Source organism: Fundulus heteroclitus, chromosome 1 (genome assembly GCF_011125445.2).
Source record: "Fundulus heteroclitus isolate FHET01 chromosome 1, MU-UCD_Fhet_4.1, whole genome shotgun sequence".
Taxonomy (NCBI): Eukaryota; Metazoa; Chordata; class Actinopteri; order Cyprinodontiformes; family Fundulidae; genus Fundulus; species Fundulus heteroclitus.
Window position 1 is genome coordinate 35,802,130 of NC_046361.1, and position 72,089 is coordinate 35,874,218.

A 72,089-nucleotide genomic window follows, 5' to 3' on the forward strand; every position below is an offset into this window, starting at 1 on the left:
CGACTAGCGACGCTGAGTGAAAAACTCTCACCAAATTAGCTAAAGTGTACTCTCAGGGGCAGGGTAATAACTCCCAAGTGAACCCACCAAGACTGAAGATTGGAAAGACATGTGGGAGATGAAAGCATCACATAACAACTATGCACCGTGGCTTATAGAGCTAACAGACCTGAACAAAACACTGTGAACTTCACGGTGATTGAATGGCTGGCTCAGAACCGAACAGTCCTGATAATAAAAGATCCCCAGTGAACTGAACTCTTAAAACTAGTGATTTACTCAATTTTGAGTATTCAGCGTTTTGTATATAAAACATAAAGATAATAACAGTTTATCGTTTAATCTTTACACTGAGGGTGGTTTATAGAGCTACAATTAAAAGTTGAGTTTTCCATACTCTATCAGTCGAGCTTAAAGAAAGCCTTTTTTTCAGACTTGAATTGGTGAGTCAATACAACTTGTTTAGAGGACATCTTTTTGTATAAAGCCTGACTAAAGGCTTGTGCCAGCAGGTGCAACAGATCTTTAAAAGCACACATTCTTGGAAGAAAAAAAAATGTTCATCAGTCTATTACAAATAGATTCTGAAGGTTAGTCTGAAAGAGACGTTTTTGAAGTCGTGCTAAATGATTCACGGGGTGAACGCTGAATGGAGTTTGAGGGATTTAATACATTCCTCCAACGTCTTCCCTAATTCCAGATGACGTCTCCTTGCGGAGGGGTTGCATTGCACTGGCATCCGTGTGTGTCTGCTCCTTTTAAACGTCACCCGTGTGTGGCCACAGCCCCCCTTGACAATGACGCAGAGCGATGCTACCTCAAAAGCAGAAAGAGGGAGAGGGTGGGCTGGGGGGTGGGGGGGTGAGAAATTTGAGACGAATCCCGTCCTGTGGAGGGAAAATGTGTTAAATAGTACTCGGACACTGCAGCATGATAATTTTCTATCACAGCAGCCTATAAGTATCTGACAAGCCCTATGCTGACTCGGCAGTCTGTTACAAAATGGCAGGCGTGCCCTTTTATCTCGGTACATGTTTCACGGCAATTGGACAATCAGCCACTGCAGTGAAAATCCATAGTATCGATCGGCCTGTATCTTCTCTATAATTCTCCTGCAGGAAATCCCTGATGACAAATTATATCTGCACCAGTTTTTGATTGGTGCTTTGATGTAAGCGATCTCCAAGGGCAGACCGAGGAACTGGTTGAGGGTTTATTAACAGAGTCTAACCTGACTCTTCCTCATCTCACACCTGCCCAAAGTCCGACCTCCTGTCAGACGGACCGCGTGAAGCCAGTCAAAACTGCTTCAGTGACTCTGATTTTGCAGCTGCACACGCAGGCCACCCGGCACCGTCATCCCCGTGGAGAAGCATGGGCCGACTGTTCAGCAGGACAGCGGGCTGTGAAGGTGACTGTCTGCCTGCTTTGTCTGGACCTGCAGAGTTCACGCACGCAGATGTGTTAAAAATAACAGCAGTGCATTGAAAAAAAACTGAGAAAAAAGGTCGTTTGAGAGCTTTTTATTCACAAACAGGCATGTGCATAGGGAACGCTGCACATGCGATTGCGAAGCAAAACACGCAGAACTGTGTTTTAGAATGGTTTTAAATCCTCTGAAATTTAGGATATAGGAATAAGAGAGGACGAGAAATTCCTTCATTGTTCCCCAATGGGGGAAATTCAGGTGTGATAGTGGCAAGGACACAGACAGAGTTAAACACAACAATTAACAATGGAAAAAAAAGAACAATCTAGTCTAATCTAAAGTTAGTTCTAAAGAAACGCCAAGAGTAACAAGTAAATACCAGAGAAAATTTTGCACAAATGTTATATTATATTCAATCTATTAGGTTGTTCAAATTAGGTTGTTGAAAAAATAGTCCCCAATTATCCTTATAAACTCAAATAGTCTCCATTTTTCCTTATAAACTCAAATAGTCTCCATTTTTCCTTATAAACTCAAACATGTACTGTATAAAGTGGGGAAATGCTTGTTGTATTGGCTTCCTGTTGTATACCAATGTTTCTGCGAACTTCTTCACATCTGTGCTTCATGCAGGGGTCTAGCTGCTGCCAGCTGTGAACAGATCTTCCAGCCCAGGAACAGCGGACGACATTTCATAGTTCCCCTGCATTTCTTGGTTTGGCTTCAGAAACAGCAGTGTAAGGTCATCCCACAGATTTTCCATTGGATGAGAATCTGGGGACAGAGCTGCCTTCTCCCCAATATCGCTGTTTTTTACCAAGCTGACGCTTGGTTGCTGTGGAAAAACACACTTTAAGGGCATTTCCTCTTTGACCTAAAGTAACACGTCGTCTGATCAAGAATTGTTGCTATGCGATAAGCAAGGCCTACTTCATAGTATGAGGAACGTCCCCACAGCATGATAGCTGGGCCGCCATGCTTCACAGTGTAAAAAGGACAACATTGCTTTCATCAGTCCACATGATGAAGCACTCTTTAAGCAAGGCAATGTATTCTTTATTTTTAGCACACTTTATTTTTATTTTCTATTGAACTTTGCTGGGGTTTTTGCTGGCAGTTGTCTTCCAATAGGCATCTAATGGTTACAATACTCACCGCTAACTGTAGTTGGATCACATTGGAGCTGGTTATTAGCTTAGCCTTTGCCATTTTGGCTTTTCTTGGATCCATTGTGATGGTAGTTTTCAGTTTTCTTCTATGTCGTTTTGGTTTTGGTTTCCATTTCATGCATCCAATATCATTTTAGCTGAGCAGCTCCTTTATTTTTGACACTTTTTTTCATATGTTCCTCCCACCTACAATCAGATTTTAATCAAAATGCTCCGGTTCTTTTGAACAATGTCTGGAACGTCCCATTGTACTCAGGTTTTCAGAGTTGAATGCATCACAACCAGCACATACAACATTTGCTGCATTCGTCATTAAATGTGTCCCACCTGTTTTAACAACACAATGAATGACCTCACGACTGAACACCATTCTGTTGTTGTTGTTTTTTTTTTTTATAAATGCATCCCTGTCAATAATTACCATCAATAAATTACACAGAATCAGCACCATATACCCCACAACTGTCTAATCTGTTGGTTTTCTACCATACCTGCTGGTATTTTTGAACAAAAAGCAGCGATTGATCTGTTTGGCAATGCGGGACTGCTTTTATTTTGGACACAACTGGACATGCCAATGGAGGCTTTACTCAAAAATAAATGAACTTACCATAGAGCATGGTTGACTGCTGGTGAGTTTAAACTCTTATCACTTCACAACTTTGCAATTTTGTGTCATAATATAACAAGTATTCAATTCAATTCAATTCAATTTTATTTATCAAGCGCCAATTCATGAAACATGTCATGTCAAAGTACTTTACAAAGTAAAATTTTTAGTGAGACTGGGTATTAGTGAGACTGAGAGACAAAGCTTAATTAAGCAAAAACAACCAATTGTTTTAAAGATACTTGCATGGCTACATGAAGAGTTAATTTTGTCTAGATTTAAAAAAAAAAAAAATCCTGCTGGCCAGCTGAAGTGGGCATAAGAATTTCCAGGCTCGTCTCTATATTTCGTCGAGAATTACAGCACGCAGCCCTGACTTTTTACCGGTCTGTCTTGGTAAGTTTGCTGCCTCTCGTTGTGTCTTTGTAAATCGTGCCGCAGTGGTAAGATTCAATTTACAGTTAATGTGAGCAGTCATCTCGTTCAGGCTCGGCTCCCTTTGCAGCTGCCATGATAGCGCTGCCACGGTGGAGCTAGCCATCTCCTCCAATCTGCTGCCGGCCAACGTGGAGCCGAGAGGTGGAAAAAAAGGCGGCGCAACTCAAATTAAACGTGATGGTGTTTTCGATTGATTCTAAACAAACACGCACGCTCGTCCTCGCTCCCCGCTTTCGGCGCCGGATGCCTCATAAACGAGCCTTATCGCCGTGCGTTGGGTACTGCCGCACAGCTGATAACTCTGACCACAATGCACTGCTGTGTGCACACGCTGGAGTTTACACATCAAGAGTCCTCCTCCTCTAATCCTGCTGGGGTACTTAGCGAGCATCAGAACTGGCGAAGAACTTTTCCCCCAAATCCACTGTCATAAATCCGACGTTTTTTTTTGAAAAGGGGGGGGAAGAGGAGAGAGAAAGCCCTTTTATTGGAGAGTGGAGTGCGTGAGAGGGTAGGAGGGAGGGTGGGTGGATAATGTTGGACATAATCCAGTCACTGACAGAGGAGGAGGGGGAGCCAGCATCGTTTACAGTGAGGCATATGCTCCCCTCCCCTCACACAGACATGAACTACAGCAAAGCAACCTTTTACGAGCCAGTCAGAGAGGGATAATCTTTCCCCTCGTAGCACAATGCAGGAGATTACATGGAGAACATGTCAGTCTGCACTGGATTTGCTAGACACTAGACCTCTTGTCCTTATTGATTTGCAGGCTGCTCATTCATGTTTTCACACGGGTCTCACAGCCGTAGGGGCCAAAAGCGAATGGTTGTGGAAGCAGACGTTCTCTTCTTTCTGCTCTCCTGGCCTCCTTTTACCCCCCCCCCCCCCCCCCTCTCTCTGTATCACCGGGCCCTCGCTTTGTGTGTGTCTGCGTGCTTGCAGCATTTGTACATACATGATCACGTCGGTGTCAGGGTAACACCTGCTCCCTGGAAAATGCGTTTTGTAATCACAGGACAAGTTAACCTGACTGCAGATGTTGTAGTCCCTGGTGCTGTTCTGTCGCTGTTGATTTGCTCTGGCACGACCACAATCGCCGCCCTCATTTTTAGGGGTTACGGTTTTCCCTAAAGCTTTGCATTATTAATTTGTTATTACATTGCACGCCCTGATACAAATAACAGGAGCCGCCGCAGTTTGCACGCTGCTGGACCCAGGTGGGGAGGACGTTCGGTGAAAGCAATGCTTTCGCGTGTGTCATTCAAAATGCTTCACATTTTAATTAATAAAAAAACTTTTTGGCTTGTTTTGTTAAGCGTGTTTAAAGGAGATTGTATTGATGTTTGGGATTGCAAATTAAATCATACCAGTATTTAGCAGTGGACACGATGATAATGAAACGGAAAGTATTGAAATTTTAAAAGATGAAAGCTCATGCAGGGCTTTGTGAAAGTGATTATTTCCATGTTTTGTCATGTTTCAACCACAAACCTCGATGTGTTTTAAGGGTGTTTTATGTTATTAGTAGAAGAAAATAGAAGTTATCTTAGACAAGAAATACTTTTACAAATAAAAATCCAAAAAGTGTGTTATCCATTTGCCTTCAGTCCCCCTTATTTCCGGTGCTGCTCAGTAAGATCCAGCGCCATTGAAGTCACCTAATTAGAGAATAGAGTCACTGGTAGGTTAGGTATAAAGTGATTAAAGCAGGATAAAAACATATACCAACCATTCTCACCTCTATCTGTTTGGACTGTTCAATCCATAACACAAATTGTACGGTACAAATACAAAATGACCAACCCTTGGACATTCATCTAAAATGGCAGGTCGAGCAAACTGAACATGCCCTACCATGAAATACGGTCGTGGCAGCATCATGCTGTGGGGATGCGTTTGTTCAGCACGGACAGGTAAGTAGGTCAGCGCTGATCTATGTATGCAGGGCAATCTAAAAGGCAACCCTAGAAAACATGTTAGAGAATGAAAACCTTACATAAGGACAAATGTTCACCTTCCTTCAGAAAAACTACCCCACGCGTTCAGCCAGAGCGTCATAAAATGGGTTAGATCAAAGCGTATCCAGTGTTAGAATGTCCATTCTTATTATTCATTCGATTTTGATAATGAATAAATTCTACAATTTATATTTGCAAAATATTTGTCTGCCGTGTATCTTTTTCCTTCCACTTAGCTTCTACGTTGAGTTTTTTGTCTTGGTCTGGCATATGAAATCCCAACAAAACACATTAAAGTTTGTGACTGTAAGGTGAGAAAAAGAATTATGATGATATGAAGTCCACTGTGTAGGAATATGTTTGCACCAAGAACGTTTTGGTGTTGCAAAAGAAAATTAAATTTTCCTGGTTCATCACAATGAAGTGGGTTGTTACAAGGTCAACGAAGAAAGTTGCCACGTAAACCAATTAGACACCCCATGAAAACGGCTGAGCGGTGAAGGGAAAACCTGCGGTTATCTTGTTATAGTGGGAAATGTAAAAGTGAGAGGATATATCCGGAAGCTAGAACACAGTCAACTGCTGGAATTTCAGGAGCAGAAATAAAATGGTAAAGTCGGGGATTTGAGTGACTTTGACAAGGACCAAATGGTGATGGTTTGACAAGTGCCTTGGAGCATTTCCAAAGATGCGGGACATGTTGGGTGTTCCTTCTGTGCAAGAGGTTAGTAGCTACCCAAAAGGGATGAAAAAGCAACACGAGGCGAGACCCCAGGGTCACGGCCATGATAGCGCTTCAGATGTGCATTGGGGAGAACTACAAACATGCGGGCCCCCACAGGGAGATGGCGCTGCATATGCATCGTACAGCAACATGCTGAAAGTGAAGCTATTTGATGCCGAAGTCTGAACTGAGAACTGAGTGAGCATCAGAGTTGAGGCAGTTTTTACTTAAAGAGGTGATCTATTGAATGCTTTTTTTGTTCGTTAAATATGTGGGTTTAGCGTATTTCCTTGTTTCTCTGTAGGTTGATTTAACACAGGGGTGTCAAACTCATTTTTATATTGGGCCTCTTAGGCACCATGAAGTCATTAAAAGGGCTAGTTTGATTTCATAATTGCATTCCAGTTTACATAGAAAAATAAAAAGTCACAGTAAGAAAAGCAGCACCCTTAGGCCTTGTTTAAACAGTTTATCTGCAAAGAAAGTCGATATTGGTGTGAGTTACACTTTAAACTCATCACTTTTTCTTTCTTTTTGGGCATTTCTGGTATGTTTTAATGTGTCGTGGGAAAAACTGACATCTAGTGGCAGGATGCTGTTGCTACGCAGTTAAAAAATAAACATTTGCTACAGGTGGAACAGTTTTAGCCATTTTAAACACTTTAAAAGGATATCTACCTCCACTTTATGACATTATATGCCTTTTTTGGCTCTTGAGGGCCGCATAAATTGCCTTGACAGGCCAGATTCGGCCTGCGGGCCTTGAGTTTGACACGTGTGATTTAACAGGATCCACAACAGGAAGGCAACGCTTGGCAGACTGAATGTTTCTTCCTCTATTTTATGGGATTTCGATTGATTTTAGTAGAGTTTTAACTGAATCAGACATTTCTGTTAGGTGTGAATTGGATGTGAAATAATATGTGAATATGAATATGAATCGGGACCATCTAAAAAAACAAACACTTGAATTAAATTAAAATGTAATGCAGTTACAATGGTTTCTAATGGAGGATTTTGTTGGTTAAACAGTTTTTTATAAATGCAGTTTTGAGAAAACATGGCCACATTTTGGAGGTGTGGCTTTTCCTGTCATTTTCAGAAAGCTATTAGACCCACATGTGTCCATCAGCAAGGACGCAGAGTAAAGTAGAGAGATCGTTATAGGAAGCACAGTTTTTAGTAATGGGCACGGTTGGTTTCTGGGTTTACGGCTCTGCGAACTGCACTGACCTGTTGTGGTGAAGAGAGAGCTGAGCCGAAAGAATCTTGATGGATTTACCAGTCAGTCTATGTTCCTACCCTTACCCATGGTCATGAAACCTGTGTCGTGACCGAAAGAACAAGATCTTGGATACAAGCGACTGAAAGGATCTTCCTAATTGGGTGAGGAACTCCACCATTCGGTAGTGGCTCGGCGTAGAGCCGCTGCTCCTCCACATCGAGAGGAGTCCGCTGAGGGGACTCGGGCATTTGATCCGAATGCCCCCTGGACGCCTCCCTCGGGAGCTGCTGGAATACATCCAGACCACTTAATCCTCACTCTGATGAATTCTCCTACTACTCTCCATGTTTGCAATATTTCTTGTTACGCCAACATTTAACTATAACTTGTCTGTGTTCTTTCTCTTCATAGTAGCTGCATCTGGCCTGCTGTTCTGTTTAGCTGTGACAACATCCTGGTAGGCAGCAACTGAGCTACCGCTGTCAAACACTTCACGTCACACATGTTACAGTTGCCGTTGTCTTTCGGTGCTTAGTCCAGTTTCTCTACTAGACATTTTATTGGCTGAGCTTCTATTACAAATATATGTATGTGCTTATCTGCTTAATTGTGTTTCTTTCCTAGACAAAGCCACCTATAGAGCTAGTCTGCCATTACCCTCTCTAACATAGAAAGTTCTCCTAGATCAGTGCTTCTGTGTTCTTTTTGTGTCTCCGCTCTGTCTTGTCAAACCCCCAGTCGGTCTGTGGCAAATGGCTGTTCAAACTGAACCTGGTTCTCCTGGAGGTTTCTTCCCATTAAAGGGGGGTTTTCCTCTCCACTGTAACTACATGCGTGGTCGGTATGAGTTTTTTTTTTTGTAGAGTCTTCTAAAAGCTACTCAATGCAAGTGACTGTCCGACCGTGGCTACGCTCTCTTTCAGCAAGGGAGAATACTCCAAGTCAATGACTCGATCCCATCTTCTGGGTTTCCTTTGATAGAAAACCTTTTTACCAATCTGTCTGCATGATTCGATAGAATTGACTTTGCAAAGTGCCTTGAGATGATATGCGTTGTGAATCGGCTGCTATACAAACAAACTGAACTGAATTGAAATAAATTGAACAAATTAAAAGAAAGAGTTTGTTGTGCTGCTTGGCTCCGAATGACAAAAGTCCTCCATATTCCATGCAACTTTTAAGAGGGCAAATTAAGGACCACTGCGATGGACTTTGACAGGAGAGTCCAGTGGACTCACAAAGCCCATTTTAAGGAGCAAAAAACAAGTCCTCACTCAAGCGTTCCTCTGTGATCAATATGCTAACTCTGGGAATGCTAAAATCGAGGCGGATGCTTGACAAAGATGGATAGATTTGCACCGTCCGTGAAATGTCACTGATTCAGTGGAGGATGTCACCTCAGGATCGCTCGGCTGTGTGATAAGCCTGACACATCAGCTCAGGGTGGAAAGTGGCGTTGTGCCCCCCCTCTCTCTCTCTCTCTCTCTGTCGCTGTCAGAGCAGACGGATGACAACGACCACCGCTGCTGCCGGTCCAGTGGGACCCAGGTAAAAATGAACACAATTAAAAAAATGGATGAGTTGCAATCTGTGGAGAAAAGTCAATGTGTGAGGTTTCGGGTGGTTAGCGGCGGAGTGGTCCCAGAAAAACAAAATCATTAATTTCAAGAGAGGCTTGTCAGTCTACATTTGATAGAAACACTCTGAGCTAAAAAAAAAAAAAAAAAAAAACTTTTCTCAGTATTTTCTGATTAGCTTTGTCTGAGCAATTGTTTATTTGCAAAGAGGGTTTAAATTTCAGCTTGTTAAATTTGTGCAGGCAGACACCCTAACACAGTAGGATAGACTCAGACTGACATACATCACTTTCATCTTCAGCACATCAGACACTCCCTGTCAGAGATTTTACTGATAATGGGAACAAAGCTCTGTCATTTGCCATAGATAATGTAATCGCCATCAGGGATGAAGCCATAAAAATGGCAATAAAGCTTTTAATTTTACTGCCTTTCTCCAGAACTTGACCCTGTGTGATGCCCATATTTCTTCATGCCCCAAGGCAGGTGCTCTGAGACTCGGCTCTCTATTTGTTCGAGATCAAAGGTCTTTCCAACAACAAGCAGCATTGACAGCGTGTTTTGGCATATGTTGGGCCCATCTATTGTACCATTGGGAAGGTGAGAGTGAGAGCTTTCTAGCTTACTGTTTTCTCATCGCGCTGTCAGTGAGGCTCCTCCCCTGAGACTCCTGCCGGGTTTGTGTGGTCAAAACAAGAGAGAGCGAAAACAGCAAACAACACTATGGTACTTGTGATTGACCCATAGTTTGCCCTTATGTCAAATCCACCGCTTTTTCTTTTATTTTTTTCGTTTGAGGTTTGGGTTTTTCCCTTTTGGCTGATTTTGAGCGATTTATTTCGTTTTGTGTTGTTTATTGTCTACCATTCACTCCCAGACAGCAGGGATTAAATCTCGTGTTGTCTGCCCAACACTTTTGATTGTAATCCTGTTGCTTTTTGAAAGGAAAAAAAAACACCTGAAGCTGACAGAAGACAAAGCACCATTTACACCCTGGATCTTGGATAACAAATAGCCCAGGTCAAAGTCTGTCCTTTTATTTATAATCCTCAGCAGCATGAAATATGAAGGGCTGGATTGAGATGCATAACTTCAGCCCCTATTTTTGAAACAGGAAGCCCTCAGACACCAAAGATGATGAAAAGCTTTGGCTGAGAGTTACACTATTAATAGACTCTTCTACCTGAAACTGTCATCGTGATCCCTGCTCCAAAAGCCCGGTCTCCACACCAGCAGCACCTTCCAGGGTCCTGGGAAGGACTCTCAATTCTGAAATATTCAGGGGATTAGGTTGCTAAGCCTAAAGTTTCCACAGTTAAAAACAAAACCATAGAAGAAGTCTCAGTAATAAAAAAAAATATTTAAAAAAATTTATAAATGTTCAGATTTTTAACAAGCTGTTTTGTTTTCACTTGACGGGAAAATTTTGAGGGTACTTATATGTCTAATATGTCCACAATATATGTTAAGAAAAAAAGTTCTGCTAACAAGATGTATGGAATAGGCTGTATGCTAAGTTTTGGGCTTAAAGAAGCAATAAGCTAAATTTCATTATTCTAGTTAGAAAGCGCTACAAAAATAGCTTTGTGAAGAAATAAAGGTATATTTTTGTCAGGATCCCCAGGGATGTGATTATTTAGCTCCCTGGGCTATTGGGAATCCTGCAGTCTGTCTGTTATTTTTTTTCCTCATTTGTGTTTAGTTATCTGTTCAGGGTTTAGGTTAATTAGATTCTGATATCAGTTAGATCCGGTTTCTGTTAGTTTTTGCTCCTATTACCTTAGTTGTTCTGTTAGATCCAAAGTTTATGCTTGCCTTCCTTCAGTTCAGTTCAAGTTCAGCATTTATGTGTATTATAGATTCTGGTAGTTATTAGATTCAATTTCTGTCTGGTTAGCTATGTTCATTATTGTTTTAGTAGTCATGTTTCACTCTCATTTTATGCTGGCTTTTCTTTAGTTTAGTTTCTGTTTTATTATTTATATTATTAGTGTATTGTTGTTATGATAGATTTAGTCAGCTTCTAGCCCTTATTATGTCTGTAGTTCTGTTATCTGTTCGTTCTTAGATTCTTTCCCCATGCGAGACCTATTACCTCTATCGCCTGTTAGGTTCTGTTAATTCCCTGCACCTGCCAGTTATTGTCCCTCCTTCCCTTCAGCCTAATTGTATCCCTCAGTACACCTGTGCGTAGTTATCCACTCATTGTTTCCCTCTGTCTCTTCCCCTTTAGGTTCAGCTCTCTCTATCAGACACATTGACAGGTCCTCCGTCTTCGTCCGTCATGCTACTCTGTTCAGATCTTATCTTAAGTTCTGGTTCCTGTAATTCTGTAAGTCTGCATTCTTTAATAAATTGTCAACTTCCGAGCGCTTGTCTGAGTTCCAGTTCAACCACACCCCTGACACTTTCTATAGTGTTGCCCCCCCCCCCCCCCCCCCCCCATTTAATCATGAATAAATTGAGATTAATCCCACCGAGGCCTGATTACTGTCAGACATGTAGAATGTATTTAAACAACACCTGTCTGATAACATGAAGTAGGATAGGCATTGGAAGGCTGTCATCTATGCGCTGTCTTGACTCATTCTTCATTCATTCTTTTAAGAAGCAGTTGAAGACCCATTTTGTTCCGATTGGCTCAGGGTAATGGACCGCTACGCTGAAAGTTGTCAAAGTTACGCTTAAATTCAGTAAGAGACGGAACAGTCTGACACGGATGCTTGAGAGCAACATAGAAAAGCCAGTAAAGTTCAGAGCGGCTTTAAACCTCCTAAACTACATAACCTAGTGCTAGCTGTTATTAGCTTGACACAATGCTCCATTGTGGGAATGCACCCAGGACGAAGGAGCAAAACAACACACACACACCCACACACACACCACTGTGGCCAGACGTCCACCCTTACGCTGAGAAATCATCCTGGTGAGGACCCTGTGGCTTTTAACTAGTTACTGACTAGTTTTATGCTATGATGTTGCATTTATGCTGTTTTATCTTTTTTATATTTTGATATTTTTATTTTGATATTTTATGGAGGCTTTTATTCTGAAGCAATTTGTGTTTTTTTTATATTGTGAAAAGTGCTTTAGCAACAAAGTTTACTTTCTTACATACTTTCTAAAAAGTCTCAGAAAGCAACACAGTATCACACCATGACCCCGTCCAAAGAAACAGATGGGAAGCAATGTCTGTACGTTTGGATAGGGTTCCCAAGCCATTTGTAAGGCTATGGGCTGTAAATGACACATTTTAATTTTAATAATAATAATAATAATTTATGATTTGTTTCAGTTAGGAGGAATATTAGCAAAGAATTAATGTAGATTCCCACCTATAGAAGGACGTCAACATCTGAACCAGCCAGAGCAGGAATCCTAAATTAGGACCAGAAATATTTTAAGAATGTTAGTCTTTTTAAATGAGAGATGTTGCATACCTTTACTACAACTGTAATAAAAATGTTTACAAATTTGTGCAGAAGACTGAGTCAATATTAATTTAACGACCGGATCATGGTAAACAGTCTGGGAAGAAAATTCCCGTTGTGTAAGCTAAAAAAAAAACCAATATGTCTGGACTTTATAGAGTGGAATCAAATCAAAAATAATTTACAGAAACCACGATAAAGTATAAGTATGAAGTAAAAAGTACAAGTTAATATTAACAAAACATAGGTTATCAATTTATTGGTTCAAGTAATAATAAAAAAAAAAAATCTAGTTATTTCTATCTAAAATAGAAAATAAAAATTATTAATTAAATAGCAGCCAATTTGGAAAAGTCAATGAATCTTTTAAGAAGTGTATTGTTCTTTAGCGTGTATGCCGAGGTGCATCCAGCACCCCCCGTACAGAAGGCGCTCTCATCCCGACGCCAGACTGGTTCATAATTGATAGCAGCACCTCAGCGTCGTGAAAGCAAAGCGTGGGCATGCAGAAATTTCACTTTGTGCTGATTCTGGACGCATAACTGCAAATCTGTAACAAAAGCCTTGAAGTGCTGTTCAGTCAAACAGAGGATGATAATAAAACATAAGCAGGCTGCATTTTTCATGGCCAACTAATTAGCCATTTCCCCCCTCTAAGAAGCACAATGAGAGCTCTTGCGTGTGTCACCGCCGTCTGCCGCATTCGTTTGAAATATTTTCGGGGACAACTTTTTGGCATGTAAATCAGCCGGCAGTAAAGTTGTGTCAGAGGAAAAGTCACTGCCCAGCAGCGACCACATTCTACAAATGATCATTCATTACCAAAGACTATTTTTAAAGGGGGAATGGCAGCCTCTCTTTGTCAAATCTAACAAGGGAATAGCTTTCAGGTGCTTATACCGCTATAACTCATCTCAGTGACCTTTTGAGCAGGAATTAGGGCACTTTTATCCTTGCTCAGGTGCTTGTTGAAGTCCATTAGCATTTTTAAAAAGTGCTGCAGAGTGTAAAGAAAAACAGGGATTCTTCCATTAACGGTCCTTCTGAACTTTGAGTAAATTATGAATAATTGCACAATAAAGCATGGGTGCAGACTTCACCTTTAAAGCACCATCTACCAATCGCAAGTTTAATCATTTGTTTTGCTTCTGTTTTTTTTTTTCTCTCTCTCTCTCGCACTGCCTCAGTGTTTTGCACGCTGTTTTGTGCTAAAACCTAAGATCCATGACATCTCCGAGCATAAGCAGCAATCATGAGTTCATATTTCCGTGGCTCCGACTGTTCAGTGCCACTTTTATGATTATTCCTGCGTTCAGCATGCTCCTCCTTCAGGGAAATTACAAACCCGACCACCTGATCCCAGTCGTGGTGAGTTCTCTTCTGTGCTAGCAGGCCAAATTAAACATCTGACTGAGATTGCTGAGAGAGACAGAACACAGGCAGTCTACTGAGCTGTTATCTGTGTTGTTGTTGTTGTTGTTTTTTTGAAGCTTCTAAATAATTCATAGATAAAACGACACCAAAAAAAAAAAAACAAATACCTTGAGACATGCGCTACCCTGCGAGTTAATCCCTCAAAATGAAATAGAACTTTATCTCAGAGCTTAAATTGAAGCAATACTCCGATATTAAAGTGTGAAAGAGAACACAAACACTGCAACAAATTACAAAATACCAGGGGGACCAACAACAGTATTACAGAAGACAACCAAATACCTTTTCATTTCAGAGTCTGAGGCTGGCAGTTCAATATTATCATTATTGTCGATAAATTGTAACATGCAAGCTAGTTTGAGGTGAGCGTCAAAGCATGCCGGGTACGCATCATCAATTTAGATTTTCTACGTTTGCAAAAAAATAGAAAAACCCCAGAAATATCATGCAAGACTAGCAACATTACTGACTGCTTTAAAGACTAAAGTTTAGTTTGAGACGGCTACGTAGGGCGCTCTATAATTCTTATACCTGCTGCTGTCTGCCCCTCGTGTTGTATTACAGCATCCTCTTGATCAAAAGCATTAATCTAAAAAAAGGCGATATCTGAGTGCTAATATCATCTTTATGTGGCCATTACTTATTAATCTTTATGTTCATTCCGAGGCCACTAAGTCATGTCACCTCGATGTCCTCTGAAGGCAAATGGCCCCGACACGCTGTATTGAATTACATGTTCCCCTGTTTACTGGAAAAGAAGGTCTTGGAGATAACAAGAAAGGTGATATCTACAGTACCCTGCAGCTGTGTGTTTTGTCCTGCCAAATCACAGCTCAGGTAGGTAAAGTGGCTCATCCGTGTTGGTGGGGGGGAGTTGATCCTGCACACACACACACACACACACAGAGGAGATGCAACAATGAGTCTTAAATCTGTTTTTTCATGCCAGCTTCATCTGTACTGTGCATTTCATGCTAAAGTTAACATGAACTGGGTAAAAGGTATGACTGTAGGAACAAAACATGAACAGTGGCTGAGCTGCATCTAACTACCTCATTTCAGGGTCGAGTGAGAAAGCGAATTTATTTGCAGTGCTTTAAAAAAAAAATTAAATAAATAAATATTTGCCACCTTACAAAATTCCTCCGTGTTTGCTTTTTTTTTTTTTTTGTCACACTTGAATATATAAGAAGATCAAACGCAGACAGAGGGAGGGACAGGCAAATGAAATATTTATTTGGTGTGACAAAGAAAAGCTGACCAGAGAAAACCTGAGTGAATGCAAAATTTGGTTTTCAAAGGTTGATTTGTTTTCAAAAACAAATTGGCATTTGTTTAAAAGTAATTGTTCATTAAAACCTAACCTGGCCATGTTTAAAGGTGCATAGTGCAAGTTTTAAATGTTAAATATTATAGTTTTTCTTTCCCGTTCATGCTCTTACAATTGCAGGACCTGAAAAAAAAAGTTATCCTCTATTTACAGGAGTCACCTTTTAAGCTGGATTAGTAAATTTATGAGAGAGTGATTCGGGCCGATTGCTTTGGGTACGCGCGCGGGTTTGACGCGCTGCGCCCTCTTGTTCTCCTGGCTATTTTATTAAGCCACCACTGTAATCAATGCTTTAGCGGGAGAACACGGACTAACTTTATTCAGAAATTCAAAATGCATATAGACTACCTGTGTATGCATATACAGGTGTTGTGCAGGGCTGTGCACTGGGCGACTCCTCTTTTACCCTTTCCCATTTTTAAATGCACTTCAGAACAACACATAACAACACAACATTTGAGCAGGCAGAGGCAGGCTTGGAGTCTTTTCACATCGTAATTATCTGATTGCCATCCATAGCTTGAGGCCAGGAGGAGGAGATGTCCACCTAACCAGGGTCTGGGCTGGGGTCGGGCATTAGGCCCAGGGTACCGGCTGGGACTTACACTTCTGCTCTCCCTGGGAAGAGGGTATGATGTTCTGGAAAGGAGGGTTGGGTCGAGGAGCAAGTGGTCTTGGTTGGGAGGCCAGTCGTGCCGTGTGGGGGACGCATGACAATCCAGTCAAGTCACCTCTGGGCTCATGGGGTGGGCTCTGGTTAGTTGGCTCGTTCAAACTCTGTTGGTCCCATCTTAATATGAATGGTCGTTTTTGGAGTACCTCTTAAAAGACGCGCATCAGCGTTTTGAATCAGCTGCCAATCAGAAAGCAAAGACTGATTCATTCCAATTTAGAGTCCATTATAGTAATCTAGGCGGAATGATATAAAAGCATGGATTACTGGTTTTAGGAGTCTTGACAGAAATAATTTCATTTTGCCAGCCGCCTTAAGTGATAAAAACATGATCTAACAACTGCTCTGATCTGACCATCTAATTTAAAATCACTGTGTAACTTAAAAACCAAATCAGTGACACTTGGTTTAAAATATGCTGTCAGGGGTCCCAAATCAACAGTACTAGGGTCACAGGAGCGATTATTACCTCAGTTTTCCTATTATTAAAATTTAAAAAGTTCAAACAAAATGGTTCATTTATGCATATAAACAGTTTAATCAGCTTTGGCTATCACTGAATAAATCTCATAAATAACATACGTATTTTTTAGTGGTGATGTTGGTTGTTTGTACCTGTAATTCTTTTTTGGTGGGTTTTGCTGTTTTTTTTTATATCTCTTTCTGCAGGTGTAGAAGCGGACTCTGAGGATGTCATCTTGTACTCTTCTTTTTTTCCTCTGCTCTATTGTTGTCACATTTTCTCCCCTTTAACGTCTTGCCAAATCTTTTTTGCTTACTTTCTTTCTCTTTTACCCATCCGTTTCTGTGTCCATTGAACTTGAAATAATCCCAAAATAATATCCAGTAAAGTTTGTTCCATATATGTCAAGCGGAGCACTATATCGACAGCAGTAATGCTCCACTTGAGAAGTAGCATTTAGTTCCTATGCTCCACTGTTCTGGAACAAACTTCCAGAAAACTTTTAAAGTGCGGAAAGCCTGAGTTCCTTTAAATCAACACATTTGTTTAGGATTCCCTTCGACAGTTCAAATTGAACTGTTTTACTGTTTTACCGAAACATCATTAGCTCAACTTTGTAGTTCAACTGTTTTTAATGTTTGCTTTTAGTTTCTATTCTTCCATGTACTATTTTGTTTCGACATTTTATTCCTAATTGCTTTTATTCTGTTTTATTTTCCTATATTTTAATCATGTAATGCACTTTGCATTGTCTCTGTACTGAAATGTCCTATACAAATAAATTTCCCTTGCCTTGCCTTGTGAAAGTAGATCTGTGGGGTTCTCTTTGGCATTAAGACACCAATTCTTAGTGCAGACAGGACACGTAAAAAAAAAAAAAAAGAACACGGGGTAACTTCAGTATTTATAACTTTCTTACCTCAGAAGACATCACGCCTCTAAACAAAAGACCTATGCAGTTGCATGGTCTCTTCTCCCATGCTCGTGCACAACACTGGTGTCATTTCAACTTGTCGCCATGAGGGGGCAGACGTCTGCAGAAATCCTAGAACTTATGCTATGCTCCTTTAAGGTCACGCTTCAGCATCTAAACTGCTTTTAATTCCAGACTTTGATTAGCCCTAGACTTTTGGTTGTCCCACATGCCACTCATTGTGACGTGATCACGTAACACCGGTGTGCGTGCCCATTCCTCTTGCTGCAGAAGCACGCTTCTAATGTTCATGTGTCCAGTTAGCGTCAGCGTTAGCCGTTCATCGTAGCTCTGCTGAGCTCACTGTATACTTTGAAAATGGCTGAGAGTTGCCGGAAGCAAACTGTCTTACAAGTTTATGAGAAGAAGAGGAAGGCCTCAGAAGAAAGAAATAAGACCAGATTGTGTTTAGGAGATTTATTTTTATTTTTCACAGGATCCCCTGAGGAGCAGAAGAGCAGGAAAGATGGTCTTGTGCATGTGCTGTTATTAAAAAAAGGGACCTGGGTGTTTCTTAGCCACATTTCTGGAAAAATGGTCCTCTCTATCTTTAGGTGAGCTTGATCTTAAGGTCACAAAGTGATGGGCGCCCATTTTCTTTTAGAGAGCACAATTTACGGCTATTCATCCAGATCCTGACGAAGCAAAGCAGCCCCACATTATCGCACTGCCATCTCCATGTTTGACATTTGGTATGATCATTTTGTTTTATATACTTTTGTGTACTCTTGTGCCTCGTCAGTCCAGCGAATATTTCCACAAAGTTCTTGGGTTTGTTTGGCAAATAGGAGACGTGTCTTTGTGTTCTTTTTTCCATCAGCACTGGTTTTCGCCTTGGAGCTCTCCCATGTTCGCCCAGTGTTTTTCAGATTGCCTTAATTGCTTTATTTAATGGTTTTCATGCATTTATCTCAGAGCATTGAACAATTTCTTTTTTCTTCCTCTACACCTTGGTGGTAGTTTCTGGGATTAACCGTGAAACCAAAATACTAATTTAATTCCATAAGTGAATAAATATTCAAAGGTATACGCTAACTTTATTTGCATTAATACATTAAAAACATAATAGCTAAGAAAGTACTTGCCAAATCTTATAGAAAATATTCACAAGTGGCAGAAATCTGTAAAAAAAAAAAAAAAATTCTCATTGATGTTAATAAACACAACATTTCCTCAAATCATGCATTGGTAATACATAATCTATTCATGTTAAAGTAGATTTATTATTCATGATGTCACATTTGATTTTAAATTTCTGATCTTCCTTTACAACTATAAAAAAAGATCATGTGCTGCAGGACTGTCAGCTTTACTGAACAGATGGGAGCGTATTAGGCCACATATGTTTACCCGTAGAGAAGCCGTGATAACCTGTGATGTTTCTGCTTCTTGAAGGAGTCTCTCATTTTAACCACTGCATATAGTGAATAAAACAGGGTTGGCGTGTTTCACTGACTGATTGAAAATCCCTCTGCAATGTAACACACACACAGGAAAAAAAAAAAAAAAAAAAAAAAAAGAACATTCTCACATTTAATCCAAGCATAATCATCACAAAGACATTTGACAATATCCACTAAAATGATAAATGATTACACGATGATCTGCTCCCAGCAGAAGCGGAGACAGTGAGCTGCTCGGGTGAGGGCCATTTGTGGTTAATAAGTGTTTTGATTATCATATACGGGACTCCGGGAAACAGGTGCAGATGAAACAACTGGAACACATGGTGGAAGCCAGAAGCTCGGCACACCTGTTCCCTTCCTGCAGAAACAGCCTCGCAGTGGATCTTCTCTGCAGCACAAAATAGCTCCTCTCTCTCTCTCTCTCTCTCTCCCTCTCTCTCTCTTTCACACACACACACACGCACACACTGAGAACTAATTTCTCCAACTCTATTGCACAGAGATGGAGAACAGACATTTGTCCCTTTTAGGGCCAATCGCAATGGTGACAAATGAAAGCAGGACTCCTTCTCCACGCTGCTGGAGGATCTTAATGCATTTTCCTGTGTAGACGCAGCCCTCCACAGGGAAGGGGGAGAGGATAAGTAACTATAGGAGGTGGTAATGGTGTTGGGATCGGCTGGTGTTGTTTGCCCTAGCTGTATTGAAGCGGCGGTCCCCGAGGAGCCTGGCACAGGGAGCTGGGTTTGTCAACCTTGTCTGGGGGACTTAATATGAAAACAACACTAATGAGAACCATTTCCATTGCTCTGTTTATTTTCAGAGATGCATTGAGCGGGGCGTGCGCACGGCTCAGTGATCGCACATTGCATTGCATTCATTACGGGGCCCTGGATGGGCTACTGATACATTACACACACACTTATAATTGCATTTTTTTATTGTTCACTGCTACTTTTAATGCCGCACTGAAGCAAAATGGGCTCCATCTGACCAAACGCAATCATAAGGTTGTGCATCCGGCTGGCGTCTTTTATCCTTTCAGAGCATGCAGGCTAAAAGCTGGAAATTAGAAAGCATTTTATTGAATGGGGATTCCAGTCGTGGAGCAAAAAAAAACATTAAATCTATAGATTCTATAGCGTCTGAAGAAGAATTCTCTTCATCAATAAATGACAAGCCTCAGCAGACAAGTATCATTTCCTCAAGCTAAATGAATCCTCCCGTGTCCATCTATTCACTCACAGACATGCCATTTTGAAAATCTCTCTAAAGTAACATTACTCCAGAGATTGAAACCACTATTTCATTGAGCAGAAAATTGCTATTGAATTTGGGGCTGAATAATTGGAAGCCATGTTCAAACGCAAGCCAGAGAAGAAGCCGGAGAGATATGTTTTATTGTCACACTCAAACCAATGACATTCTGAAGCTGAGCGGCACAAATGGTATGGGTATTGTTGGTCGGGACATTGCTCTCCTTTTGTATATGAGCCATATCAAGCTCGGAGCTTGAGGGCAATTTGGAAAGAATGCAATTCACTTTGAGTTGATCTAGGGCCATGAATGGCATGCAGAAATAAATATCAGCAATTGAAGGGGAAAAGGTGCAAGCATTCAGCGGGGAGGTTTGCACTGTCTGCATTTGTCTAAACATATTTTTGAAGTCTCTTTATATGAAATCTTAAATAAAATATGTTTACGGTGCCTTGCAATATTGTTTAGAGTCCTGCTACAACCACAAACTTCAGCTTATGAAGTGAGGCGGGAACTCTATGAGACAGACCAACACTAAGTCCTGCAAAATTATGAAGCTGAAAGAAAATGATTCATGGTTTTACAAACTGTTTACAGATGAAAACCTGAAAAGTGTGGGGACCGTGTGGATTCAGACAAACTTATTACTTTGTGAAATAAACTTTCTCTGCGGTTACAGATTTGGAGTATATATCTGCACCAGCTTCATTTCAGACAGAAGGTTCTGCCCAGACTGACTGAAGCACATTGGTGATTACATCTTGGTGAATAGTGCTTATTAAGTATCACTATCATGACAGGCATTTTAAACTGTAAAAAATAAATCTTCTGTTTGGTGTGAAGCAATGTTTTGATCTGTTTGCAGTGTGTGATTGGTTGAACAATGCTATTCAACTATGCATTCAATTATAGCTCAAAGGTTGAGTTGTTGTTTTTCAAGTTTCAAGGTGGAAAAAGTGTACGGTAAATTCCAAGTGAGGAGGCCGCGCAGTTTTCCCAAATGCTGAACTGAAACTTCAACATGGTTGCCTTTTTTTTTTTACATAAAATCTTCTGATAGATGCACAAAAAGCTTGTTTATATACCACCACAAAGATTTTCATGTTATCAACACCTTCCCACACACCTTCACCGAACACATGGCATGTATTTGAAAGCACAAAACATGGCAATTAGAAACTTCTGGTGGCTTTCTAAGTGGGAACTTGAACATGGTTTGTGTGGCTTTCATTCACAGATTCACCTTCCAACAAAGAGGATACACAACATTTCGGTTCATTCTCGTTCTCTTTGATCTGTTTCGGGTCGGACTGGAGTTTCTCGCCATTTCTTTCTACTACGCTTCTTGTCTGTAAAAAATATATATATATTTATAATTATATTTACTTTTCATATAATTGATACTAAGATTTCCTTTGAATGCAAGTAGTGGCAACCAAAGTACCACCATTGATACTTGTAGTCCAGTTAGAGCCCTGGTGCTAAGCCATTCTAACACATGGATATCTTAGTGTTTATCTATATCGGTCTGTTGCAACTCTGGCAGTATGTTCAGTGTCAGTGTCCTTGTCAGATTAAATTAGACATAATGTTGGACTTTGGGGGGGACTAGGGTTGTGGGGGGGGGCACAGCTCCCACCGCGGTTTAGCATTGTTAAACCAGGGTAAACTACCCCTTGGTTTGGTGTTATGCTGTTTTTGTGGTGGGCTCCCATCTGGTGGCTCTATAACTGGGCTCTGGTGCACGTCCCTCCCTCCTGACCTCCTCAGGGGCTAGTTTACTTGTGCCCACCGCAGTGGGAGGTGCCTCATTGGCGTGTCAGGAGGTCTGAGGAGTTACTGGATCAGGGGTTGAGGTACCCAACATTTCACCCTGTTGCTTCTGTGCTTCACTGACAACCTACCTCCATGTGGCGTGGATGGTTGTGTGCCTGGGACTGCTGTTGCCTTCCACTGCTGGGTCCACCTATCCTTTGCTACACTTTGAGGGGGGCGGGGGGGTTGTTGCAGACCTTCTGCCATTCTTACCACTCTTACAACTATGTAGAGCAAGACTTCCCAGGTGGACGACCAGCTCCTCTGTGTGGTATGTCTGAAATGCCGCGACAACAACACGTTAAAAAAAATACAATAAAAAGATATTATGGGGGCTTCTGAGGGCAGTTGTTGCACCAGATTTCTGTTTAGGGAGGTTAAATGAAACAAAAAAATGGGGTTGATTACAAATGCGTGCCATGCATTTTATTTTATTTTTCTCTGTGAAGACAAATTGAGAGCAATTTTATTTGATTTGCTTTCTGTTTTATAATCGTGCCCTACATTTCTTTTTTTTAGCTGTGCAAGCAAATACATTTTGCAGCAAGTACAAAATCAGATGAAATATGTTGCAAAATAAGTATTATCACCTTCGTAGTTGTCATTGTATGAAGTAGATGACATCTACGACTTTTAACAAGGCAAAAAGGCCACTATTTAGTAAAATAGTAAAATAACTGCTTTCCCTGTTCTCCATTTGCTGTATTTTTTTTTTTTTTTTTTTGCTCTGACATTGGTGGCACCGTCTCCCCTCCTCTCAGCCCCTCCTTTCATCCGGTGATCGTTTTGTGAACCTGTTATCCTGTCATTGGCTCCGAGACTCCAAATGACCCTCAGTTTCTGCAGGAGACTAATTCATCCCTCTCCTGGCCACTGGCAATACTGATGACCAACAGAAACACACACACACACACACACACACACACACGTTTTCTTCGAGCACGCACAGACTCGCCGAACAGACGCTCAAAGCTACACACATAGGGATGACTGCTGTGCTCGCTGGTGTAATGTGCTTTGTTGTGTGAAGGTATCAATCAGAGGGGAGCAGATTATTAGAGTGTCTGAAAGAGATCAAACAATGTTGCCGTCTGCACCCACACATGGCTGATTTACAGGCAGGCTGATAAAGTACTGCAGCTCTCTGTCAGGGGCTACATGACGGCTCGCCGCGCTCTTAGGATAAATTATTGCAGAGGCCCGCGGTAATGTCTCCCCACCTAGCAACCAGCCGGCCCAGCCGCTGCCAGGGGAGCCCTGCCTCGTCTGCCGTAATGGCACCGTGTCCAGGGTCACTAGTTACTGTATCATAGGAGGGTGGGAGGAATAAATATATATATATATATATATATATATATATATATATATATATATATATATATATATATAATGTATGGGCCAATGCATGAACAAACGAATGCACACACTCACACAGGAATGCATGCACACATGGTTTTGAGCACTGGTTCTCATTTGTCTCCACACCTGCCACGGCGAGCAATGCCAAAAGACACTCAGGGATGACTACAGGAGGACTGAGTGGACACGGGGGAGGCACTGATGTTTCACTACAATTTTGCAGCGGAGCAACATTTTTGAAATACTGACACCGAGGTTCCAAATAAGACGGGGCTGAGAGAGCGAGGGGGCTGCCATTATCAAAACGAAAACTTGGCAAGAAGAGCAGAGGAGGCCATTACGTCTGATCGGCGCATGTGTGGCTGGGCGAAAGGCAACTCTGCAGACACAATATTTCATCCATCGCTCCCTCTAACCGTCCCCACAGTGGTATGCGGAGCTGCGCAAAAATAAGGCCTTTGTGTCTGACAGTTGCATCACATGACCACCTATATTTACTCAGAATGCTGTTGAAAAACGCAATACCTACGCGAGTCACATTGCAAAATCATGATTAAATATTCTGGGCATTGCTGCTGCAGACTTTTGCCGCTATAAGTATCTGTTGACGCACCTTGAGCTTTTTCACATGCTGTCACGTTACACGCAGCAGGTTTTGGGGTACGCCTCGACCAACCTTATGCATCTAGAGACTGAGTTCCTTTAAATCAAGACTGGAAACAAATCTGTTTAGAGTTGCCTTTGGCCCATAAACAAATTTGATGTGAATTGATGTTTTCACCTGATACAGTTTGTTACTGGTCTCAAAACCGGTGATGGTTTCAATGTGTCTATGATGGTTTTTATGTTTTCATGGTGTTAAGCACTTTGTGGAAATGTGCCATACAGATAAACTTACTTGACTTGAATTTAAATTTGTGTGCATTCCCATGTGAGGTTTAGAAAAAAGTTAAGTCAGACTGGAATGGAAAGGGTCAATGAACATAGGTTTTCAAGTCTTGCCAGAGATTCTCTGTTGGATTCAGGTCTAGACATTAGCTGGGACATTTTAAACACACGCTGCCATTGAAGCTCTCCTGGTTGTTGTCCTGCTGAAAGCCAAGCCTTTTCTACAGTCTCAAGTCTTTTTCAGACTCCAACATACTCTCCTCCACACCACCTACTGCATCCATTAAGCTTGCTGTGTCTGGCTTGTTGGGAATGGCAGAAAGGAATACTTATTTGCCCTTCTTTGTGTCCCTCTTCCATAAAGACCATATTTGTAGAGTACATAACTAATATTTTTAGCGAAAAAACTTACTTAAATACCCCCTTCATAGACTGAACAGTCAACAACCAGTGCAACCTGAAGTCAACTACAAATAAATGCAATGTAAACAAAAGGAGGCAATTATTGACTATTAGATTTAATATTTTCATAGTTATCTTTTCAATTGATTCTCCTACCTGAGCCGTGGATTTCTGCAGCTGCTCCAAAGTTATGATGGGCCTCTTGTTGCTGCTATGCTTAATGCGCTTGTAGCAAACCATGTCTTGGTTCTGCAATGTTCTACCTCATTTTCAGATGATGGATTGAACAGATGATGGATTGAGATGTGTCAAAAAACCAGACTGTGGACCCGAAATGCAAGCCAGACACAGAGTTGCTTTTAAAAAAGTTTATTCAGACCATAAACGTGGATGCAGTCGGGGAACCTCTGAGGAAACAAGCTGGTTTCTACCTGGCAGAGTAAAGCAGGATTTACTCGCTGCAGAGGGGTCAGACAGGATAACAGAGATCTGTTTGTAATCCAAGGGGCGAGTAAGGGTCAAGCACAGATAATCAGAGGTAGGCAGACAATTTCAAAACTTTAGACAAACTCATAGGTCAGGGGACAGAAAACAGGTCTCGGCCCAGAAATCAGAAGCTTGATAGAAGTCCGACGGCAAGGCAGGTAAATTCAGGAGACAGAAATTATATTGAAATGTGGTGATCAGGCATGGAACCCTGCTGGACATCTACTGCCAAGAGCTTTCAGTAATTTGGTGCTGAACCAGTGGCTGTAGAGCGCTTAAATAGTGCAGGAAACAGGTGCAAGGCAGGGGCAGATCACAGGAGGCGGATTACCGTATTTTTTGGACCATAAGACGCATTGTGAATTTACGTGTCTATGTGTTTTTGTCCACATATAAAGTGCACCAGATTATAAGGAGCATTACATATTCTTCCCAAGTGTATAAAATCACTCCGTCCCTCTGGTAGGGTGAGCAGATGTCCCTGATTTCCAGGGGACAGTCCATGTTTTGGATGACCTGTCCCCGGCAAAAGCTGTCCTAGGAAATGTCCCCGATTTCCGTGTATCATATTGGAGAAGAAACTGTTTAACAAGAGTTATTTACCTGCTCCTGCCGCTGTCCCAGCGTAGAAGAGCTTTCATTAGACAAATCAAATCTGGTCACCTACACAGCTCTCTCCTGAGAGGGAGAGCTATCCGTCTCTGCTGGGAGGACAGAGTAGTTGGACTACTGCCCTGTTTCCAACATAAGGACAAAATAAACTAACTTTTATATTGAATTAACTTACTAGGTTTATTGTTTCTAGTGCGTACTCCGGGCCACCTTACATGAATGCACTTCTAGTTTCAACATTACAGTCAGGCAGTCTTGTAAACAGCTCAGGGGTCCTCAGGTAGTGACACAGTGTACCGTAATGCTCCGGATATCCATTGAATTGAGCGGCTTCATTGCTAACCAAAGTCGTCCTTACATGTTTTAACAGATTTTTAAGCACATTATACCACATAAAATATGCTATTAAGCACAACGATAATCATATATAAGTCGCACCATTAGTTTTTGAGAAAACTTAAGGATTTTTAAGTGTGCTATATACAGAAAATACGGTACAGAGGAGCATGCAGGTGTGGCGGTAATCAGAAGACAGGTCATGACACAAAGCTTGGAACATAGTTTTATGTGTATTTTATTTGTGTGCATTAGAGTAAAAGGTGGCGAATACAAATCCACCCCAAAGCTTTTCAGATCTGTCTTTGTAAAGAAGTGTAGAAAACTATCTATACTTTTTGTTATACTTTTTGTCCCCTTTCAAAAATGTTGATGGTGTATCACAAGAAAAAGAAATAAAAGAGTGTTAAATTATGAAAAAGTTCAAGAGGTATAAATAATACTGTAAACACATAAGGCACTGTGGTGAGAAAAGGGCTAAAATGGAACGAGAGACATGGGCAGAAATCTGAATGAATAAGTTACCAGTCAGAAATGGATTTCACTTAAAGATGACACATAACTATTTCATATTCTGCTGCCTTTCTGGTCCTTTTATTTACTCAAGATGGATTTTTGTTTCTGTACAGTGAGCAAGGTCAGAGAATCTAAAGAAATTGGCAGGAATGACACAGGGGCTTCTAAAGGAGAGTAGACAAACCACCCTGAGATGCTAAAAGATAGATGCTGTCGATTGACTGTAATGAATATTTTACTCTGCCTTTCTCCATTAGAGCTTTTCAGCAGTATCAAAGTTTATAAAAAAAAGGGAGGAAGGTATGAAATAAAAACACAAACAACTAAAAAATACATCTTTTCTCCCTCTCCTCCGCAGACGTGGTCCGTGTGGTCAGAAGTTCAGAAAATGGCTTTGGCATGCTGTCATTTCAGCAGTGACTGGGTGATCGCCTCCTCCCTGCCCCCCCTCCTCTGTGTTATCTCACTCAAAGCAGTGCCATCCCTCCATTGTAATAACGCAGCTTCCCAGCAGCCCTTGGAATGACCTTTCTTTAATTAACTGCATCTTGATGAGCAGATCTACATAGAATGTGAAGGTTAATTAATGAAGTATCACTGCTTAGTCTTAAAACCGTCACCTAGCGGATGACAGCCAGCTCACCGCTCTCCATTTTACCCCTGATCTCATTAGCAATGGAGGGCCAATGGACAGCTCAGCTCTGTCCGGCGGATCTCAGGTAAATTGTATCAAACGCGGGCCCTTTGATATGCTTCGCGCGGCTACGTGGACTCATATTCTGATGCCACGCTTTCAGCGATAAAAACACACAGACACATTTGAGCAATGTGTCTGTGCTTTTGACTGAGGTATGAATTTACCAGAATCTCCATAAATAATTCAAATGAAGGTAAAATAATATTTCAATTATGACGCATGTAATCGGTTTCCTGCAAACAAATACACGACGGATGGCGACGGATAATTCTTGTATTATTGCACAGCTTCATCTTGATAAGCCCTTCGGCTTCCGTGTGATTTCATTTCAGGGTGCATTTCACCACAGCTTATCGCTGCAATTTGGAAAGAGGATCCACATTAGCAAATGTTGACTAACTGCTAAAAGTGTCCTTTTATGGCTGTTCAAGCTGCTGAAGATGGAGTGATGATGATGACGGAGGGTCTACGGTTACGGTGCATTCCCCGAAACTTCCTGAGCTCACACTCACCGCTTCCTGTTTAACCTTCCTCTAACTAGCTGCGTTCAAACCACAGGTGGAGAGGCAATGCTATCCATGCACAGTGCCTTGCAAAAGTAATCACCCCCTGGACTTTTTACTTATTGTATTACAACCAAATCTGTATTTTAAATATATATATATATATATATATATATATATATATATATATATATAGGGATGCACGATGTATCGGCATTAAATTGGTATCGTCCAAAGTAATTTTTTAGCATATCGTATCCAATAAGTGAAACTGGGCTGATATTAACAACCAATGTCTATTTCCAGCTGGTAGACCTTTATGCCTGTGTTCAAAGAGGGGAAGGTGAAGGGCTTGGTCATGCGGTCATGTTAAAGTGATGCATCACAGCCAGAATTGTGTTTTTTTTTTTTTTTAATGAAGCAGAGAAAAAAAATATTAACCAGTGTGTAAATCTAGACTATAACCCACACTCAAACATTCAGTTAGAATAGTTTTCAGTCGGTACAAACTTTTACTAAAGTGTAAATGTGTAGACACACACATCTGTAAATATCGGTGATTGGACATAACAGAAATAATAACAGCCCAAACTTTGATATTGGTGCACCCATAATATATATATATATATATATATATATATATATATATATATATATATATATATATATATATATATATATATGTATGTGTGTATATATATATATATATATATATATATATATATATATGTGTATATATATATATATATATATATATATATATATATATATATATATATATATATATATATATATATATATATATATATATATATATATATATATGACACCACTTACCTTCAAAAGATACATAACCAGTGAAATTTAGTCCCGTGTACAATCTAAGCGTCACATGATTAGTCAGCACAAACCAGAACAGCTGTTAAAATAAGTCAAATCCATCACCTTCAAATGGAAAGCTCATTTAACGGAGGAGTGGCCAAATAAAATGTCAATTACTTCGTGTTAAAAATAAGAAGACACCTTTTTAACATTTTTAATTTAACAAAAAAGAAAAAAGGTGGGCAAATCCTCAAAGGAAACTCTGTGTCTGCAGCAAAGTCGACACATCCCATCAACCTAAGAGCACCAACCCCACAGTGAAGCATGGGGGAGGCAACACCATGCTGCGGAGGTATTTTTCAGCAGAAGGGACCAGCAAACCGGTCCAAGTTGAGGGAGAGCTGGATGGTGCTAAATACAGGGATATTCTGGAGCAGAACCTGAGTCAGTCGGCCTTTCATTTTTATTCCAGGTTGTGAGGCAACAAAACATGAAAAATGCCAAAGGGGGCAAATACTTTTGCAAGGCACTTTAAATGTCCCCTTCTGGTTACCACAGGTAGGTAAGCCATGCAGGCTCAAACGTTTCTGCCTTTAATTAGTTGCTGTCATCAATGTTTTCCATCAGTGATGACAAACCGTCATGGCCCAGCTGGAAAATAGACCCAGACCATCATTCTACCACCACTGTGTTTCACGGGCTATTTCATTAAACATTTAAATTTCAATCTAATTGAATTTTTTTTATCTAATCTGTCCAATAACTTGTTTTCAACAGCTTTAAACGTGCTTATGCAAATACTATTTATCTAAAATAACATTAAAGGTGGACATGACTAATGAAATTTAGTGGTTATGTTGGTAATATAAAACTTCTTAACTATTGTGAAGTTTGACTTGATTCCAACTGCAGCTGTTCTCTGGCAGCGAATATGTGTTTGTATATAGATGTTAAAATACCTTTTGATCACGTATCTGAACATAACAGACCCAGATTATGACACTGCCACCACTGTCTCACAGGCCAAATATGTGTTAATTAGCCAAACACATTTTAGAGTCCTATTTAAATCTAATATTCCCACCACTGGTTTTAAATCTGTCCCTTTGAATGTGATTCTTTACAGAATATTGCTTAAAGGTGCAGTGGTCTATACGTCTGGCAGTGAAGTTGGAAATAGAAGCTATTGTAAAATGGTGACGGCTACAGAACGAGGAACAATTCACACCAAAATCATTACTATTATATCTGTTTTTTCCTACTTTCTATTAATTTGTTCAGTGTTTTTATTTCAGCAAACAGGCGTAAACTGTACGGAAACTGTACTTTCGTAAGTCTGGTTGCCTCCGATTTAAGCCTGTTTCTTGTTGCGATGACCCACATAACTGAGAATTCATTGTTTTTTTTATTTCCTGGACAGGGTCAGTTTTGTAGAGCTGCCTTTTCCTACTCCTTCTTCAGTTTTCGGCACCCTGCCTGGGTAAAGATGTTAGAAATAAAACCTGAGGGGGACGTCTGGGTTGGTGGTGTTGAAGGCTGAGCTGAAGCGCACAGACGGGACCCTGGGTGGTGGAGGCGCTGCAGGATGAAGTTCAGTCCTGGGTTCACGGCATCATCTACTGACCGAAGCTTCTCCGGCAAGCAAACAGCAGGGGGTCCCTGCAGACGCCTGTGATGTCCTTCAGACGCATCAACGCCAGTCGCTCAAGAGATTTCATCACCACAGACATCAGGGCGACCGGTCTGTAGTCGTTTAAAGCCATAATGGGGCTTTTCCTGAGGACCGGGATGACGGCGGAGCAGAGGGGAACCTCACATGGCTCCAAAAAGTTGTTTAAGCGTTGGCTTTCAGGGAGAAGCAGGAAACACCACCAGTTATGAAGCATTTATTAATTGTGTACCTTCAAAAGAGCTTGTTCCTTCACTCTCTTCCCTTTCATGACTCTTAGAATAATATTTCTGGCTGCTGTCATGTCATGTAAGGATCCCCAAGACAAACACATTGGAATAGTTCATTCTGAGGTAGTAGAATAAACCATTTAGTAGACTGTACATACAAGACGGGATTTCGCTTCGAATGAGTCTTTTGTTCCTCGAAAAGTTGCACCATACCTGCAAAGTGATAGAGATTAGTATCCTGCTCGGTCTGTACGGCCGTAAATGTGTTTGCGTACGCTGACTGCCGTTTCGGTGACAGCTAAATACTTATCTGCGGGACTCTGTTTGCTGCCGCAGCAGCACATAAACAGTACATTTGCATGTAAATCTCCGTCAGGAGAGTCTGGGCGCTGAGGAATGTGACAGAGGTTCGTCGATGTAACCTTGTTCCAGCCCCAAAGTCAACGCATTAATGCACGGGCCTGGCTGCTTTTCCTGCACACAACAGTTTCCAGCCGACAGCCGAGCTTGACAGGCGCATGTTTGTGCTTATTATCCAATATGTGCAGCAGTGAACAACAAAAAAAATATATATATAAATAAAGCATGAATGATGCACCGGGGCCATTTGGATACAGATAACCCACAAGCAGAGCCATCAGTCTCTTTGGTGTCTGTCGGTTTCCCAAAAAGTTATTGATTCTTATCGTTTATCAGCCGCTTTCTGACAGCAGACGCACGCGCTCAGACTGACGTGGCTGCCTCCGACGACAGGCAAACAAAGAGTGATACCCCCCAGCTGTCTCGGAGCTGCCTGCGTCGCTCTGGAACTACATACGAATGAATAAAAACAGAGCAGAAACAGCCTGGGCTTGTGTTCTATCTAATACCTAATTTGTATTCAGATTGACAATGATTTCAGGGCCTCATTTATGGATCAAGTCGTGCAGGGAGAAGGAGCAGCTCCCTCCGTTTTGCTTTCTATAAATTGTTAAGACTTCGCCCGCCTAAACCCGGTCCCTAATTGGTGTAGCATTTGCTACCAGTGATACAGTGTCACACCTTCAGTGACGACTGTCAGGTAAACTTTCCCGCACAGAAGATTTTTTTTTTCTTCCTCTCTCTCTCTCCGTTGAAGCGTCTATCTGATTTCCCTTTCAGCACCTGGAATGACACCCCACTAAAAGCTGGCACAATACGCGCCCCGCACACAACGCTGTCACCAAAGACAACTCGGCAGAAGCGAGTGTTTTGAGAGTTTGAAACAAAATAGCTGGTGCAGCATTTCCCCCCCATTTCCGTCTGAAATTCTTGACACCAGAGGATTTACAGTGAAGCGAAGCGGAGTGAAGTGAGGTGGGTGCTGTATGGAACGGGCTGTGGGGGCTGATTTAGTGATGGAGGGTGGGATGAGACGGAAAGGGGGTGGGGGGTGGGGTGAGAGGGGGGGGGGGGGGGTCCACCCTACACTCATGCTGACAGGGATCCTCCCTGTAGCGCATGCTTTTTTTCCCATTAGTTCCTTACTCACTCTCTTGCCCTCCAGACCCACAGAGTGAGGAAGATTTAAGTGGCCAGTCAAGTGAAATCCCCAAGGTTTGGCAGGTGTGAGGTCTGGCTTCATTATCTACAGACACCTCTGTCCAATTATGAGCCTTGCTCCCTCTGTGACGATGATGATGCCCTGTGTCTGTGTAGGTGTGTGTGTGTGTGTGTGTGTGTGTGTGTGTGTGTGTGTGTGTCTGTGCAGGGCATGTAAAAAGCCAGCTTCCTAGTTATCTAAGTCTCAAGATTTCCTCCTCCATCATGACATCACTGACAATTTCGCACAAGAAACGTGAGCACGTTCCCATTCTGACATCACACACACGGCCTATCGCTTTAGATCTGTCCAAACCCCTAAATATGCAGCCCGTGGCCTAATTTCCACGTGCGCCGCACCTGAAGCCTAATTCCCAGTTCTGAATGTTTGGATCGAGGCTCCGTTGAAAGGATGTGAGGAGTTAGTATCCTACCTGCTGCAGGTAACTCTCTCTTGGCGTCTTAATTGCGTCTGAGGAAAGCTAAAAGCTCATCCGACAGGGGGTGGCCCACCGAAACCAAAAGGCAGAACAGAGTTTGGGGAGTTTTATTGAATTGCCGTGCTGTGAAAAATAATTTTTTTATTAATTTAAAACAGCCTGTCCCTGTTTGAAGAAGCAATTGTTCTTGGTTCTTTTTGATTACAGTGAAACTATGTGAAAACCCGCCCCTATTTTTCACATAGTTCAATTCAATTCAATTCAATTCAATTCAATTCAATTTTATGTATATAGCGCCAAATCATGAAACATGTCATCTCAAGGCACTTTACAAAATCAAGTTCAATCATATTATACAGATTGGGTCAGATTATACAGTTGGTTGGTTTAATTGCCTTTTTCCCATAAAACAAGGAAATTATCTTGCAAAAAATATATGTTTTTTTTCTACTCAAGTTGTGTTTGTCTGAAATGATTGTTTTGTTTGATGATCTAAACCAGGGGTGTCCAAAGTGCGGCCCCTGGGCTGATTTTATGCGGTCCCCCAACTGCATTTTCTCAAACAATTTGGTTCCACCAGCACCGGTTTTTAATTAGATAAAAGTCATTACAGACAAGTTAAAAGTTTCTTTCAATTGATAATACTAAGAACGACACAAAGCATTTATCTTTTAATAACTACACTTTTTATATTCTCTTTAATTTCATAGCAAATGGGACAACAACTGTCCAATGGCTTAAACGCAGACTTTGGTGCCCAAACTCTGCTTTTATTTGTTTATTAAAATTGGTTTTCAGAGAAATACCGACACAAATGCTGTTCTTATTACTGAGAATAGACAAATAAATAAATAAATAAATAAAAAGTCAATCAACTTTTAAGTTTAAAACCTGGAAGATGAAATTTTAACTTGGCAAAACTATTTTAAGTTTTGGATCTATTCGCATATATGCGATAATATATGCGATATATTATCGCATATAAATCTGACTAATTTAATTAAAATACTTCATGCACATATTTTGTGGAGCAGGTTTAAAAAAAATCACAATAAACTTTTTGGTCATTGTAGTTTTTCTAATATACAGCATCTATATTTTGTGGCCCTCGTGTACTTCTGATTTTACTATTTTGGCCCACGTGACGGAAAGTTTGGTCACCCCTGATCTAAATCATGAAAGTGTTACATCTGTGTAAATCTTTTTACACAACGCTGCACCTTGCTATAACAAAACTAAAAGAACAAAAAAATCTTGATCGCTTTGGGATTATTTTCAAACAACTTAGTACTACCTAAGGTCATGTTTTCAAATGCCCTTATAAGAAAAATCTGCTAATTTGACAAGCTACATGCAGAAGAGGTAGTGTACCACTAAAACAACAGGGAATACAATTTAAGAAAAAATAGACACGCTTATGAGCTGCAGTTTGATAAAGCTACGGGAAAGGATTTGTCTGACGATCTAAGAGCAGATCCTGCTGCACAAATCCAACCCTTTAGCTTATTAATCATGATCTGATGGCCGACAGGACACATGTAAACAGTCGTCATCTTTGTAGATAACGATTCAATGCAAATATGATGATGGTTTAAAGTTCAGTAATGAGCATGATTATAAACTGCTGTGGGCTTTTGGGGATTGGACTACTAAGATGATAAATGTGGACTTTGGACCCCCCCCCCCAACCCTTAGACTTGCCTTGTGCTTCACCCTCCAGGACCAACTGGAATAGATTTATACTTAATGACGAGAGAAGAAGCGTTATCTATACTGCAGATAAGATACTCATTGCTCATAACCTTTTAAAAACTCAGAACTACGCCTTTAACGGCCGTTTCCAGTACGACTCAATCTAAAAACAAATGTGTGATCAAAAAGCGTGCCGCCTGTTTTTTTTTTTTTTTACATCTTTGTGGCTTTTCTATTTTGCTGACCCACTGGTTCCAAAATGTCAGCTATTAAAAACTGGAGCAGTGGCTGCTTGAGCTGCTCTCTGTAAGTTCAGAGTCGCTTTTTGCCAGCTTGATTTTGGACACCCCCTGCTGACAATAAAGCAAAAATGCTAAATATCTAAAGGATCGTCCTTTTCAAGAACAGCTCTTGCTTTGACAGGAGCAAACCGAAAACTCTGCATCCTTTATGGTTCTAATGCCGTGGAATTGGGTTTTATGCAACAAAAGGGTTAAATTTCTGTCTTAATTTCTCTCCCAGCATGTATCTTTGGATTGAATCCGCTCCTCCTGAGGCTACGGCTCGCTTTTATTCAGTGAAAGCCACATGTACGCTCTCTGTGGTTAGCCCCGTACTCATCTGCAGCCCTATCATCTGCATCAGTTAGCACATACAAAGAGCAATGTGCTGATTTGCGTGTGAGCATGTGCCCCTTTTGTATGTGCCGTGTCTTTTTTTTCCTTTTTTTTTACAATAAAGTGGGACTGTCAGGGGGTTGTGACAGTTGCCAGACTTTGACTCCGTGTTTATCTGATGCTGTGTCGGCAGCTGTGGACCAAAGGAATTCATACATGTGTGAAATTCTTCTCATGGCTCACAACAAAAAGGGGGCCATTTTCTACTCGGTCATTTTTGGTGAGACGCCAATGAAAGTGTTGCCTCGCGTTGATCACATATATGATAAAAAATGGCACTTTTCAAACTGTCGCCACAGTAGATGTGGGCTGCAGCAGGTTGCTTTAAACACATTTATTTTCCACCTCTTAATGATAATAATCTTTGGACTGGCACTGGTGAAATTAGCCTCTCCTGAAATGCAAGAAAGAAAAAAAAAGGGGGGGGGGGGGGGGATACATGAATTAATAATGGGCAAAATTACTCACACTCTGCACACGACGACCCACAGCAGCACGGTGAGCCCTGGGGCCCCAAGGTGACAAAACTTCCTAAATATTTCATGCATAAATATGATTTTTTTTTTTTTTTTTTTTGGGGTGCCGAGCCTGCTTGTCTATCAATCCTGCCCGGGTCACTGCATCAAACGGCGGAAATTTAAGGCTAAAAGGATACTTGGAATCCACGGGTGGCTCTTATGCTGACAGAGTCAAAGCCTTTCCATCAGATTTAGCAGCTAGCTCATGAGCCCCATACCTCTGAAGCGAGTGGACTGTGTTGTTTGGGTGCCCTCAGGTGGAAGCCGGGTATAATTGCTGTTGACAACCTACAAGTCATCGTGCAATTAAAGCATCTGCCAGTCCTGTGTGGCAGCAGGCTGTGACGCCTTGTGACAGCTCGTGGCCATTAAGCAACTGTAAGCAGCTGGCGTGCCTCGGCTGGGGGGAAATAATGTGACGGAGGCACTACCCCCCCCCCCCACACACACACACACACACACCTCCCCACCGTTGTTGTCCTTGTCTCATTGGGCGAAAGAAGGACATTACATCACTCACTGGATATGTGGGTGTCCCGGTAAATGGGAGAGAGGTATGCCTTTAAATTAGACACTGCTTGATGATTTGGATATAGATGAAATACAATACAAAGAAACAGATAGTGTGAAGTTGATGGAAAATAAACAATGTTTGTTTTTCATGTTTTTCTAACAGGAAAATCTGAACCTGTGCTCTGCATTTGCATTGAGCCTTCTATGCTTTGATAACCTGAAGTAAAATCGCCTTCAGAAGTTACATGATTGGTCAACGGAATCCAGATAATCCCACCTGAGCCGTGGATCTGCGCAGCTCCTCCATGGTCCGCTTGGCTGCTTTTCTGGTTATTCATCTCCTTATCGTGTCAGCTGAAATGGACGGCCATGTCTTAGCAGTTTGCAGCTGTGCCAAACTCTTTTCAGGTTCAGATGATGGATTAAACACGGTTCTGTGCGACAGTGAAAGCTTGGGAAACTGTTTTTTTTTTTATTACCTTTCTCAACCTTACCTCTAACCTGTGTGCTGTGCTCATTGGTCTCCATGAAGCTGTTTATTCTCTGATCTTCTCCAGCAATCCTCTGAGGCCATTTAGCAGAACAGTTGGATTTGATAAGTTCAACATGTCTCATGTCCCAAGAAGAAAGCTGTTTTTTATAGAAAGTCATAAGAAGTAAAAAACAATGGTTTAAGGACCTTCATATTCACATTCCAATTTTTTATGTTTATTTGTGATTTTCTTTTTTTGAAATTGCAAGTATAAGCATGTATAGATGATGAATGGATATATATTCACTTTAAATCATCTACTGAAAAGTGCGATTTAGATTAACTTTCCTTGCCTTCCCTGTTCCAGGGGCCAAAATCAGTGATTTATTTGTTGAAAAATCTTTCTATTATTATTATTATTATTATTATTATTATTATTATTATTATTATTATTATTATTATTATTATTATTATTATTATGCAATATTTAGCAAACACCTTGATAGCTATATTTTTTACAGAGGTATATGGGCTCAGTGGTTAATTATTTAAGTAAATAGCAAAGTATTATAAATAAAGACCAAAGGCAAAAAAAATCCTGAAATTGTTAGTCAATACGCCCGAGGGTTTATTTTCCAAATAATACATATTCATCATTTCTAAGGCATTTCATAACTTGTACAATGCCTAAACTGCTAATCTTGTTATCAACCAACATAAAGGTCCTGGAGGATGATGTGGATGTGAAGATTTGAGAATAAATCATTCTGGGCCTGAGTAAATGAGATTTAAATGGGCAAATAATAAATTTTGCCTGAAAAAACAAATGTTTACATAAAAAACATCTTACTTTTGCTGTAAAGAAGGAAATAAACACAATATAATGTAACTACAGCATGTTGGTTACATCGGTAGCAAGTTTGGTGTCCACCCAAAAAGCAATTTAGAAAGTATATATATCTTTAAATAGAATAAACTCCAGGCGGACCCCTATGGTTTAGTGCCATTTTTGCACCGCTTTGGCACAATCTTTGAAAATTGGAATTTATTCTTGAAATTTAAAATGTGGGATGCTATTATATATTCGGTAGATACTTTTGTAGAGGAGTTTCAGATGAAGATCTGGTAATATAATAAGTGTCTGTCGGTCTCACTTAGTCGGCAACAAGCGCATTATTGTTGCTCAAAAGCTCAAGTCCCCTGGAAAGGGGGTTAAAAAGGGGGTTAAAAAAAGCAACAACAAAAAAACTCAGTCTCCTCTCCACAGGCAGTGGTCGTGGCAGAAAGGGGGTGGGGACACGTCTTGAGTCTGAGGGGGATTTACTGTATGTGCGCAAGATTAGCAAACTCTGGATGTATCAAATTATTTATTTAATTAGCTCCTTTTTATGACATTTCTGTGTCATCACATTTCCAAACTGCAACTAAAGCTGTTTTTTTGTGACTAATATGACACAAAAAGTTCCCACTGAGGTATCTGAACATAATAGCAGACAATCCTTACGAAATCTTCTTCAAAGAAGGCGATAATCAACTTGTCACAGTCATGAAGGCAGGCCATGAAAGGCCACGCGGCGGCGGCGGCGGCGTGTGTGCATGAGCATGTGTGTAAGCCCGTGAGCCTAGCGTGCATATGTGTGCGTGGATCTTCTGTCTGTCTCAAGGATTTGCTGTTTCAGCAGGGAAGGAATCAGTCCTGTGCCTTTGCTGTTCGGGAAAGTCAGCGTAAGGAAATTCCTGAGCTTCACAGTGGCAATCAGGGAGTTAAGGAGCTGCCACTGAAAATGGAGCTGTGTGTCACTCACTTTCATGGCTTATTCACACCAGCACAACAGCTTCGGCATTAAATAGAGGCCCTTCTCATTCCCTCGCCCCAATGATCCCAGTAAATTGTCCTTACTTGAAAATTACTGTTTGTTCAGCGACGTGCCCAACGACGGCTGCTGTGTCTGAAAGCTTAACATCCTACGTAGGAAATGTTTCTAGATTCTTGGAACAAGTGCTAGCGTTAAATTTATCCAAGTCAAGTTCTCTAAAAGTTTACTTTTGTGAGTTTACTGTTTAGTTTCATTAATCCACATAGCATCAGACAAGACAATAGTTTTAATTTCACTGAGTGTCTTTTCAAGGTTGGTTATAGTACATGCGATAAAGAAGCTCACTATTTGAAATTAAAGACATAGCTAATTTGTTAGCTCCCATTCTGAAACATGGCGTCTAAGGGTCTAAGGGGCCCATTCAAATATAACAGTAGTGATATAATCTTTATTTTAAACAGTTGAATGGGATTTTTTAACAGTATTTTTGTCAAGTCCTTGCAAATGACAACATGAATGCTAAGTGTTGTAAACATTTTTCACTGCCACTCCTATGAGTGAGTATCTCTGTCATTCAGTCCAGACAGGAGGGATACAGTGTAGGGCACTATCAGTGACTAGGCTTACAACAAATGAGCAAATGCTACACTTTTCTCATTAGGGTTGTGTACGCATAATATAGGCCTATCTTTATATTAAATTTTACTTTGTCTGATATAAATTACAATACTGTGATAACACAAGTGTCCAGGGACCTGAACAGACATGCTTTCTGTGCACATTGTGTTACCATTCAGTATAGGATGAAGCCATACTTAGGATATTTAGAAATAACTTATTGGTATATACATATATATATATATATATATATATATATATATATATATATATATATATATATAGATAGATAGATAGATAGATAGATAGATAGATAGATAGATAGATAGATAGATAGATAGATAGATTCTTCACCTTCCTAAAATTCCAAAATAAATTTAATGTCTAGTAAATTCATGAAAAATACAAATTCTGCTTAGTGGCTCTCCTACAAAAAAATGGTAATGCTAATTTGTAAAACAGAAAAAGAAAGAAAGAAAGAAAGAAAGAAAGAAAGAAAGAAAGAAAGAAAGAAAGAAAGAAAGAAAGAAAGAAACTACATTTTCCCACAGTCTTCAACGCAACATGCGACGTAACGTAACTTGGACGCGCATGCCGCAAACTGTCGTAAACCCTCCAGGTGTCGGTGTATTTAAAAGATTCAACTGTTGTTTTCTCTCAGCGAAAACGAACGTTTTGGAGCTCACATTTGCAAGCGTGCTGGTTTATTTATGGCTAAATTTACGCTTTAATATTTCTTGTTTCAAGCCAAAATGGAGCGTGCGTTAAAACACGGCAGCCGGAAAATAAGTTGAGCTGTACCAAAACAACCTCGAAAATGGCAACATGCGACAGCGACGGTAAGACAACACAGCTGCCAGCCGGTTCAAAATTGTCGCTGGTAGTTATCTTAACAAACCTAAATGTATAAATGCTGCGGTGAGGTCTTCATTTCCTGTTTCTGCTGGTCTGGTCCACGCAGGATCTTGTGCTGTGGCGGAGGTGAACCCAGACATCCACATCTGCGGCTTCTGCAAACAGCAGTACAACAACTATGAGTTTTTTCTGGCCCATAAGCAGAAGGGATGCTCCCTTCCGACCTCTCACACTGCGGCCAGCTCTGCATCAACATCTCTCTCAGGTTCTTCCTCTATTTCTGACCACCTTTTTATCTCGGTTACTGTAATAGAAACTCACCTAAAAAACTGTTGTTGTTGTTTTTAAATATGGAAACGTCTGACGTGTTTTCTTCATCTTCAGATTGCAGCTCTGAGTTTGTTCTTGAGGATGCTTACCAGGTCTGCGTGGTGAGAGGTGTCAAGAAGTCGCTGACCAAAGCGGAGAAAGCTCCATCCAAGAAACTAAAACCTGCGCTGACCTCCAAAAGACACTCCTGCTGTTTCTCAGGTTGGTCCCTCTTGCTTTTTAGATAGATAGATAAATAGATTAACTTTATTGTCCCAAAGGAAATTTGATTTGGGTTACAGACTCTGGCTGCTACATAGTCCAAACTATGTGTCACACTGCATTCACACATAACACTACTATAAAAATTCCATTATAAGACAATAAATAGATACATAAAGGAGCATGTTACATTATATTCAGCGCTCATTTTACTACTTGAACCCCCTTTTTTTTCTTCTGTCACAATCACAAATAAATCCTCACAGTCACTGATTAGTTGACTTGGATTAACTGATCAACCTCAAAGCGCAAATTATTGCAGTTTGTGGATCTGGACCAAACGGGTGTTTTTAAATGCAATGCCAAGAAGGAAAGGCAACGGCAATAACCTTAAAGCTGCCTTTTACTTTAGGAAAGGTTGCAATATAAGGATGTATCCGCAGCATCAAAGTCCACTGTTCTACTGTGGTAAAGGCTACCTATAAGAGGAAAACATTTTAGACCAGGGGTCTGCCACCTGTGACCTTCCACAGTGGCTCTTAATAACTTTGGCTACAAATTCTATTTTTCTATTTTTATTATGGTATTTAAATGTAATAATGATAAGAAATGCAGATTTTAGCAGATTTTTTTTCTTGGAATAATTGCTTTTGATGCTGAACGTGCCAGTAATATTTAATTTTAAACCAGTACTTTTTCATTATGTTGGAAACTATGATTTTTTTGAAACTATGATCTCCTTCATCCTCTTTTTTTTTAAAACCTCAAAATAGACATTAAAAGGGTGTTTTCTATAATGATGACAACAGATTTCCTACTGTACATCTTTATCAAAAATTATAAATAAATAATAAAAAGAGATGTATATCCATGACTGACCTTTATACAGTGTAGTTCTGTTCTTAACAGACAGTATAGGTGAGGGGTGTTCAAACTTTTCCGTACATGGGTCATAATTGGCTAGTTAAAGGAACTCAAGGACAAAAAAAAAATAACACAAATGAACCAAAAAAAAAAATCTTTTTTTTAACCTGCTCTTTAAAATATGATCATTTTAAATAAATAAGTCAGATTTTTTTTTTTGTTGGAAATGAATGTCTGAATCATTGTAGATCCAAAATTTAAAAGAGGGTTTTGCTCATTTTTCTTATTAAAAGATAGTCGTCCAGTTAGCAAATTATTTTGAGTGATTTAATTAGACTCTTTAACAATAATAAACTCTTTTGGGTCTAGCAAATGATTGCTTCCCAGGTGCCGTACAGTGGCAGCCCACTGCTCCCCAAGGGGATGGGTTAAGATGCAGAGGTGAATTTCTCCATTGTGAGATCAATAAAGTTTTATTATTATTATTATTATTATTATTATTATTATTATTATTATTATTATTATTATTATTATTATATAAGAACAGTATTTGGGTCTGTTGTTCTTTGAAAACACTTGCTGTAATTAGCCAGTTTTAATAATTGAATTCAAAGCAGATTGTAATGCACCAAAGTCTGCATTTGAGTAATTAAATGCCATTGGACAGATGTTACTATGAAATTAAAGAAAATCTCAAAAGTGTGTTTATTAACAGATGAATACTTTGTGTTGTACTTAACATTTTTAAATTCCGGGATTTTCACTTTTCTGTTATAATTTTGCCCTAATTAAAAACTAAAATCTTCCATCTGCATCAGCCACCTGTCAAAAATCACACAGCAGGAAAATGGAAAAACTGGAGTTGGCTGTTAAGCAGACTGGCTACCTGAGCAGATAGCTCATCTGATTAACCCTCGAATATCAGCTTTTTTCATTTGTGTTCCTCTTTACCGAGAAAGTGAAGACTGACTAAACTAGGGGGTCCTTATTGTGCGTCTTTGCTTAACTCTGTATCTAAATAGCGGTAAACAAATGCCATTGACAGTAATAAATCCTGTATTCCATGTTAATAAGTTGTATTGTAGTAGCAGTAGAAATGTTTTAAACAAATGCAAATACATGATGTCATATATTTTTGGGTAATATGTTTGCCTAAATATTTTAAACTCCTGGTGTTTTTACTCAAACCGTTTTCGAAGGAAATACTTAAACCAGTGAAAGTTCAGCCTGGCTGAGATGCTGAGGTGGGAGCCTCAAGCAGCAGTGAAGAAACAAATATCTGTGACTCCTAAAGAGCCAAAGCAAAGCTGTAAAAACAAATGTGGACCAAAATTCCTCCGCATCAGTGTGGAGTCAGACAGAAAGCTCCACATTGCTGCTCAAGGTGCTTCTGGAAGCTTTTGAATAATTTGGATGTTGGCCTTTTCTCCTACATCTACAGGCTGCACCTTTAAGACACAATATGGCCAAAAAGACATGGAGCGCCATCTCAAAACTCACACTGGTAAGATGATCCTGTTGTAAACTGTACAGTGCTTTGCAAAAGTATTCACCCCCAACCCCACCCACCCAAACCTGGAATCTTTCATGTTTTGTTGCATTTCAACCTGGAATTAGATTGAATTGAATTAAATTGGATCGGTCCAGTTCCAGCTGCAAGTGGCTTTGGGTCAGTCTCTGTGAGCTCGCCACATCTGGCTTCCTGCATTTTTTTGCCCATTCCTCAAGGCAGAACTGCTCCAGCTCCTTCACATTGGAGGGTTTTCAGGTGTGAACAGCGAAGTTTAATCGCAGGTTCTCGATTGAATTGGGGACAGGTCTTTTTTAATCCATTCCAACACGTTTAAATGTTCCCCCTTACGCCACTCCAGTGTTGCTTTAGCAACTTAAACTGTTCTTTTTAGATCTATCACATACAAATTTTTAAATTGCAGGCTGGAATATTACAAAATAGGTCAAATGCCAAGGGGGGTGAATACTTCTGCAAGACTGTGTTGTTGTTTTTTGTTTTTAGATGAGTTTCAGATAAGCCTAAACGGTCAGCAGACACTGTGTTTCCCTCCCCTGAGCAGGCGAGAAGCCGTTCGAATGCGAGCTGTGCCACAAGCGCTTCAGTCGGCGCGACAAACTCAACATGCACAGCCGCTCCCACACGGGCGAGAGGCCTCACAAGTGCAAGCACTGCTCCTACGCGGCAGCAGACAGCAGCAGCCTGAAGAAGCACCTGCGGATCCACTACGACGAGCGGCCCTTCAAGTGCCAGATCTGCCCCTACGCCAGCCGCAACTCCAGCCAGCTCACCGTGCACCTGCGCTCTCACACGGGTACCGTAGCCGCTCTGAAGCACTGGCCCTGTTCCCGCGCGCCGCTCATTTACCCCTCTGTGTTTCTGCTTTAAGGAGACGCGCCGTTCCAGTGCCAGCAGTGCGACGCAAAGTTCAAGATCAACTCCGACCTGAAGAGGCACCTCCGCATTCACTCCGGCGAAAAGCCCTACAAATGCGACTTCTGCGAGTACCGCTGCGCCATGAAGGGGAACCTGAAGTCTCACACGCGCCTCAAACACGGCACAGAGAACCTGTTCCGGTGCGAGCGGTGCGACTACGCCTCCGCCAGCCGGCTGGCGCTGCGGCAGCACGCCAGGCAGCACCTGCCCGCGCAGCCCTTCCAGTGCTCCAAGTGCTCCTACTCCTGCGCCAGGAGGGGCGCGCTCAAAGTCCACGAGCGCGTCCACTCAGAGGAGCGGCCGTTCGGGTGCGACCTGTGCGGTTTCGCCGCCAAGCGGCTCAGCTACCTGTTCGCCCACAGAGAGCAGTGCCACTCGGACAGAGGCGAGAAGGGAGGCGCGCGGCAGGCCGGCAGAGGACTCGGCTCCCCGCAGCCTGTCGGCTCTCGCTATCGGGCAAAGCTGGACGCGGCGCGGGCTTTCCACTGCGACCTGTGCGAGGCGTCGTTCGTGAGGGCCGACTCGCTGCGCAGCCACAAGAAGCAGCACCGGGACGCCCAGGACGCGGCAGACTCAGTCCAGCTGCTTCCCGTTCCCGCCCAGACTCTTCCCTTACCGTCGAGCTCGGTGGCTTCCTACGGTGAGGCGCAGGTCAAAATCATCGTCCAGCCGCCTTTGGGTCAGCATGGCTCCGTAACGCCTGCAGACCGGACAGGCCAAGCTGAAGCGGCCTTACTGGAGCCAGACAACCAGGACATGGCCGCCAACCTTGTGGCGGCGGTACAACCTCTCAGGTCCTCGCACGGCACTGAAGCGCAGACGGTCCCGCTGACGAGGCTGGGTCCGGACAGCACCACCCCTCCGGACTCCTGCATCAGCAGCAGCGGCGGGTCGACTCTGATCACCTACAGCTCCGATCTGGAGGGCTTCAGCGCCTTGATGCAGAAGAGCTCGGCGACGGCGGATTCCAAGCCGACCGCGGCTCATCAGGAAGCCGCCCTGGTGGTTCCGAGCGTCAGCGGGCAGAACGTGCTCATCCAGTGCGTTCCGCTGATCGTGTGCGCGCCGCCGCCGCAGCAGGCCGCGCTGGAGCCTCCCTCCTCACACACACACACCGCTGGTTCACACACACCGGGAAGCACGGCGCAGTGAGGGAAGGGCGCTTCACATTTCCTGTGAGATCTTCACATCATTTGGAGCTCTTCCTTTAGTTATTTGGCCCGTTTTGTTTTGTTAGTTTGAATGATCGCCAACGCTCATCAAAGCGTATTTTGGTTTGGACAAAGCGGGCTAGCGTTAAGCTTCTGGAATGGCCTTCCTACACATCTGTTCACATCTGTGTCTCTATGGTTAAAAGGTGTGGAAAAGTCTGGAGTAAAACCAGCCAATATGAATTGGCTTTTCACTGCAAAAAGGGAACTAAAATTAAGTAAAAAGTTCTTGAAATGTGTGTATTTAGCCTTGATGTGAGCAGGCAAGTTTAAATTATCTGCCAGTGGAATAAGATGAGGAACAACTCATCGTCTTATTTCATGTGCGGTACATCTGATTATCTTAGTTTAGGGGTAACAATACTCAGAAAATCTTACCTACCTGCTCAAATTAAGGTCAAATACACTCATTTCAAGGAGATTTTACTTGCACGTCGTTCCCGTTCTGTTGAGAAAAGTGGTCAAATATCCAGTCAGAACCTTTAGTTGCTACATAAAGCGTGGTGATGTGCCACTTTCATCCATCCCTGTTTATTACTGAACACACAGCCAGGCGTGCACACGCTTATGCTAGTTCTAAAAGACCCAACATGGATATTTCTGTGCAGGGAGCCAGAGTGGACCCACACATGCGTGCTTGGAGCGTCCAAAGCCCGCCAGGTCTGGATCTGAACCAGGACCCTCACGGCAACCCTTAAAGAGTTAAACGGTAGTCGTCATCTGTTTATACTCCATCCTCTTTGTACCAGACACCAGTACCTCCAGCAGCAAAAAGACCCACAGCATGATGCTCCCACCGCCTTACTTGACAGTTGTTGCGTTGTGCTCGTGTTTAAACGTCTCCAGTCTTCACGGGAGAACGGAGAGAGTAACGGGTTCAAATAAAAGTATTACCACGCCGTGACCGTCAGAAATGTAGGTCAACTTCCCTAGGAGTTAAAAACGGCAAAAATGTCAATGCTGACATGAATGACGCTGACTCCAAGAGAACCAGCTGCCAGTTTGTGAACAAGGAGGCTTCGCTCGGTGTGGCCGGGACTAGCAGGGTGGGAGTAAAGTGTTACGGTTGTTCTGCAAAGATGAAATGGCAACACTTAACCACAAGGCTCCCCTCATAGATGGCTAATAGTTCATAGCTTTTATCAGTTAATCTGGAAACCCTTTACAACACATTAATTACTATTTATTGTGCATTGATTAAGGGAGCGCAAGAGATAGAACGGACCGGCTTGTGGTTACAAAGCAGCAGCTTGGTCTGACATTTTTAATACAAGCAATTATAGATGAAGTCTGTAGTTAGACTCACTATTTAGAAAGAAACAGGTCAGTTTTGTCTCTTGCTCGTTTTTGATTTTGCATAAATGCTTGTTAATGAGTTATAAAGTGTTTACAGATTAATTAATAGCATATCTATAAGCTATTTATTAGCCATCTATAAGGGGAGCCTTATTGTAAATGGTACTGATAAAATATGAATGGAGATTGTGTTTACAGGCAAAATGGGTGAGGACACAAACTGACAGGAGGGATTTTTACTGCACATGTCCCCCGTATTTTGACAGCAGGCTACTAACATTTCTGTGGCGCTGATGGAATAGTTTCCTTTTCGAGTATAAGCCTCAGCGACAAACACTTATCAGCTCAAACGGTACGCACACGTTTGTTCAGACGATTATGCAGCGGTGCTCTCCAGCTCATCGGTGACTGCCATCCCGAATTCAAAACCGAGCTCAGTTAAGATCCGAATCATTCTTCATTTTAAAAAGGATTCTACTTTGAGATTCATTGTAGTTTCAGGAACCTCCTTGTCAAAAGATCAGAATAAAGTGTTGGTTTGATGCAATTTTCTAGTCTGTCCAAAAGGGGGCGGCAGAGTGTCAAGAGTAAAGGTTGCAGTTGACTTTGAGCTAATGCAGCCCTTGCTTATACTTCTGTATGTGCATTTTTTTTTTTTTTTTTTTTGTTGAAAACTCCCCAGGCCTCTGTCTGAACCTTGAAAACAGATGTCAATTGTAAATAACATTAGTTCAATCATCAGGGTCTTTGATTCTAAAAGCCAAGCTGCTCCAGCAATAGATTTTTCAATAAAGTGCCTGTTCTGCTTGTTGCCATCTATTATTCTGGCCATTTTTTTTACACAGATGTCAGCACTCTGCGTCCTCAGGCGGAGGATGCTGTACCTGAATAGGAGGCTCCTGCCAATTGATTTCTGCTTTCCTCCCGCCACTAATGGATCCGCTGAAGCACGCTGCTGCGTTTTGGGGCTCAGCATGAGCACAAACTCCAGCAAAGTCACTTCCTGATGAAGATGTCTGTCAACGCCGAGGGTCTGCAGCAGAGTTCGTGTTTGACAAAGGGACGCACGATTGTGCTCCTTTTTAGTCGTTCCTGATTTAATTAGGGAGTCCTTTCATCTTTTCTCTGGAATAACAGGGGCTTTATTTTTTTTCTTCTTACAGAGTAGGCCTTTAAGTGCACATTTGCAAATGTGGTCAAACTCCAAAAAAACCTCAGGCTGTCCAGGTTACAGACGGCTGCACTCTAACATGCATATTTTTGCTAAGACCGATCCGGATGCAACCGTTAATGCCGCAGCTTTGTCATTTACAACGACACCAGAAAAGGCGAGAATAGTTCATTAAGACAACAGTGATTGTGTCGAATCAGGAAATCGGTCTACCAAGGAGCAATAACAAAGGTCACTACGTAGGTAACAATGCTTTCAGATATTGTTTTGCTCCTAAAGCAGAATTTCGTGTGTTTTTTTTTTTAACCAATCAGTTTATTTTCTTTGCATTGTGTGATAAAGTATAACATATCAGCCTGTACTCACGCAAACACAACGTCTTCCACCTTTTGTCAAAAAAAACCCAACAAAACCCGCAGCAACATTTTTTATGTTAGATGTTGCATTTAATTAAGGTACATTAAAGTTTACACAAATGAGCTTCTATGTTATTGTAGTTGGATGGGATGGAATGAATGGGGAACTAGGAATCAGCAGAGAAAAGAAAAGCTGTGTTCAGGTGATCTGTAGGTAGGGTGGATAGAAAAGGTCTGTGTACGGATGCAAACAGGAGTTTTTCCTTTAGGGAACGACTGCTGTCAGCGTTGTGCTTCCTGACCTGCCGCTATGTGCCAGGAGCGCTCCGACTGGGTCAGGGTCGTCTTTTTGTTGGTCTGGCATCGGCTTGGGGGTTACGTTTCAAGATGGAGTTCTTCAACTTTCACGCAGTAGCTGGAAAGTTTTGTGCCGGCCTTGGACTGTTCATGAGTCCCGCTGCCTTTATTAAACCGTGATGATGCCACCGCCACGCTTCCCTGTGGCTATGGTGCTCTTTTGATGAAGTTCTGTTTCTGCACCTCTAGAACTGGCCTAAAAGGTTTCAGTCGGCCCATAACCGTTTCCCAACATGCTTTAGGCAGACCTCCAATGACAATTTAGTAAGTTTTGGAGGTTTATCTTTGTATGAAAAATCTTCAACTTGGCCACCTTGCATGTCATGTACAACATATCCGAACTCAGCAGACATTCCTGCAGATTTGTTAATAATCAACGCCTGTTGATCACTATCCTAGCTGTATGCCATATTTAATGTCTTGGAAATAGATTAGTGTCCGTCTGAGTGAAACCTTTTGACAACAGGACTCCTCCTCTGGCTTTGGAAACGTTTGCAGTGACACTAGAGAGATGTCAGCTGAAGCATCTGAACTTTATTTGAGGTCCATCAGAGGGATTTAAATCATGACGAGTTCATCCTGACTCCTCAACATGAGTCTGAACACCCCTGTATACTATATGCAATAAAGTTATATTTACATAGCGCCAATTCACAACACGTCATCTCAAGGCACTTTACAGAGTCACATTAATTCAAATCAGTCAAAAAGTTTCCTGTAAGAAAACCCAGTAGATTGCATCGAGTCTAGACAAGCAGCATCACTCCTCCTATAATCTATTGAGGTGTGCAGACTAATAAAATCTCATTCGTTTAATTTGTTCCTACTATAAGATCTGAGTTTGTGATCCTCTTGCGCGGGTTGCAGGTAGGATTAGTTAGGAATGGGAAATGTCCTGAAATTTTACAAATTTTCCCATATTAAAAACCTGGAAAGTAGACTTTCTATGTCCATCGTACAACACAACACAGATAACATATAAAATAAGTATAGTGTTGTAAAGTGCACTCTCCTTTTCAGCAGTTTAACTGCATAAGATGAAAGAAGCAATTAAGATGGTCAATAATAAAAAAAACAGTTTTCAAAGGCGTCGCATTATTTCATGAAATAAAACCAAACTGGAAGTCGCCACTCCTCCTGAAGATGAGTGTTTTGCAGACAAAAGCAAGAAGGGCTCTCCGGTGTATCTCTTTGATCTATTATCTAACATGCTTCCAGGCCATAATCCAGAGAACTCGTCCCACCCCCACCCCCCGAAGTCCACTCGTTTCCCTCTTCCACGTGACGTCAGAGCTGAAGTCCATGCTCTGTCTGTGGGGGTTGAACCCCCCCGTGGAGTCTTTAGAGCCCACCGTGTGACACTAGTAGGACTGTGGTTGGATGAGGATGGGGCGTGATGTCATATTCATGTTTTCTGATGGTTTTTCATAGAGCAAAAGCTTCCTTTGCTGAATCAGATGATCCTAAATGATGCTGCAGCCAAAGCTCCTGTCTTGAGGAAGGCAGCAGGAGTTTAAAAACAACCCTCTTTATACTGTAGGGCACTTCTTCAGTTCCTTCCTTCCTGTGTTTGAGATGTCAGCCTTTGAATGGGGCCATAAACGTCTCCCCCCCCCTAAAAAAAAAAAAAAAAAGAAGAAAAAAAAGCAATTTCCACTCACAGCTGCTTAAAGAAACCATAAGTTGTGGAGGGCTCCTTTCAGAGATGAGCTGGCAGGAGAAACGCCGCCTCCATGCAGGCTTTCTGCAAAGCAAAGGTCTCTGACGCGTTTCAGAAAAGCCCCGTGAAATTAGAAAGTTGTCTCCTTCTATCAGAGGCGTCTAATCAGCGACTTAGCGCATTTTTCTCTCCCTCTGCTCCCCTCCAGGTGAAACCTGTCACTTGCTTTGACAATACTTTCTTGACCTTTGCTTTGTTTGCACACAGCTTGCCATCCCATCAGTAAATGGCATTGAATGACTTAATGAAATTACCTGATTGGCAAAGTATTGATATGGATTTCTTAGTGTGTGTGTGTCTCTTTTTATTCAATGCAGGCATCTTTTCGGCGTGACACTATTGACGTCTTAAGTGAGTTTAGATCTGTCAGAGCGCTGCGGGCTTTTATCCTGTCTCTGGTCAATTCTTTCTTTTTTTTTTTTTTTCTGTGTGAAACAAATTCAAGATGATTGGGCTATTTGATCAGCAGTTTGCAGCCAGATGCCTAACAAAAAAAAAAATTCTAATTTGCCTTTCTGAATGCAATGTGATTATTTGCTGAGACATTATGAGTCTACGTGTGGAATCCATTGAATCACAGCTGGGGCAAACTCTAGGTTGGAGATAACATTGCCTCTGTGGGTGGTTTTATCTTTTAGCTAACATGTTTTTCTTCTTTGATCATTAAAATCAGTAAAGAAAAGAAAAGAAAAAAAGTACAGATTTAAAATGTGACAAAATGTAAAAACGTTTAAGGGACTTGATTACGTTTTCCCAGAGCACTGTATGCACATCAGGGGACCTTTCTCTAACTACTACACATTTGGACATCTTAACCCAGATTAAGCTGGAGACGATTTAACTGTGTCCGTCAATCAGAGGAGCAGCGCACATGGATGAGAATCATTTTCAGGTCTCATTGTTGTTGTTTTTTTTGTGACATAATGCAATAAACTGAAAAAAGTCATTTTTGTCACATTGTTTCATGTCTAATCAGGAGTTTATTTATAAGGGAGACGCTTATTATGAAAGGTGTAAGGGACCATTGCGTTATCTTTGCTGTTTTTATGACTTAGACTTAGACTTAGAGAGACTTAGACAACTTTATTTGTCATTTTGTATGCACAGAGTGCGTACAGAACGAAATTTCGTTGCATACAGCTTGTAAATTGCAGTAAAAGTTAAATTACAGTATTAGGTGCAGCAAAGACTTAATAGTAAACAATTTAAATGTAGACAATGCAGGAGAAGTCACAGTGTACAGGTGAGTATTTTTTAGAAAAAAAACATTTGTATGTGCAGAATTGATTGTGCAAAGGGCATTTGTGCAAGAATACAGCTTGTAATTTATAGTAGATTTAAAATACAGAGTAAGGTGCAGCAGTGATTTAAAAGTAAAGCAATTGAAATGTAAACAATGCAGGAGTCACAGTGTACAGGTGAGTATTTTTTTAAAAACATTTGTATTTACAGAATTTGATTGTGTATTTGATTTTTATGCATTCAGAGTAGTTATTAATGTATTTTATGCCCTTTTTTTAGCAGTCAGAAAAGAGTTTACTGTTCTTTTTCACAAGATTAAAATCCATCTTTGTAATAATAATAATAATAATCTTTATTGCATTCCACTGAAGTTCCTCCTCTGCGTCTAACCCATCCCTTAGGGAGCGTTGGGCTGCCTCTGTGCGGAGCCCGGAGAGCATTCTGGAGCTAAGCGTCTGGCTCAGGGAGCCATTGTGTCAGTCTGCGGGATTCGAACCAAGTACTTGCTGCCTTGCTCTCTAACCACCAGGCCTCCACTCCTCCAAAACAACCCTCTGCGCTGAACAGGAGAATGTTACAGTATCTTGCGCCGCGGAGCGCGCAGCCACATCCTGGTATAATAATGTCCTTTCTTCCCTTCGTGACAATGTGGGTCTGAGCAGCGACTCTGATCCTACGAATGCAAATAAGCAGCTTTCAGCTTTTGTGATGCACTAACAAAGACTTTTGGCCACTGTTTTCCTTGTCTTGTTTCTGTGCCACCAACTCTAAACAAATGCGTGTGTGCACGTTTTCGGCCGTGCACACAGTGCCATGTATTGAAGGGAGAACAATCGCTCAATTGTTTCCACTGATTCCATATTTAGCAGGATGAGAGTTATGTTGGGAACTCCTGCTACATGTTGGTCTTGGCTTTTTTTTTTAATGCTCGGTTTGGTGACAGCCGCTGATTATCGCCATGTTGCATTGTGTGTCTACTGCACATTAATTATTTGCATATCTATAATTGCAACATGTCATTGAAGTACAGAAGGCGGAAAGCAGCCCCCCCGACCATCACAGTACCACCGCCATGTTTGACTGCCGGTGCGGTATTCTTGTTTTTTCATGAGCAGATATGTCATGACGCACATTTTCCCCAAAAAAATCCACAGTTGCCTCATCAAATACCAGCATGACAAGTCCTTTCTTCTGCTGCCTTATTCAGGAGTTGCCACACAGCAGTTTTTACGCAGAATGTTTTCTCAGAAGTCCGGGGGATCTTTGGGATGTTTTGTTGCCAAATATGAGATGGGCCATTTTGTTCTTTTTGCTCAGCAGTGGTTCGGGCCTTGAAATGGTCTCATGGGTGCATTTATGCCCAAATCATAAACAGCCTGCAGGGTTTTAGCTCTACTTGGGTCTTTTGTAACTTCCTGTAGGAATTGTTGATAAGCCTTTGGGTTAATTTTGTTTAGCTGGCCAGTCCTGGGAGGGTTCAGCACTGTTCCGGGTTTTCTCCGTTCATGGATGCTGGCTCTCACCGTGGCTCTGGATGCCTTAGAAATAACTTTACAGCTCTTGTCAGACTAATAGATCTCAGAGACTTCGTGTTGTCAGACAGGTTCTGTTTAGGTTAATTCTGGATTATGTTCTATATTAGAATCTGATGACCTTATGAGCGTCTGAAAAATCTAAGTGTGACCAAAAAAAAAAGCAAAAAACAGAAGGTGAACACTTTTGAAAACACTATAAAGATAAGATTTTCAAAACTGAATAAATTGTGGTTCTTTTGGGGGGAAAAATGCAATTCTCTAGTGTTAAGATTTGAGCAACATGTGAATGAAGCACTGGTAAAACAATAATTAATGTGAGATAAAAAAAACAATAGCATCAATTTAACCTATCAGAACCAAATGTTATTTATAGTCTTTTCAAAATTTTTAAATAAAAGTTTACTTTTTTAAACCACAAAGGGGAATCCAGCACAATACAAAAAATGAAAGCCCACTAATATTGAGCTCATTACTATTCATAAAGAAACTGCAATGCTGAATAATTTCCTATATTGTTTGAAATAAATCACTCAAATTTATGGCATTCAGTGACGTAAAATATGTAAAATACCAATCCTGTACTTCATTCAGGATTAATGTGAGGATACAAAGATTCTTCCTGCATTTTCTTTAGTTTTTTGCTTGTGAAAAAGTCCCTGTGTCATCTGCTTACATTTGAGACTAATTTTTACATACATTGAGAAAAAACAAGATCCCCTCTTGAATAGACACTCGTGGAACCCCTTTAATGTAGGTTTTTTACTTGGGGTAAAAACCTGGCGTCCGCTTGTTCATCTGGGAAGCCTGACCAAGTTTCTACGCGTGTTCTGAAAAGCTACACTGAGATTTTTGATTTTGTCTTATAAAGTACAACAGACTCTAAAATGGGCAACTTGAACCCATTATGCTCACAAACATAATGTATCCATATTAGTTGGTTTATATAACTAATATGATCCCAAAAATGGTTACTTATGATATGATCAAAGTATTTTTACTTGCTATTTATTTACTTGCAGTTTGTTAAAGAGATATTGTCTTCTGATCAACGTCAGCTATGGAAATATGACAAAAAAGTATTTTTAAGTTTAGTTAGAATTTCATAGTAGAATCAGTAAATAACCCAAACTGCAAACAACCGTACGCACAGTTCTGCACATTTATAAAAGAAATAAATGCATTTGCTGGTTGTGTCCATAAAAATCGTGCCAATACCAAACTCTTTATTCTGCCATTGATTTGTGTTTGCCGTTTGTTGGAATGAGCGATTGAAGTTTAAAGAAACAGGACCTACAGCAGAGCGTGAGAGAACCACACTCATCCAGTCGCCTGGCACCTCTTGATTTTCTTCCAAGTAGGACTGGATGATATATATAAAAAAGTATATTGATAAAATAAGTTGTTTAGCAACTTATTTTTAGATACAGAACACACAAACACTGAATTCAAACTCAGCCCTTTATTAAACCAACTTTTTACCAAAACTACGAGTTCTAAAAAAGAAAAAAAGAACGAGTGCTCGCTGTACTCTTTGAAGGGGGCGGAGCCTAGGGGCAGAGCGTTCCTGGGTCTGTGTTGTGATTGGTTGGGAGGATGTAATGGCTAGAATGCAAAAGGAAGGAAAACTGTTATTCTTTTGAATTATTTTTTTCTATCATCGATATAGGTCTATCGATCGATATATATCATTATTGAATTATCGTCCAGCCCTATTTCCAAGAGGCATTATTACAGCGAATTAAAGAAATTCCCCCATTTTTCATGCTAAACTTAGATCATCCAGAGTCCTGGGTTCTCCGTTATTCTCTCTTCTCTTCAATTTATTCCGCACATTTTCAGCAGGATTGAGGTCTGGGGACTATTTGCTGCCCTGTTGAAACGGCAATAACAAACCAGGCCTCAATATTTTTTGTTTAAGGCATCCAAGTATTTTAATAAGTCCATTATTCCACACGATCTAACAACATTCCAAGCGCCTTAAGACAAACAGGCCTGTTGCATCACAAACCCTCCACCATACTTAACAGAGGGGATGAAGTGCTATTCTGCATATTCCCACTGCGCATCAAACCCACACACTGCTCAGTCCTAGGCTTATCTGACCAGAAGAGATTCATGCATTAAACTGATCAAACATTACATTTGATTGTTAAACCGATTAAGACATAGAGGTATATGACAGGAGTTTCTTTTTAAAGTCAATTAAGCTCATGCCTAAACTCTTTTGGCCCAAATTTAAAGCGGCTGCACAAACTGACCGAGCTGTGTACAATTTTGGAGATTCCACGGGTTTCGACAGACGGCTACAAGCAAGCAAACTGTTTTCTTTGTTCACACATGCCTTATCCTAAAAAAACAAACATGACGGAAATCTGATCTTTACACATACAAGCCATTGTTCTGCGGGTGTGTGTGGGGGGCGCGTGCGCACACATGCATGCATGCATGCATTCTTAAGTCTGTGTTTACCTTGCTTCTCCCAAAGTGCTTTAATGCACAGAGATACCGCTGCCGCATTAATTCTTGCTGAGAAGACAAAGAGGATTTGGAGTTGGTCTGAAGGCACTTTGAGGAATGCGGGCTTTATGATGATTGATGTTTTTTTAATTTTGTTAAAGTTTTTCTTTCCCTCTTTTGCTTCCTTTTGTGGACTTTGGAACTTTTCTTCTAGCTTTCCAAGTGTTTCTTCTAGGTTTTTTTTTTTTTTTTTTTTTTTCCGTACAGGATTTGGATTATTGTTGATGATTCACTTCAACAAGGCCATCCGTCTTTGGCTTGTTGCAGGATGGGTCCTTGTTTTCATTTTGATATAAGGTGCCGTTTTCTTGAGAACAGAGCACTGTAAGCAGATGGCTCCGAGACAAAAGATAAGATTGAATCCAAGTATTAGGATGACGTCAAGCGTGATAAATAGCAGATTTTTATTTTTCGTTTGAAGCTAAATTAACAGGGGCCACCGTCCCGCATGTCTTTTTTTCTTTAAAGTAAGCTCCATACCTGCCACCATAATGTCCACTCAGCCTCATGATCCAAGTCATAGCCTGTCCATATTTGCTGTTTGTTTGACCCCATAAGGGCACGAACCCTGGCTGATCCTTCATCTGAGGACAAAGCTTATGTTTGCAGTGACATCATAAATGCCTGCGCAGAGACAACAATGGCTGATGAATTTCAGCGGGAGCTGGGCACACTGGACCGGGTCCTATCCCGAAACTTCCAGTGTCATGGAAAGTTTTGCAGACGTGCCGACCCACACCTTAGCCAAACAATGCAGAGTGCTCCCAAAATGAGAGATCAAATTGCTGAGGTTGTTTCAGAGACAGTGGCAGGGAGGAGGAGGAGGAGGAGGAAGAGGAGGGGGGGGGGAGGCTGCAGGGATCATCCGGTCATAACACTACATGTTTCTATGAAACTTTGTGACTGTTGGAGACAGTCAGAGATGGGCCACTGCTCCTCATGAGGGTAGGAGGGGGGGGGGGGGACGCTTTTGTTTTTATAGGCTGCCTGGAATGCGTTGAGGACTGCGGACATCTGCTTTATTAGCATATGTGAATGCACCCCCAGCGATGTATCTGCTGGTGGTCTGATAATGGTGTCGTACTGTCACTGAGATCTGCAAGTGCAGCAAGTTGAATAACCAGTTTGCATGTTTTTTTTTTTTTTTTTTGTTTTTTTTGCATCGTCCAGTTAATGCATTGGCCCTTTTGTTAACACGCTCTGCATATGACCTCAGCACAGGAAGAGTGCTTGGGGAAATGCATGTCTTTGAATGCAGCGTGTTTTGTTTTTTCAGTTGCACTCGCCAGAGATGATAAGTGGCTGTTTTTAGCCGGGCTCTCCTGGAGCTTATTGGTGTGAAAATACCTCAGAAGCATTCTCACACTCATTCTCGGGTCATTTCAGATGCATCCCACCCATGCACTCATACTGGCTCATGGATTACCATTTCCTTTGTTAGGATAATTGCATTATTGTGTCTGCTTTAAAAAAAAAAAAAAATCAAGTAGGGGGGATGTAAGCCGATGGATGAATGTACAGTCAATGTTTGAATGAGATTTGTTTCATTGAAACATAAACGGACAACTGTTCTTTTTTTTCCCGCTGTCTGTTAAATTATACAAAAGTCAGACAAGTTTGTTTGCTTCAATAAACTGATATTTTTATTTAAAATTTTTATATCATTCATTGAGTTTTAAACATAAAAACAAACATTCTAAAGTGCTTATAGAAAGGGACCAGAAATTATAATAGTGTTATGTTATCTGGCCCCTTTACCTAAAGCAACATATTTACAGAAAACGTAAATTACGAAATAAATCTTCAACAACAATGAAACAATAAGTATCAAAATATAGAGAACAAAAACAAAAGAGAATGAAATGAAATACCTGTCCTCCAAAACTGGAATGCACATTGTAATAAACAATAATAATCAATAAACTGATTTGTCTTTAGTTTGATGCTGAGAAGGTGGAACAATTCCCCTTAAAATAATTTTTCTCGTCTTCAACTGAAAAAAATCTTTCTTTTCTGTGTTCCTCCTTTACTTTTAACTTGATGATTTTGACTCTCATAAAACAAAAAAAAAAACAACATCAATGCCTTAAATCATGACGTTTGAGATTACTTGCGACTTAAAATGTGTTTCAAAATCTGTTTTGGTATCAGCCTGCCACAAAACCCCCCAAAATGAATTAGTCGGTGAACGATGCACCATTTCTCCAAAGTTGATAAAGATCACAAAGACAGATATCCTCTATTAAACGCACCAGGCTCATGTAACCCAACACCTTTAAGGGAATGCACTCAGTCGGGCCTATTGTTTCTGCTCACATACAGTCCCCTCCGTCAGATAACTATGGCCTGGACATGATGATAAGAGCAACGCCTTAAAAGAAACATTCCCTCTCAACACCTCCGTTTGTGGGCTTCCCACCCAGATTTAAGCTGCCTTCAAAAGTATTCATGCCTTGTTTATACATCGACAAATCTGGATTTGTTAGTTTTTTTTTATCAGGATGTTACTTGACAGAGCCACACAAAGTAGTGCATCATTGTGAAGCGAAAGAGAAAGGATACATGGATTATTCCCTCTCTACAACTAAAAACTCAAACTGTGAGTCCTACATTCCAATTCAGCCCCCTTCACTCGGATACGGTTAAAAGAAATCAAGCACAACCGATTTAATTAAGCTTAGACTAAAGGCGGGCGTTCTGGGAAGGCCTGGGTTGGTCGGAGGGCGAAGGGTTTCTACAAATTCAGGAAGACTCGACAAAACAGATGCAGAGAAATTTAAAGTGGTGTCAGGTTATAAAACAATATACAAGAATTGAAACATCTAGTGAGCAAAGTTGAGTCCGCCGGCACCGTTGTGAACCTGCAAAGCCACGGGACCCGCGCCACGTCTGGAGGAGATGCAGCCCAGAACTAAGGTGGGATAAAGCAGCTTTTATCTGTGAACTCCACAGATCTGGATGTTATGGAAGGACGGCAGTGAGACGCAGCCAGCGTGGAAGCAGGTTCTCTGAGCAGAGGAGACCAAAGTCTAACCCAAGCAATGTGTGATCCGAAAACCACAGCGTCTCAGCCTGGAAACGCTCCACCCACAGCGAAGCATGGCGGCGGCAGCATCTTGATTCGGGGATGATGTTCAGACGCCCTTCCTCCAGTCTGATGATGTTAAGGCATTTTGTCAGGAGAAAGATTTAATCTTTAGATGTGTGAGGCTGGAGGTAGACATATGCCTATAAACATGCATGTCATGATTTTCAATTCTTTGTAAAAAAAAAAGCAAAACAAAACCATATATACGCTTTTCCTGCCACTTCACAACTGAGCTCAACTTTGTCTTGGTGTGTCACATAAATTCCCAATAAGAAACACTGAAGTTTGTGCCTGCATTGTGGTAAATAAAAGTACGAAAGCTTTGGCAAAGGCGTCTTTAACTTCGGTTTATTCCATCAGCTGCGAAGGTTGGCGTGATTTACGTCACAGATAAAAGCGGATGGACGGCGCCTCTTCCTCGGAGGGTTTCTCTGTAATATCGCAGAAGGGCTGGTTAATATTTAGACGATTCATCAGGACGTGACGGTGCCGGTGGTGTTGTTCACGCAGCGGTCTGACGAGGGCCGCTCCTGAACGGGCCACATAAACATCACGGCCCAGAGGATGTGGGTTAGGACAGGCAGAGTCCAGCTCACTGGGCCATTAGCTGAGTTGAAAGGAAGAAGAGGAAGCTGGTTTGAAGATTTGTCACCATTAGATCTCTGTTTTAGAAAGAGGGGGTGGGCTCTGCTCGGCAAAGGAATGTGAGAGTTGTCGAAATGTCCCCCCCCGCCCCCCTTGCCTCACCCCCTTCCACTATAAGAACAGTCACAAGACTGAAACAGATCAGGTAAAAACACATTTGATCAACGTTTCTGTCCCGCATGGTTCTCAATATGATCTATGATCCTTGTTTTTGTTTCCTTTGTAATATTCCACTGAATCTGTAGTGAAACCCCCCCCCCCCTTCAGCAGCACTGCATATGTGCCTGGAAACATCATCTCTGACTAAACTTGTTGTCAGCTGCAAACTATGCATTATGTACATGTCGAACAACAGGTTCGGTCAGCAACGTGCCGTGCAACAGGTAGATCAGAAACTGACCCCTTCCCTCCGTCGCCCGGCTCACGCCGCCTCTGACGGACTTGTTTTATCGATGACATCACCGGTGATGGGGAGGCCGATAAATCCATCTGCGCCTGCGGAGGGGCGCTAATCCTTGACGACTGTGCCCCTGTGACACCATATCCGTTGCACGGCTGGTTGTTTGGTACAATAGCCTCCCCTGCTTTGTCCTTGAAATTGTTTTAATTAGCCTCGCGGATGGGGGTTGGTGTCCACAAACATGAGCCTGACTCAGTAGGGTGGACAAAATCACATGGGCTTGATACCACAGGCACAGAGATGACAGACAGGGCTGAAGCAGGCAGTGACGAATCATAATGAAGAATTAATTTATCAGTAACGGTTCAGTTTGATGGTTATTGGTCTCATGAAGTTTGTTTGGGAATGAAACAGTTCTTCCAGAGAAGTTGGGGTGTTTTTTTCTAAAAATTCACTATCTCATTGAATATTCCTTAATCATATTTGTAAAGTTCAGATGGACTTTTTTTTAAATGATACCAGTGACAAACGAAGAAGCAACAAACAGGGCAAGGTTTATTGTTATTATCGGACCGCTGAAATAGACTTCTTAGGTTCTCCCAAGAAGAAAAGCTGCCTTTGGGAAACCAAATTTAACTCAAAAACAGTAGTTTCCTGATTCCTGAGGTGCTGTCACACTGCCTCCTGGATCCCAGTGGTCTAAACTTGAAGACATTAAGGTATGAACGAGGATCCATAAGTCCATTGCAACCAATTACATAAAGGGGATGAAGTTGGTAAGGAAAATGTCCAAAGCTCCCTGTTAAAGAGTTAAAGCCAAGAACGATATCATGGAAACCGTCTACTCACCACCCTGGTTTTGGAGGAGCATGTCAGGAAAAAGCTCCCATGGTGGATTTGGAAAAAAATAAAAGATTATTATTTAGAAAAGCACATTTTTTCTACTATTAAGTATGGTGGAGAACCTGTGATGGTCTCGGCCTGTTTTTCATTCTAAGGTCTTGGGAACTGGGTGAGAGTATACGGCATCATGGGATTTATATATATATATATATATATATATATATATATATATATATATATATATATGGATATTTTAAATAAGCATTGTCTCCAACAGGGAATAGAAAATTGGTCATCATTGGCTGTTTCAGCACAGTAATGATCTGCAGTGCCAAATCAACAAAGAAATCATTCAGCATAAACAAAACTGAACCTCTTAATGGATCAATAAAGATTATTTCTTTATCCTCTAACCTCGTGAATTATTAGAAAAGTTAGGGAGTACACTGCAAAAAGGGAACTAAAAGCAAGTAAAATTTTCTTGAAATTAGCGTATGTTTCCTTGATTTGAGCAGCTAAATAAGACTATTTGCCAATTTTACCCCTAAAACAAGATTATTAGCTATGGAGATTAATTGTTATTTTAAGTGCATAAATCTTATTCCATTAGTCTTATTTACCTGCTCAAATCAAGGAAAAATAAACTAATTTCAAGAAAATTTGATTTACTTTTAGTTCCCTTTTTGCAGTGATACAAACTGACAACATCAGGGGTGCCGATAATTGTGCCATCACCTGATTAAAGAAAAGAGTAACAAACACTTCTATACATTTTTGCAGATATAAAATATATTTCCATCAAAATTGCTTTTTGGCTTTTCGGTATGGGATCATGCAGCAGCAATAAAACATCTATTATGAAGTGGGGATTTATTTGGGTACAAAAGTGACGTTACAAATGTTTATCTGAATCAGAATCAGACATACTCTAATAATACCAGAGTGAAATTATATTTGTTACATGCTCCAGATATACAAACATTTTTATATATATATATTTAAAACATTCCACACAAGGTAATATAAATACACACACATATATATTTATATATATATATATATATATATATATATATATATATATATATATATATATATATATATATTTATATATATATATACATACATATGTATAGCTATAGATCCAAGTAAAGTGAATAGTGACTTGTGCAAGAACAGTGCAAAGAATGAATGAATGTCAGTTGCAGAGGGGGATCTGTAACTGAATCACTGAATTACAATGAACACTACAGAGGAATCACAAATTTCCCCAACTCCTCCAGAAATTGGTTCTATTTTATCAATAAAGTGATAACTTAAAATTATCAGATAAACTATGTTATGTAAAATCTCCACTTCAGCACTGGAGGTGTCAGTGGAAATGATTCGTATGGATGAAGAAACTGGCAAAAAAGGTTATGAAACAAGAAGCCCCCCCCCCCCCCCCCCTCCCAAGACAAACTTTCCTCAAATGTCGCTTGCGGAGAATTTTTGCAAAAGCCTAAAACTTGTTTGACCTGCTGTCTAAACAAATCGAATGTAGGTGTGTTGAAGTATTTGTTAACACGTGTATGGAGGGGCTGTCCCACCACCACACTTGTCCTCGGCGCTCCCAGGCCACCCAGCACCGCCAAGAAGAAGGGACTGGTGGCAAAGGCGTCAAATCCCTGACTTGATCCAAGATCCCAGAGGATCATGTGACCTCTAAAATGCAGCTATAATCCAGCATCCAGCTCTGTTGTCCGGGCTCACTTTGGGCAGGGAGGACATTTGGGGCTCAGGGACTCCGACGTTTGCGTCAGCCTGCCGTGAGCAGGGTAAATGATTGGCAGAGAGCTAAACTGAATTTACAGGGTGGGGGCCAAACTTGCATTGGCTATTTATGTAAATACTCACACCCCCTTCCAAATTCTGTCCTCCCAAGTCAAATACCCATCCCCCCCGCTCTCTGCTCCTCTCGTCATCCCATGGGAGGAGGGGTGGAGGAGGGAGGCAGAGATCCCAACCATCTGAATCCCTTTTTAACTAAGTGGTCAGGGAAGGGTAAGAGCAATTATTCCACCATGATGCATTCCTTTTCAAAAGGGGACACCGTCACTGGAATGCAAGCTGTGCTACGAGGCACTGAAGGCATGTCTCATCCTCCCTCTCATTACAAAAAAATTGAGTGGTGAGCATGGGAAAATACCCAAACAGGTGCTTCCGAATGTATTGTGAGCTACTGTATTGTTGTGTGCAATACAGACAAGTTAATAAAAAAATAATAATAGTATTAGTCTAATCCTGGCAGCCTCATGTTAAAGTGAAATCGTCTGCTTTGAAAATGCTTCTCGGTTCAGCCGCTTTTAGCTGCAAAAGTTGCATGTGAATTATGGTGAAAGGTGTTAATTTTTTTTATTCTAATACAGTGATTACAGAAACTAAACAAACGAGGAAAAGGCAGCATAAAGTACCTTGAAGTTTTTTTTATACTTTGTTACGTCACGATCACAAGCTTCAGGACACTTCTTGGCATTTTATGTGACAGAAAAGTAGAAAAGTGTTAGCCCCTCCAGGCTAACGGCGTAAAATGGGGCGGACACTGTGAACTCTGTTACGGCACTATCTGGAACTATCATTGCATAATTGTTGCAATACCTCCTGCTGCTACATTTACAGGCACCATTCATATGGTCTTAAACATAACTTTTCTGTACATATAAAATGGCTTTTATTGGGTTTACCGCTACATTCCCTACAAATACTTTTATTCATAATGTTTCTCTTTTGTCTTCTGTTTTTACTCGGAGCCTTGCATCTAACAACTTCAGTATTTCCTCTTATGAGTATAAGTCAATAATTGTGCAATATTTACTCTTTTATTTACTTTTATGTTATATACTTTTATCCATTTCTTTAGAAGTAAATTTAGATTAGATCAGTTTGTTATTTATTCTTCCACTTTTTCATTGCTAATTATTGTGTTTCACTGTGTGTCTTTGCCACTGTCGCCTGAATTTCCCCATTGTGGAACAATAAAGGAATTCTTATCTCTCTTATCTTAAAATTTCCCTTAAATCTACATTCTGAATGTGCAGATGAATGACGATAAAGTCTTACAGCAGATAAACTCTCAAACGGATGTAGTGGATTGTTACTCTGTCCCCCTTTTCTCTAATACCTTTAAATAGAATCCAGTGAAAGCAGTTGCCTTCAGAAGTCACCTAGTTATTAGGTGGAGCCCATCTGTGTGTAATTTAATCTTGCAGTGAATCCAACTGTTCTCTGAAGACCTTAGAGCAGGGGTGTCCATATTTTTGTGACGAAAGTACTCTTGACATTTTTCTAAATGTCACATGGGGCAAAATTGTCCAGTCAAAAGTATTCAAGGGCAAAACATGTAAGTTACCAAAAAATGTGTCAAAAGATTTTAATGTGAATTTTTTTAACCTGCAAAATTTGAACATACAATATATTAATTAAACATGCCAGTTAGCTTTTTATAGGAAGGGGATGTATAAATTATTGTCAATCCAAAACTTTAAAAGGATTTTGCACATTTGCCTTAAAGTTATAGTTGGTAATCCTGTTCAGAAAAACTTTTTATTATACTGGGTAAAATCGTCCTTCCATCCTGAAAGTAGTTAACACCTTAAAAAAATTGTGTTCTGTGGGAGCCGCAGGCCTGTAAAAAACTCAAACCAATCTGTGAAGGGCATGGATTTGTTCCTGCTCTCCCCCATAGACGTTATATAGCCTGCCCACCCCCCCCCCCCCCCCCCCTTGTCCCTCAAGTTCCAGGGGAATCGCCTTATCTGTTGGTTGTCCCACATGGCAATCATTCAGACATGTTCACGTAACGCCAGTGTCCGAACTTGTTCCTTCATAGTTTCTGATTACTGACTGCGCATTAGCACTTCTAGTGTTTATGTATCCGGTAAGCTTAGCGGTTAGCTTAGCAGTTAGCTTAGCGGTTAGCCGTTCATTGTAGCTTTGCCCCTCTCACTGTATACTTTGAACATGGCTGAGAGTTAGGGTGACCATTTCCAACAAACCAAAAAGGAGGACATGTGGCATATCAATGAATTACTACGGTGTCCATAGGACTCTGGTATACGCTCATTTATAGTACAACTTTGAGTGGTTTAAAGATGTTTGTGTAACTGCATAGGAAAAAATATTAATGAAAAGTGAAAAATTGTTGGTTCACGGTATTTGTATTTATTCAGTACATTGTGGTGTATTGAATAAAAACACTCAAGAGTTAGAGTTGCTCAGATATCCCCTCAAAGACAGAAAAGAAAATATTTTTTGAGAATGAAAGTTGGGCATCCTTCCAACTCAGAGTATAACAGGCGTGCTGTGCATGGATTTTATAGCTGTTGGCATTTTTTATTTTTTTATTTTTATTTTTTGCCAGCGACAACAAAATGGAGGATGGCCCTCATGTCAAGACCAAAGGTGAACGTTTGAGCAATGCGTGGACGAAAACTAACACTGGGCATCTGTGGCTCAACTTCCAGCAGGACAACAGCACTAAACATTCATTTAGAGCTAGGATGGCACCATGTTTTTCTGCAAACAGAGCCGCGATGAAGAGGAGAGGAAATGCACAAGTGCTGCTCATGTTAAAAAGATCACTACATACGATATCTGCAAATTCTGAGATCCAAAATCAACATGGGGCCTGTTGCACTCCTCGTGTTTCTTCAGTCAAATCGCGGATTCATTAAAATGCTTACATTTTTCTGTTATTCTCAGTCCTCAAATAAACAGAAAAAGAGCCAATCAAAGTTCAAACAGACACTTAATCCTGTTTCCTCGGACTGAGAACGAGAATATCTATCACTTACTTTTTAGGGGCAGCTTCCTGCCACTATAAACAGAGGCTTAATGATGAAAAATACAGCCGCAGACATTTGAAAAGAATAGCCTACAATTAAGTAAGATTAATAACGGCGTACTGCGATGAAGCCCCTCCCGGTGGTGGCTCCCTCAGGCAAGAGCTCTGTGAGAAAAACACAGTTTATTTGTTTTCACCCTTCATAGTCGGGCTGATTGTAAGAAATGCAGGAGACTTAGCATTCTCATCTGAATGTAATTTGAGGAGTCCAACCCCCTCATTTGTTACCTTTTATCTTTAGATCTCTGTAAATAAAAGCAGAAGCAGGCTGTTAGCTCATGGTTGGAGGCTTTTAATGAAATTTTTCTTTTTTTTGTTTCAGCCAACATGTGGATGACGCACGGATCGGTTCATCCCTCTATATTTGCTGTTACTCCTTCAGTGCCCATGCTGTAGATCGTCCAGGAATTATTGCTCCCAACAGCAATACAAGCATTGTTTTGGTTTTGGTTTTCAAGCCGGTGTTAAATGGAGCTTATCGGCCCCCCCTGACTACTAATTCTTTCACCATTTCCTCTGAAACTGGACACTGCCACCGCATATCATCCAGCAGCACCTTTTTTTTTTTTGTTAGGGAGTGACTGAAGCATGCAGCAAAGCTTTGACACGTCTTTTAAACGGGGAGACAATGAGCATAAGACAAATCTGCAGCCGCAGCCATGTCGGGCCTGTCGTGTTCATCTGTTTAATCTTTTAAGTTTTTTTTTTTTTTTAGAAGCTTGTGAGGTGAGACCAAACATTCTCAAACGTGTGGAAATCAGAGAGTAAAGGCGGATGCATTTTCTCCTTCACCTCTACGAATCTGTGATTTGGGTTCTTCCATGTAACTTATTTGGCTGCGGTATCAGTATGTTTTGTCCCATCAAATTTATTAATATGTTGCAAAAAAAGATCCATTCCTGCTCTGGGGCCTGACGCATTTTTCAAAGCTTGATTAGTAAAGATTAGATAACACTTAAAAGACATTGTAGTCTTTAAAGCTCCAATTAGGGAAGCTTTTCTGGTGTTATTTGTCTGTCGTTTAGCACGGGTCCATCCACAACCCAAGCTCGGATCTTCCTCCGCTGTGCCTCAGCGTGTGCAGAATGTAGTTTTTCATCATAACTTTTGATAAAAAGGCAGAAAGAAGACATACAAAGTTGAAGGAGTTGCTGCTGCCGTTACAGAGAGCTCAGCGGTGACAATCCCAGGCTTGTGCACTTACCCTCCTAAGTGAACGATTTCTCTATATTCCTAGAATCAGTTAAATATTTACTCTTAGGAAAAGTGGGAAAACACCCTCTGATCTAAACCTGAGCAGTACTGTTTTCCCATTCCTGGTCCTGAGCGTGAATTTGTTTCATGTTGCCAAATTAAGCCGTGTTCAGTTTAGATTCTTCAGGTCCAAAAACCTTCTTAAAATATAAAGTCCGAACACATTTATGCATAACACTCTGGTTTACTAAAGCAATTAAAAAACACAGACACACATTTTTTTCCTCTAACTTGCATTATAAACGACACAAATTGAATAGGGAAGAAACACAATTGAAAAATAAACTTTTACTTTTAATTCTGCCTTATTGTAGACAGAATGAATCCAGGATATTTAACAAAAAAATACATTTTCACAGAGTTTGAGGTAAATTCTTTTAGTTCTTTTCTTTTTTTTATTATTTGAAAAACGTAAGTGGAATGAGTGGAATTTAGGGTTAGGGATGGTAAGTGGCTTAAAAACGCTGGTGACTGATTCTGGGAAGAGTTGCAGCCAGTGGAAGAGTTTCTTACAAACAGTTGCTAATATTTGCCCTCAAAGAGAGAATACAATACGATACCATAAAAATGATTATAGGGATGGTACGGTTAGACGTTGTTCCAGGTTAGTTGATCTGCTGTGCAGGACGTTTGTTGATGTTGCTAATTTTTACATTTTGTTCCTGTTAGGCTTTTACATAATGAAAACAACTAGCAACTCTGGCAAAAAGTATATAACTATATGATATAATAAAAATACATTGTTAGTACAGTACCTTTAGAGCAATACACATACCAAGATAGCACACAATATAAAAAAAGCATGTAAAAATCTAATTTTCTTCCTTTATGTGGTCAGGCTGTTCCACTCACTGTTTTCTTTCTGCCACCTTTGTCTATTTGACCATTTAAGAGTTAAGCATAGCCTTATTATTCAGTTATACTGTATAAATACAAGATTTGTTAGCTGATATTTTTGCTTAAATGAATTCAGGAGTTAAAGTAATAAAGATATGGGCTTAATGTTCTTTAAAAAAAAAAGATCCCCATTAAATACACATTTCTAATCAGCCACTTTTCTGTCCAGATCTCAGACTTTTACAGCATTATCAGAAATATATGTGGGTGTAACCATAGATTTGGCCTGTCAACAAGATTTTAGTTGATTCCAATTAAAAAGTTATGGTTAGCAAGATGAAATAGTTTTCTTCTCTAGCTGCAGTGAGAATAAAAATGGTACTGATCATAATATTTAAATTTTACACAAGCTGCATGAGCGAAAACATTAACAGTAAAACTAATTTGAACATTGTTAAAACATAAATGCAACGTGATTAAGGAGGTAACACTTTAAGCTGTCCTATCATCCTTCGTTAGAAGCTAACGACGTTAGTTTGATCAGCATCAGTAGCCGTAAACAGCTGTCTCTGAGTATGTCCCCTTGAAAATGAGTTTTCCGAAGGTCTGCCAGCATTTCCAACACGTTCCATGACAGACGAAAACTGAAAGGTCAGAAAAATTGAAAGAAGCGACTTGAAACAACAAGTTGCTTCATTCAGCTCAAACATACGTCACAAACGTACAATTTTTCAATCTTATAACACTTCACCAACTGTAATAAAAGGTAACTTTAGGTAGGCCTTTACACACTGCAAAAGTAGAACTAAAAATAAGAAAATATTTCTTGAAATGAAAGTATTTTTCTTTGGTTTGAGCGGGTAAAAAAAAGTTATTTGCCAATGGAATAAGATTTTTACGCTTAAAATAGGAACAATTCATCTCCATCATCTTATTTCAAGTGCAATATATCGAATTATCTTATTTTAGGTGTAAAAATACTCATTCCATTGGCAGATAATCTTATTTACCTGCTCGATTCAAGGAGAAATACATTAATTTCAAGAAAACTTTACTTATTTTCAGTTTTATTTTTGCAGTGCAGTAAAAGATTTCCGTGCACCCTGTTTCCCACTTAACTATGGTGTGTTCACTTATCAAAAAAAAAAAAGGTTTTGGTTCAGACCCGCCCATCCAGTCAGGGCTGGTCAAGCTAAAAATCGCCCGATTCCGGCCCCCAGCCTGTTTATTCCACTGAGCTATATAATACACTGGAGTGCTGATTTTGCCGAAAAACTGAAGTCACTGGCCGCCATCTTGCTACTCCCTACTCTCATAGAATCCCATAGGATTTGCTTGCAACAACAAGCAGTTTTCTGGCTGTGTGAAAACGTTTCGCAGGTAATTCTACAGTTAGTGGATGTACTAACACTATCAACTACTAGGAAATTAGGTGCTGAAATATTTTACATGTTATTCATATTAAATATATATATATGTATATATAAGTATGTGTATATGTATCTATGTATATATATGTATACACATATGTAAATATATGTTTTTGTATATTGTTATTTATATATTTATAAATGTTAAACATATATATTTAAATGAATAAAATGCAAAATATTTCAGCACATGACTTTCTCAGTACTTGATAGTTTTAGAACATAACATAAAAGTATATGGCATTTGACATTTTAAAAGTCTTAAGCCCCCCCGATCATGAGAAAATCCTCGTTATTCGATGCTGTAGCGCACATATTCCCTAGTTACTGGGGGGAAATAGGGAGTACCAATATGGCGGCTGGTGGCTTCAAAGCGACTCGTTCAAACAGACGGTGATTAGCACTCCAGTGTATTATATAGCTCAGTGGTTTATTCCCTAATGCTAACGTCTTCCAACGTTAACCAGCTTCTGTATGTGTGAGCTAGTTGGTGCTGTGGCTCTGCATTGAGTAGAACTAGCTTTTGTGAAAGGTGAACTGGTGGAGCGCTTCACTGCATCCCCATAAATGTAAGAACGAAATGTAAGAAATAAATGCTTCGCACACCTCCGCTAATGAACTTGTAGCCTGTTGTTTGCTGTACTGACATGAACTGGTGTAAATATTCTCTTTTAACCCACCACCACCCACTCTGTGTTTCAAGGAATGTTTTTAGATTCACTAAGCTGTCACGCTAAGAGCACCGGCAAGACTGAATAAAAAAAAAGATAGAGAGAGAGAAGAAAATATTCTTGTTAAGATAACCAATAACAGCGTTGCTTGTCCTGTGCTAAAATAATCAGCAGGTTTATCTCTCTCAGCTGACGAGGAGTTAGTGTTAGTCCGCTGTTTGCTGCCTCAAATAACCGCCGAGCTCCTTATCCGTTCTCACAAATGATCCATAATAAAGAATTATAAAGTCAGCCGCAGATTAAAAAAAAAACATCTGAAACTGTCTGGATGTGCGTGGCGTTAGCAGGCGGATCGTCTGCGCCGTCCCGCGGACAGCTGTCAGCTACATGCTTGTGTGAGATAAACCCGGGCCGGGGCCTTTCATCCTGCGGACGTTTGGACGGAGACACGGACGGGTCAGGGTTAATGACGGGCTGTCGCTGCACCTTTAATGTACTGCGTGTTGAGTAAAGAGCCTTTACTCGTTCGCGTATGGATAATGGTTTTGCGCTGACAGGAAAGGCTGCTGCAGACCTATCCGAGGAAGGGAGGCAAATTTATGGAACTATCAAAAGTTATTGAGAAATGAACTCGTGTATCTCGCTTTCAGAGAGCGGGCCGTCCTGTCAGCCTTTCATCTCTCCCGTTCAGCCCGTCGTTTGAAGGAAGTTTGACTGTAAGGGAAAACTTGTTAAACCAGAAGAATGTGCTTTAATTTGTCAAAGAGATCTGAGCTGACAACTTTAGTAAAGTCCACTATAACAACCTTCCAGGGCCCCTGACCTAAGGAGGGAGTGACCCCTGACCTTATTTGGGCCTCTTTCATGACGGCTTTTTTTTTTTTTTTTTTTTTTGTGGCTCCAACCAGATGGCCGAACTATCAAAGGGTTTTTTTTTTTTTTATGAGAAAAATCTGCAGGCAAGAACTGGGCAGTATATTTATCTCATTGTGTTCATGACCGAGCCTCTCCAACCTCCGACTGCGGGTGGGTGGGGTAAGGATGGATGTACAGGAAAAAAAACAAAAAAAAACCGATCATATGCGTCAAATTCTAAACTCATTCCTCATAAATAATATCAGATGTGCGTGTAGCTGAGATTAAAGCTCAAAGTTTACATTGTGACCTATTGGATTTTCTTCCACAATCCTTTGGCTCAGCTGTCTGGCCTGAACAAAAAAAAACAACAAAAAAAATCTTGTTGTCTCTTCATTATCAGCCGCTTTTCTATTGACTCTGTCCTCCATCCTCGACCAACGGCGGCAGCATCACCGAACAAGGAGAGACAACGGTATTGATTTAATGCCTCCGCCGCTCAAAACTCGACGGCGAAACGAAACCGACGACCTACTGCTGCTCCTCTGTCTCCTTCACTGCAACGTCCGAGCCTCGACTGATCGGCCCTCGAACACCCCACGCCGTACCCACGGAGATCACGGAGGGGCAGAAATCAGTGGAAATGTTTGCGTTTGAGAAAGGGAAGAGTTGTGCGTCCCAGGGTCGCCATAACTCGCCGCTCTCCCGTCAGTCAGGGCGCATGTGTATGAGTGATGGTGCGATGCTGAATTGTTTCTGCAGAAGCATTTAGGGCCTCTCTGCAGGGCCGTGCACCACAAACAGGCAAGACGGTGCCTTTTGCACCATCATTTTTGCACATACAAATGGTTTAAATACTCTCCTGTACACTGTGAACCCACATTGTCTCTTTCTCCTGCAATGTTTGCATTTCGGTTGTTTACTTTTTAATCACTGCTGCACTTTATACTGTAATTCACAAGCTGTATGCAACGAAATTTCGTTCTGTATGCACTCTGTACATACAAAATGACAAATAAAGTTGTCTAAGTCTCTAAGTCTAAGTGTAAGAAAACAAAGAAGCAAATTTCGAGATATTTCATGCGGGCTTCGCGTTCGTTTCTGCATGATTTAACCAATGAAAATCTTCTGAGCCTTATGAGCGGAGCGTGAAAGCTCGTGTTTTATCGCAGCGTTGTCTGGTATCATGAGAGTCCCACAGCTGCTGGAAGCATTGCCTGCTTGTTGTTCTCCTGCGCTCAGCTGCTCCCCGTGAGCCCCACTCATCACACGACTTCCGCAGGAACAGGAGCGAAATAATTTCCAGGCGGACGTTCTGCACGAGTGGAGAGGAGACGCACTTACGTTTCAAAGTGACTGTGGCACCAGATGAATTATATGCACGCATGTAAAATGGTGCAAACCATCCAGCTCTGCCCCCCCCCCCTCCCCCACCTCCCCAAAAGAAAAAAACACAAATAAATGACGGTGATCAATTATTTCTTAGGATTTGTTGCTTTTGAAGCAGAATCTAATCCGTCATAAGTCTGGTAACACGAGCTGTCACTGGCGGGGTTGTTTTTTTAAAAGCGGCCATTTCTTCTCCTGATAGGTGGAGGAAGATCTAAAGTAACTGGAAGCAGTTAAAATAAAAGCAGCTTAGCATGTGTTTGGGGTTGGTAGAGAGGGAGAAATGGAGATCAGTTGCAGTGGACTGTCAGCTCTCGTTTTTTTAAGATTGTGGAAATCATTTTATAGAAGAATATTTGATGAGACTAAAGTGTGACTGGTTGAATTGCATCTATTTGGAGGTGATAAGGGCTTTACATCTGGTGCTTCCTCTTTAATGTTGATTGGTTTAAAGACGCTGTCAAGCGGTGGTTTTAATTATTTTTTATTTTGTCACTTGTGTAGATTTTCAAGAAAAACAATGAGGCAATGAAAAGATTGAAAAGTGATGAGTTCCACTGCAGGATTTAACATAAATACCAAGTTTTAAAAAAATGTTATGGCAAAAAAAACAAAAAAAACAATGATTTATCTTTGTGTGTTTTTGGGTTAACGACATCACACGAGGAACAAAAGCTGATTTAATCAGCTGCCGTTGATAAACACTATGGCAAAATGAGACACGTTTTACAGATTACAAAATGGATACTAAAGCAGGAATTCACAAAGTTTGGACTCAGATCCGGATTGAGCGGAGCGTCAGTATGAACCCGATCCACATTGTACGTTCACACGGTGCTCAACCGGCAGCCATCTTGGAAAGACCTGAACACAACGCAGTACGCTGCTATAATACGAGTCATTAAACATTTCAACACTCACGGCAAAACTCTTCATTTATGAAGCAGAAGAG

General features: G+C 40.9%; 1 protein-coding gene across 1 annotated transcript; it reads left to right on the forward strand.

The window, feature by feature from the left end:
* The first annotated feature begins 39,321 nt into the window (after positions 1-39,321).
* zfp64 (zinc finger protein 64 homolog (mouse)) lies at positions 39,322-47,496 on the forward strand. Its single transcript, XM_012853140.3, has 6 exons — positions 39,322-39,581; positions 39,704-39,862; positions 39,982-40,128; positions 42,434-42,496; positions 43,065-43,316; positions 43,392-47,496. Exons 1-6 carry the CDS (start codon positions 39,560-39,562, stop codon positions 44,588-44,590), a joined length of 1,842 nt encoding a protein of 613 aa, XP_012708594.2. The 5' UTR covers positions 39,322-39,559; the 3' UTR covers positions 44,591-47,496.
* Positions 47,497-72,089: the final 24,593 nt, after the last annotated feature.

Coding starts and splice junctions, on each gene's coding strand:
- zfp64 (XM_012853140.3), top strand. CDS start 39,560: ATGGCAACATGCGACAGCGACG. Junction 39,582..39,703: donor GGCAACATGCGACAGCGACG/GTAAGACAACAC, acceptor TGGTCCACGCAG/GATCTTGTGCTGTGGCGGAG. Junction 40,129..42,433: donor ACACTCCTGCTGTTTCTCAG/GTTGGTCCCTCT, acceptor CTACATCTACAG/GCTGCACCTTTAAGACACAA.